Source organism: Myotis daubentonii, chromosome 14, assembly GCF_963259705.1.
Source record: "Myotis daubentonii chromosome 14, mMyoDau2.1, whole genome shotgun sequence".
Taxonomy (NCBI): Eukaryota; Metazoa; Chordata; class Mammalia; order Chiroptera; family Vespertilionidae; genus Myotis; species Myotis daubentonii.
In genome coordinates this window covers 8,071,005-8,143,093 of record NC_081853.1, presented here as the reverse complement: position 1 = coordinate 8,143,093, position 72,089 = coordinate 8,071,005, and positions in this window count along the sequence as shown.

Sequence of the window (72,089 nt, the reverse complement as noted above, 5' to 3'; positions counted from 1 at the left end):
CTTGTGCCTCAATTTGGAACATCTCTGAAGGGCTATCCCAGACTCATAACTCCTGTGGTGTTGGCTGGCATCTCTAATTCAAACTGCATCACAGTTCAATGTCATCCCCTGCCCAGTTCTACTTTCCTAACTCCCTTGCAGGTGTTGTTCCTAAAGTACTCCCCAGTGAACCACCTACAGGCAAATGTCTATCTCAACATCTGTCTTCAAACTATGACAGCCCCCCTCAGAGTCCCAGAAAGAACTACCATGATAGAAGAGTCTGTCATAAAGAAGACAGGGCTTGGATACTAGTAACCAAATAAAGTGTCATATGTTCACTACATATCCAAACACTTTTCCATGATACTTAGATTTGACATTGCCATTAGCAGATACTTTGCAATTTATATTTCTAGTTTTTAAATCCTAGAAAATTCCTATTAGGTTATATCCCTTCCCCGTTCTCTCTCCTATACCTCACTTTTGTCTATATCTATAGCTATATATTTCTATATATCTCTATGTATATATCTCTATTTCTAGAGATGATAAGGATGGAGATGGAAATGGAGATAAAGATGGAGAGGGTAAGGAAGAGGAACTGGGAAAGGGAGATACAGGTACAGGTGTTATTGTTGGAGGTGGAGTTCTTGGGGTACCATGAGGAAAATAATTTGGGTACCATGAAGCTGAGGCTCCCATGGGAAGATGGGGTTTGTGGAAACTTTATTGATGATGTAAAATTAAGGGGTTTCCCCTCCAAGGCCCCATCTCTGTCCATCTCACCACGGAAAAAGTCTAATATTATCTACAGCAGGGCTGAACTCAAGGCCACTGCCCAGAATTTCTGTCCATATTAAAGTCCAGTCCAGTATCTGGCTCGCTTGGTTTATGTTCCCAGCTGCAGCCCATTGTGTGCGGGGTCCACATGGCCATTGGCCATACAGCTGCTTAAGGCCACATGGTGGCTATGGAGAGAGGACACATGGATGCACAGAGCGAGTGCAGGTCACAGAGCAAGAGAGTGCAAGGGAGCATGGAGCACAAGAGAGAGGGAACTCTTCAGGGATTTTACCCTTCCAAGTTTTTGCCCACTTGCAGTGGCTCCACTCTTGGAGCCAATGATCTTTTTCCCACGCTAGACTGACAGGCAATCACCTTCCCTGTGTCACCCTGACTTCACTGCGCATGTGCCCATATTCCCTTTTGTTCAATCCCTTCTCCCAGTGATCTGCAGAGAATGGACCAGTGGTTCCCTAGGGAGCATGAAGCTGTAGCTTCCTGGTGAAGCTGCCCAGATGGCCATGCTTATAATGTCTGGTTTCCCCTTTGCTCCCTTCCTATTATTAATATTAATAAATTAGCTAATTACAATGATAATATTCCCCCCAAGAGAACATGAGCCTTGTAATCTAACAAGGGTAAATGGGCAAAGGCCTCATTTTCTGTAACTGTTTCTTGCTGTCAGAGGGGTGTAGTCATGCCTGTCCCAAGGCTCAGAGGTCCTTCCTATCTGCCAAAGGAAGAAAGGAGCAAAAAGGGAAGGGCGTCTTCCCACAGGGAAGAGGGACTTTGCAAAGTCCAGGTCAGTCTGCTGTCCCTGGGAGGTAGCATAGGCAATGTCCAGAGGATAAGGTGTTAGACAAGCTGGCATCCTTGTGGTGTTCTAGAAGTGACAAATTTGACAAGAAGGTTAAAAGGCATAACCCCAAAGTGAGGAGAATTATTGTAATTAAAGGTCTGGTGAGAGGTAAAAACCCATGTGATAAAAGGAGGTACTAATTTTACAGGGTTCCAGATTAGGCTGAGGAGAGGTTTCCCTGGAGGAAGGTGTGTCACGCCTGTCTGAAGCTTCCTGTCCATCATATTAACTCAAAATGGGCTAAGGGAAATATTCTACGATTTCCTTTTTGAAGAACTGTGAGTCTTTTCTGTCGGAACCATTTGGGCAAAAAAGGGAAAACAGTTTCAAGTGAAGCTGATAGGCCATTCCATAGCTCACTGGCTCAACCATTTAGTCCTGACAAGAACTCAATTCAGCAAAACCACTGAGTCTCATTTCAGGAGACAGCAATGGAGATGGCTTCTAAAGTGAGGCCTCTACTGTGTAAACAGGCAACCAAGTAAATAAGGCCATAGGCATACATCCTGTGAAAAGAGAAGGAAGAACACAAAACGAAGGTTAATGAACTCAGCAAATCATAAATCAGTTGAAAAGACTTTCAGACGCAAGACTTTTGCTGGAATGAAATCTGATAGATTCTTCTTGAACATCTCTGGTGATGTCATCAGGTAGCTGGTTCACCAGTAAAAAACAAAAAGAATAGCAATTGATCAAATTGATCACACAGACTCTTTAAATCTGCGTTGCTGGAATCTTACAAGAAATCTTTAAATTGAGTTTTAATCGACCCCTCAGGACAAAGAAGCCAAGCCACTGTTGCCATCAGGCATTGCCTGCAATGCCTATAGGTTTGGGCAAATTCCTCAAGTCCTTGAGGTTCCCAAAATGCCTTGAGGTTCCTTTCTTGTCATCTCTCAGGAAAGCAACCTTCATCCTGAACCTGGAAAGACTGCCATGAACCATGTGGCCAAACAAGGTACAAGGCTATTTCTGTCATGGGCTTTAATTAGCTTTGAAAGTCAATCTCAGTTCCTTAAGGCTTTCTGGCGACATCCAGAGTTCAGACATGTCTCTCTCAGACATGGCATTCCAGTCAAAATCTTAATTAATAAAACCACAAGTGAAAACTGGTCTTATTGAATTTGTGTAAAGAAATGTATCGTCAGTGCTCTCCATTCCAACAGCACACCCGTGCCTTTCCCTTTCCTTCCCTCCCCCCCCCCCTCCCATCCCAGCCCCAGGCACATTACCATTAGCTTCCTCACTCCCAAGCTCCAAGGGCCCTTCCTTTCCCTCTATAACTTGTTTCCTCAGCCCATTTCTTCTAAGAATTACTTCTTCCACCTCTGTGATTTTACCAAATAAATGTTCTAAAAGAGAGAGAGAGAGAGAGGTATTGCCATGACTCACTCATTAAGAATTGCCAAATTCTGGAGAGATGAGGTAGGGAGAAAACTTGTCCCTTTAACACAGAGGAAAGAACCAAACTTAAACTCTGTATTAGACAGCTAAAAGTAGGTAGTTAGTATTCCCTAGATTGGCAAACACATTCCATAACTTCTAGAAACATTAGCTTCTTTACTGGTAGACACTCTTACATTTTAAGTGACATGAGACAGGTATTATACAGTAAAACTTACCGATTTTGAAAACTACAGGTGAACTGAGTTAAACTGATTTGTTCAGCGGGCTTAGGCTTTCCTAATGAGACTTATCTTTCAGAATCTGCATTCCAAAAGACAGTTTAGACGAGAGTTTTCAGAGACCTGGTATTTGCATTTCAGAGACAGACAGCCCTTTCCTTGAAAAACCCAGAGCATCAAAACACAGGGGCATTTAATTGTGCTGCAATCAGTTGGTATTCATGTTCCCCCAGGACTGTTCAGTCACCAAAGCATCCTGTGCACACTGGGTTTTAACAGGTGTGAGGAAAGGTGAAGGTCACTCCTCTGGGAATGGACATTGATGTCACTGATGGTCCTTCCAAGATGGTCCAGGGAAACATTTCACTTAAGGAGCCATTAATCATTTTCAGGTATAGCCTAAGCTGTCTCTTCACTAATTATATTGACCTTTCTGGAGGCAAAGATTTACACTGTGAATATATTACCTGTTTCAAGACTCATCAGCTTAGAAGGGTAATGACGCCATGGTGCCGGGAGGTTTGCAGACGTGGCGACAGGAGCATTCCTTCCATTTGGAGGACTTTACCACATTTAAGTCATTTAAGACCTTACAAATAATTGTCTTAACAATTACAAAATCTTGTGACTTTCTTCAAGAACAAATACTACTAAATAGAGCTCAATTTTAGCTCAATCTTTAAAATTTGTTTTGCTGACTCATCCTTGCTTTGGGTGGATTTCTGAGTTCCAGAGTAGAATGACCAGGAAGTGATGGAGATTGCTTTAGTTCAGTGTCCCTTAGCAACCATAATTTCACTCTCCTGTTGCCATAACAACTGTAGCAGGAACATCAAGGTCATCAAACCTACTGAGCCTCTCTCAGGAAGCTCAATCTCTCACACTCTCCAGGCTTCTCTTTGTTTGCTCTCACAGGAGATGTTTTATCGAAAATGACCTCTGCTTCTCCCTTCCTCCACTCCACGTTGCTTCTAAAGCAATCTACTTAAGTAAACAAAATGATCCATAATGAAAGAGACGGGAAGACCTCGCCTCTAGATTGAAAGAACCACTGTCATCAAGCATTACAGTTGTGCTCTATCTGCAAAGGGTTCTGTTTTAAAAGAATGGAGAGACAACAGGGCAGGGGAAGGATTTTGAAATTCTGAAAGTCCTGGGTTCCAGTGACATTTGTCACAATCTTCGTACTCACTCAGGTCCTCTAGCTTGTTGTTTCTGGAAAAGAGGGGGAGGCTGAACTTGGTGACCTCCAAGGTTCTTTTGAGTTCTGACATTTTGCAAATCCGCATTGCGGTGCAGCACATTGCCCAAAGGCTTGCTTGTAAGTGGGGAGGTGAAGCTAATCCCAGCAGAGGGAGGCTTGTCCACCTCTCATGAAAAAATCAGCTTCGTGGAACAAAGGCAAATAGAGCTTTTGCGCTCGGCCCTACGTGTGCAGGGTAGAGCTGGCACTCCAGAAATGCTGAGTCACCGCGAATAATTATGCAACAGGGAGACTTCCCTTCCTTGTGTTCTCTCAAGAATTATAAGTAGTCGACATTAAAAGTGTCTTTTCGCCTCAACTCTCACCCCAAAATCGGAGGAATTAGCTAGATATTAGCACATGGGGATAGTGTAATGTTGTTGCTCTATTAAGGCAGACAAATAAATCTCCCAGTGAAATTGAGTCCGGTTTGTGGGAAAGAAGGGTTTATCTACTTAGGCACCTACAAGAATAAGCGATCCTTAGCATCTTCCAGGTACAGCCCCCTTGCCAACATTCCCAGCCACGACTGGTAACTGACCCATCTTCTGGAATTCTGTGCTGCCAGTCACACAATGTAGGTTTCAATGTGCATCAGAAAATTTGATTTTAGGACATGTGCGTTGTGCTCACTTGATGAACTGAAGACCTCGCCTCTTTTTTTTTTTCTTACTTTTTATTGATTGTTTTGTTGGAAAAAATATTTCATTCATTTAGAATAGTTATTACGATATTGTGCCTTTCTCTATTCCCAAAATGTTTATGACATTGTCTATAAAGCTTTTCTATTCTTTTTTTTTCTTCCCAAAAAATGCAGTGGTAGCAGGGGTTGATGTTTGAAATGATCATCTGGCCCCTGGTCCTGCCCATCCATGGTGAGATTTAAGTCTGGGTGCTTGTGGCCGCGGCCTTTTCCCCAGTGACACGCACACCTTGAGAAGCTGCGGGGGACACAGCGCATCAAGCCGGCCACTTACATAGTCGAACGTTTTTCCTCTGGGGCAGGAAGAACACTGTAATAAAGAAAGGTGTTTTCTCGTGGCCCTTGTTTTATCAGAGCTTTCTCAGGAGGAAAAATAGCAGCTGTTGGCAGAAGAGGCAGGACACCTGGAAATAGTCACTATCCTCCCGCAGGCCTGGGGACCGGAGTAGTGTGTTCCCTAGAATTGGAAGAAGGCGACAGATACACGGCAGATGATAAACTTCCTATAAAAGTGCTGACCAGAAGCTGTGCCTGGCACATAGTGAGAACCTAACACACATCTCCAGGTGCGTGCCAAGCCCAGTGCCCGCAATTAGCATGTGCTGAGTGCAGGCGGCAATACTGAAGAATTAAATCAAAGTCACCCACTCACAGATGATGCACAGAATTCTGTCATATTGATCAGTTCTGTGGCAGTTTTGCTTTTTAGTTCGCTGCCACACCCTCTCACTGGCATTCACAATATCCCTGAGAGCAGAAAATGTTCCTGCTCCCATTGTATAGGTGACGAAACTGAGACGGATATTAAATAACGAACTGGAGACCATATCGCTAAACAGTTAGGATTCCTGGCTGCCAACAAGATAAGCCAACGGTAGCCGTCTTCAGCCACAAGAGATAACTGGAAGGATGCTAACGGCTTGGTGTCAGTGGGCTGCTGGGAAGGGAGGCTGGGAATGGCAAGGGCCATGGACTGATTTGCTGGAAGCACAGAGCTCTCTCTGCAGAACGGGGTTGGTCACTGTTCTTGTCGCTGCCATTGCCAACAATGGCCATGAAAATTCCTCCAAGTATTATCTTTGTGCTTATATCACTACGTCAAGATTCCAGTTCCAGGAGAAAGTGTCTGCTTGGCCGAGTTCCTGGAGAGCAGGGAGAGCAGGAATCCGGTTTCCTTGCCCCGATCATCAGTTTCTGTAGCAGAAGATGAAGGATTACTGATCCCCAAAAAATGAAGGTCAAATACTTGCTATTCCAGGTTACAGATGAATATATTATCCAGGAGCATTTTATAAGAAAGTTAGAGTCTAAATACAGGGTATCCCAAAAAAATGTATACACATTGAATTGCTGATAGCTCAGCTGATGTTTCTTTCTTTTCAGACTTAACCCATAGGGATTAATAATTATTCAAAGCATATACACATTTTGGGACATCCTGCATGGAGAACTGGGCCACCTCCCATCCCTTGGACCTTCCTGGGGTCCCTGGGGAAGCACAGTGAGCACAGTAGCTAGTAAGACACCTAGAATCTGCGAACACCTGGTCGGCTTTGTGAGCTGCTTGGGCATGCTCGGTGCCGTCAGCAGGGACTGGCGTCGGTAAGCTCTGCTCTGTGCTGCTGCCTTCCCTCGTGGCCTCCCAGTGCCATGTTCTCCTCTTCATCGTAAGTTACAGCTCAGACTTTCAGTGCGGTTCGCAGGAAAGAAGAGAACAAGGGGCACACGTTTCCGCCTTTAATGTGGACTTTGCCCTGTGGGTCTCCCCTGGGGATCTACTGAGCCCTTCAGGGCAATTAGCTCTCCTTTCTAAAGCAGTTTTTACTTCTTAGCTTCATGGGTACTTCTCCATCTTAGAAGTGTGTTGGCACCACAGTGAATAGCTGTTGGTTTTGTCTATCCAGCACCCTCTCTTCTTTCTGACATAGCTCTAAGTTCTGGCAAAAGAAACAGAACCTACTCTATCTCAGACCACATGGGTTCTAGTAAGGCTAACTACACCCACCCTTGACCTGGGATGGGCATGATCAAAGTCTAGACAACTCCAATAATCCTCCCTCCTGGCAATAATGACTGGTTCAGGAAATGGGTGTGCTATTCAAGTTGGAACAACGATATTCAAGTCTGGAACTTCTGATTAAAGAATCAAGAAAAAGAAGCTTTTTTTTAACTTTGAGATTATTAAATTGTGAGGATATAATCCTGCAGCCCGTGGCAGTCTGTGCACTGTAAGGTAACAGATTAGCCTAAGCAAGGAGATAGCAGAGAGAAGCAGAGGCAGAGAAAGACAGATTTGATCCACTGTTAAAGCACTTGGATCCAGTCATTCCTGCATCCATTCCTGAATCTACACCTGAATTTTCAATTACATGAGTCAGTAATTCCCTTTCCATGATTGGGCCCTTCTGAGTTGTATTTTTCCCCGTGCTTATCCTCCACAATACAAAAATGGCAAAGCCATCTGTTCTCTCAGCAAATGCTTATTGAGTGCCAGGTGCTCTAATAGGTCCTGGGGATACATAATGTGTAAAATAGACATGGATCTGACAGTCAGGGTGGAGAGAGACATTCATCAGGGAAACACACAGATAAATATGTTTTGAAAAATTGGAGGAGTGCTTAAAAGGACAATATAGAGCACTACCACAGTGTAACAAAGGCCTGTGCTCCCTGAACACAAAAGAGATTATGAAATGTCTGCAGGTAAAAGACACTACTGATGTTACCGAACAATACAGGGTCATCTTTGGGAAAGGCTGAGGCAGATCAAACCAGCTAGAGAAGGCAGTTCACCTTCCGTTCATTAGAGTACTTCTCCTTTAAAGGATGGTGGTAAGAACACTTATCCTGAGATCTGTCCTCTAAGTATATGTTTAAGTACACAATACAGTATTGTTGACTGGAGGCACATGTTCTATGGCAAATCTCTAGAGCTTATTCATCTTGCAAAACGGAAATTGTATACCTGTTGAAAAGCTACTTGCCATGTCCCCCTCCCCCAGCCCCTGGCAACCAGCAATCTCCTGAGTTTCAATGAATTTGATCATCTTAGATACCTCATATAAGTGGAATCATTAAATATTTGTCCTTCTGTGATTGACTTATTTCACTTAGCACAATGTCCTCCAGGTCATCTGTCACATATGGCAGGATTTCCTTTTTAAAGACTAGACAGTACTCCATTGTATCTACATGCCACATTTTCTTTATCCATTTATACTCGATGGCCATTTGGGTTGCTTATACCTTTGGCTGTTATAGGCTAGCGCTACAATGAATATGGGAGTAGCTATCTCTTTGAGATCCCTATTTCAATTTGGGGGGGGTCTTTTTTTAAAATATATTTTATTGATTTTTTTACAGAGAGGAAGGGAGAGAGATAGAGAGTTAGAAACATTGATGAGAGAGAAACATCGATCAGCTGCCTCCTGCACATCCCCCACTGGGGAAGTGCCCGCAACCCAGGTACATGCCCTTGACCGGAATCAAACCCGGGACCTTTCAGTCCGCAGGCCGACGCTCTATCCACTGAGCCAAACCGGTTTCAGCTGGGGGGGTCTTTTTAAGTCTCCTCAACATAGGCCATGGATATAGAGCTGAGGATAAGAAGTTGTTACGTCTTCCAGAGCAGGGAATGCAGCCTAAACCCCAAGTAAAGAGTTTTCAGCCGAAACCGGTTTGGCTCAGTGGATAGAGCGTCGGCCTGCGGACTGAAAGGTCCCAGGTTTGATTCTGGTCAGGGCATGTACCTGGGTTGCGGGCACATCCCCAGTAGGAGATGTGCTAGAGGCGGTTGATCGATGTTTCTCTCTCATCAATGTTTCTAACTATCTCTCTCCCTTCCTCTCTGTAAAAAATCAATAAAATATATTTTTTTAAAAAAAGAGTTTTCAGAGAGAAAAATCCAAAATGAACCCAAACCTGGTCAGTATGTTTTCAATAAAGGATTCTGAGTATCCACCCATGTCTCTTATTTCACCAGCATTGAGCTAGGCCCTGGAGAAGCAAAAGGAAAAACATGAAACACCCTTGTCCTTAAGGGGCTTACAGATGAGACATTAGGGTAGTCAGTTTACCAAGGGCATGACTGCATGAAGCAGACAAACCAGGCTCAAGGACAGTGATTCTCAGTGGATTAGGAGATGCTTGACATTTTCAAAGCATTCAGCGCCACAGAAACGTAAGTCTTTACTAAACAAGGTTATACATCTGGCATGAAGGGAACGTGGGTTTTTTAAAGGTGCAGGAATTCTTCATCTAGAGGAGAGGTTCAGGGCAGGCACAGCAGGGATGGAAGGTAGCACCCTTTTGGTGTGAGGGCTTTACGTGGGACGGTCCAGGGTTCAAATCCTAGCACTGCCACACACTAGCTGAAAGGAATGGGTATGGGGCATCACTTTTCTGATCATGACACACCTCTTTTAAACAATAGAGATAATAACACTGCCTACTTTAGAAAATAGTTGTTATGCCAAGATGAGATAATTATTGGAAAGAACTTTTTATTGTCTTGTACACAGTAAACACTAAATAACTCTGAGCTATTGTCATTACTATCATTGTTTTGGGTCTTGATGGATGGGGAAGGTATGAATAGATTTGGCTCTTAAAGACTAACATTGCCCTAATAGCTAATAATAATAATGACCTTACATAGAATAATAGGGGCCCAGAGCACAAATTCACGCATCTTGAAAGGAACTGTGGGCTGTGAGGCTGTGGTGGGCACAGGGGCGGGTCTCGGCCCATCCTTCGTGCCCCCATGCAGCCCCTCCGGCTGTGGCCCCTGGTCCCCTCTCTGCCGGCTGCCCCGCTCCTACTGCCGTTCCCATGTGCTGACTGCACTGGCCCCACTCGCATCTGCTGATGGTGCAGACCAATTGGGGCCGGTGCCAGCAGCGGGTTTGAGTGGCGGTTGCTGCCCTGATCGCCCCTCAGGAGCAGGGGGAAGTAAAGAAGCCCTGAGGGGAGATGTGGCCAGCAGCTGCTGCTCCCACCCACTGACAGCGCCAAGCAATCAGGGCCAGTGCTGGTCGTGGTGCACGGGAGCAAAGAATTTTCGGTAATCACCAGAGGTTTGGCCCAATGACAGTGACTGGTGCCCCGCCTTAGTCCAGCACCCCCTGCTCACCTGCTCCACCATCCCACTGGGGCTGATGTCCACCATATCCGGCGCTCTGCCGCCTGCTGCCCATGCCCACCATGTTCCATGTGTGCCCCCTGGTGGTCAGCACACATCATAGCAACTGGATGTTTGGTTGTTCTGCCATTCAGTCTATTTGCATATTAGAGTTTTATATATAGAGATGGATTTTGCAGCACAATAGGGAGGTACTATTATTACCCTCATCTAACAGGCAACAGCACTGAAGTACAGAGAAAGTAAGGTACCTGCCTAGATTCACATGGCAGAGAAGCAACAAAGTGGAGGTTAACCCTACACAGTCTGACTCAAAGCCCCACCCTTCACCAGCATGCAGAGCTGCTGAAGGTATGTTCTTCGCCTCCCCCTCCTCAGAACCCTGCAGAGACTGTTTTCAAAAGCTTTATTTCAAGGTCTCACACCCGGGTCCCCCTTTCAGTAAGTTCGGGGTGAGAGGCTAAGAATCAATATGCTTAAATCTCCTCAGGGGATTCTAAAGATCAAAATATTTTAGAAACCCCGGTCTTAGATAACCATGACCCCGATGACCCTGCAGGGAGTTGCCTGTGGCTGCCCCTGGCCTTGCCCCGCGTCCTATTCTGGCCTTCAGAGTAGACAGTGCCAGGTCTCTCCCAAATATCAGAGTTGTCTTCCTGCAGCATTAACTCATTGGGAAGCAGGTCTAACCCAGCGGGCAGGGACATGTGCCACGTGCTGATTCCCTGCATCAAAACCAAGAGCTTTCTTTGCTCAGACGTAAAGGCCACTCAGATATTAATTTCAGTTCCATTATAAATCCTGGTGTAATGTGTGCCTACAGTTTTTAAAAATATCTTGAGCTTCTTAGACCAGTGATGGCGAACCTATGACACGCGTGTCAGAGGTGACACGCGAACTCATTTTTTTGGTTGATTTTTCTTTGTTAAATGGCATTTAAATATATAAAATAAATATCAAAAATATAAGTCTTTGTTTTACTATGGTTGCAAATATCAAAAAATTTCTGTATGTGACACGGCACCAGAGTTAATTAGGGTTTTTCAAAATGCTGACACGCCGAGCTCAAAAGGTTCGCCATCACTGGCCTAGGCTGATACAGTCTGTGACCCAGCTCCCGTTCGATTTACCCCACTTCGTCCCTTAATGACCACCCTGGTCCCCCAGCTCCTGGTCAAACATGCCTCTCAAACACCACGTGGTGCAGAGCCAAAGCTCCCACAGCAACACGGTGACACTGCAACACCGCCTCTCCGTGCAGGCTCAGAGCAGGACATGTCTGCTTAAGTGGCCCTGTTATATGCTTGGCACAGACTTGCTACACCAAGTAAAAGCTCTGTTTGATTTTCTGAGAACCTTCAGAATAAACTTTGCTCTCAGAAGTTCACCACCCCAACACTGGAAGTTGCCCCCTCTCATCTGTATAAAGAGCCAGAGCTGAGGGCTGCATACAGGTGGCTGTCAGCTTGTCCAGACTAAGCTATCACATCAGCATACGGCCCCAGCAGTCATGAGAGATGTGTGGTAGCCATACCCGTAGATTAATAATTCAGGCTAATACATCCAACAGCATCCAAGGTCAAGGGCACCCAGTAAATGTTTAATCCAGGCCGGAATTTATATGCAGCGGACCCATTCAGCTGTTCAACTCTTCCCCCCTTTTCTGGCGTGCCATCTCAGCAGTCATTGCTGCCGCCTGAAGCAGTAATAAGCCCTGTTTAGACAAGTGTTTGAAGCACATTGTTCACACAACAATGGGCAGAGAGACACCGAGCCAGAGCTCGGTGCTGGAGCTGATGTGTGATATAGCGCATTATCAAATATTTAGTTGACACAATGCCCATACTGGATCTCTTATGCAAATATAAACACTAGCACCTGCATAGCAACTTTCTCATTATCTGCCGGGGTTTCTGCACGATGCCTTTGCTCCATCCCCACAGCACATTTGGGGACTTTCTCCACCAGCTTTCCTGTGTCCTTAGTATACATTTCTAACGTTATCAAAGGTGGGTTTTTAACTCTATTCAGGACGTCTAGGGGCAATGTCGTTTGAAATCTGAAAACCTTATCTTCTCCACAAGGGAAGGTCTGAGGGAAGCAATGCTGTTTGGTAACAACTGATGCCAATCTGTGAAATGGGTCTCCCCAGGATGGATGTGGACAAGCAGAAAAGTGACCTGCCTTCCGGGGCACTGCCCTCCCCCCACCCCACGCCTGCCCCCAGCCTCCTGCCCTGGAATATGTATTTAAAACAAATTCTCAGCATGTTCAGTGGCCCATCCCTAAATTCCAGCTGAGCAACCAAACCAGGACATTAAATGGAAGCAGGTGAGCTTGGGAAATGTCAACTCTGAGGGTTTTCTACCCCCATTTCTGGTTTCTCTCCATAAATGTGTTCACTGCAACTATGTGCTGTTATTCATGTGTCCTAAAACGTAGACTTTTGTGCCGTTGGGGAAATTTATTTTCTTTTAGTAGCAGTTATTTCCATATTTTACAATCCATTCCTTGCCTCCGTTCTTCTTGGTTAATGGCACGTTTAAGATTCACTTTGCAGAGCCTGTTTCGTTCTCAGTGCTGCAGTGAATAAACACATTGCAGTGACAAACATGCATCGAGCGTATCATTTATGATGAAGACGCAGCCTCTACTCACAAAACATACTAACGTCAAAGTAAGGCACGCATCTCCCTTCCCTCATCCTGTCCAAGGAGCAGCTCCCCTCAGAGCAGCCACCAAATCAGCAAATGATTGGCACCATTTTCTAAGATGGTGTGACAACTGCCTGGATTTTGTTGTTTGTTTATCTGTTTGGGCTACTTAAGGCCAACAGCAATCCCTGACTTGCAGGCATGGTTGGTCATGGGAGTTAGACCAGAATGAGAGAGAACGAAAAAGAAAGCTCAGTGCGACCTATGCTCCCTCCATCTCCTTCCATTTCCATTTGGAAATCCACGTGGCTCTGGGAAGCTGGCCCCACCCCAAATTCCGGCAGGGGAGCACGTGACTTCAGCTGAACCAATCCCCACAGCTCCTTCTCCCGGTCAGTGATTGGTTCAGGAGGAGGGAGGTGTTTAAAAAGGATGTGGCTGTAAAGGAGACAGAGACCCAAAATTAACAGTAACTTGTGCAAAATCCAAGTTTTTTTCTCGGGCACATGGAACTTCAGCTGGAATGATGACTGTTCTTTAGGGGCCCCAGGAGCCCCAGCTTCTTCAGTCCTGCCGCCCTTCCGTTCCTGGAGTTCTGCTCTTGTCCACACGCCCTAAGACAGTGATGGCGAACCTATGACATGTGTGTCAGAGGTGACACGCGAACTCATTTTTTGGTTGATTTTTCTTTGTTAAATGGCATTTAAATATATAAAATAAATATCAAAAATATAAGTCTTTGTTTTACTATGGTTTCAAATATCAAAAAATTTCTATACGTGACACGGCACCAGAGTTAAGTTAGGGTTTTTCAAAATGCTGACACTCTGAGCTCAAAAGGTTCACCATCACTGCCCTAAGATTGCTTACAACTAGGAAAGCTCCCGGGTTCCCTCTTCATTACTTTACAGGCAAAACACCAACATGGCACAGAATAATTCACTCACATCCCATTGGCAAGAACTCAGTCACATGGCCACACTAGCAGCAAAGGAAGGTGGAAAATGTTGTCCTTTTTTTCAGGCATATATGTGCTCAGCTAAAAATCTATCACTAGGAAACCAGGGGAGCCTAGATATTAGAGGTCCACCAGTAAGTAGCCTCTTCCCAGATTGTGACTTAAACTATTCCAGATCCTCATGGTTTGGCTTGAAATCCAGGAAAACAGGTGCATGTTCTCCCTCTAGACACATGGTTTGCCGAAGTGGGAACTTGAGTGACAATAGCAATTTTTGCAACCATAAGGAAGCCAATATTAGAAAAAGCTGACATACAGAAGGGGCGGAGTCAAGCAAGTCCCAGAGAAAAATGCCTGGTACCTAGAAATATACTAAAATTCTGGATGAAACCACATCGGAAGCTTTATCTCCAGACGTTTCATTTATGGCAGCCAATAAGTTTTCTGAAAATGTATTTTCTAAAGCAGCTTGAATTGGGATTTTCGTTGTTGTTGTTGTTAATCCTCACAGGAGGATTTTTTTAAATTGATTTTTAGAGAGAATGAAAGGGAGGGGGGAGAGAGGGAGAGAGAGAGGCAGAGAGAGAAAAAAAAACATAAATGTGAGAGAGACACATTAATTGGTTACCTCGGAATGGAACCTGCAACCCAGGTGCGTGCCCTTACCTGGGAATAGAACCTGTGACACCTCAGTGTGTGGGCTGATGCTCTAACCACTGAGCAAATTGGCCAGAGCATTGAATTGTTGTTTGTTTGTTTGTTTGTTTTTTCAATCCAAACATCCTAAGATATAGAATGAAAAGGGACAGCAAAAGAGACAGGGAGAAAGTCTGTGAGATAAATACGGAAAGATGCCAGAGGGCTATTAACACAAAATCTTGACAAAAGTCACCTTCAGAGTCTTGAAAGGTATCAACTATTTAAAACAGAGGAGCTGAATATTAACAAAAACAGGAAATGACCTAAATATTATGAAAGCTTCCTAAAACAAAGAAGAGAGGATGACTAGCTGGTGTTGTGCAGTCAAGAAGTATGTTTTAAATCTTTCCAAAACTGCTAGCTTGGATTGAAATCTACTGGTACATCACCCTCAACTCCACCCCCGCCATAGAAAAGGGTTCAATGGGTCAGACAATGCCTCATCAGGTTGGCAGTTACTCCTAGATCAAAGCCTTAGGGTAGATTCTTCAACAAATTCTACTGTGGTTGTCAATGTGAGGCCATGAAATGTAGCTTTGCAACCTTCCAAGGATTTAGTCTATGGTCCTTTAACTCTTGGCCCCAAGGACAAGACCAAGCAATTATGACCCTTCTGGCCTTGATTTTTCCCTATGATACTCATCATAAGCAAAACTTAGAATATAAATGAAAAAGTGGGCACAATTTTTTAGGAAACTATAAAAGGAGTTTCTTTTTTCTACAGGATAACTCAAAGTTGAATAACACATGGTTGACTAAGAAGGAAATTGAAGAGAAAGAAAAAGTAAAATGGAAAAGACTGTGTTCTTTGAAGTCACAAATAAATGAGAGGTAGTGTAGAGAGCGGCAGTGTTTGGACAGGTTCAAGCCTTGGACTGATGAGAAGGCACAGCCCTCTCATTGCTGCATACAAATCCCAGCTTGGAGAGCAGAGCCCTCCCAGCACAATCATAGCCAACAGCTATGGTTGTGAGTTTGAACCTATGGTCCAAACACGTGGCCCCACGTGCCTGAGTGATGTGGGTTTGATAGAGTTCAGGTGCATGTAATTGAGTAGGATTGAAACCCATGAGAATGTTGTAAACATCTTGACCACGCCCTTACTTTGCCTCGTGGAATCTGGCTATAAAATAAAAACACGGCTTGTGGGCGCTGTCGCTGTCTCTCCATCAGAGAAGACAGCGTCCCACCCAGACCCAGGTTTTTCTTTTGTCTGTCTTTTCTCCATCCTTTACCACCCCCTCTCAGGGTCACTAAACCTGGCTGAGCTGGCGTGGTCCATAAGGCACCCTGGGGCTGACTATGCCATGGCCGTGCCAGCTCGCCACAAGGTAGCATTGGCATTGGAATTCAGACTTACTTGTTATGATGGACATCCTACCAAAAAGTCCTTCCATTTGATTGATTTCTAAACTGAGAAGACATAGAGAGTAGGGGTAAGTACTAAGAGAAATATAGCTTACAAGTGGCATTCTCGAACTGAAAGGGTCATTCAGATTCAAAAGCAAAAGCAGACATTTCAGTATATATTCTCATCTATTATTTTTCACAAGGGACAGGAAAAGGTTAGAGCAAGACTGTTAAGAGTACCGATTACTGAGCAGGACATTCATTCATTTATTCATTCATTCCACAAATGTTCACGCTCCGACCACGTGCCATGAGCTGCTCTGGGTGCTGAGGCTGCAGCACTAAGTAAAACAGACAAGAAACCCGTCTCAGAGCCCTTCGGTGGTGACAGGAGCTGCCGGAAGGAACTGCTGTGAGGTAGCCACGGGGCGCTGTGCGGGCCGCGGGGGGAGACTCTCTGGGAGGTGATGGTATACGATAGGCTATTACTCCATAGAAAATCCCCCTAAATCTTTGCATCTTAAAACAACAACAACCATTTATTACTTCACCATTTCTGTGGGTTAGGAATTAGGGAGCAGCTTAACTGGGTGATTCTGTCTCCAGTCTCATGAAGTTGCTTGCAACTCAGCCTGCAGGTGTCTGGGGCCGCCCAGGGCTGGCAAACCTGCTCGCCGGGCGGTGGCACACCCACAGGGACTGGCTACACGGGCTTCCTCTGTGAGCCCCACGGCATGGCAGAGAGCACCCATGGTGAGGCAGAGGGAGAGCCCCAGCTTTTATAACCTGATTGCGGAAGTGACATGCCACTCCTCGTGCTGTCTGGTCCTGGTCACACAGGCTAACTCTGGAACTCTGGGAGGTCACTTCACAAGGGCGTGACTAGCAGGAGCCAGGACCCCTGGAAGCCTTTGGAGGCTGGTGACTGGCATTGAGTGAACACCCAACAGAGGTGAGTTCAAAGCCACGTACCTTCAGTCACTTCACTTTTAAAAATTTCGGTCTTCTCATCTATACACTAGAAATTGTTTTTAAATCCTCACCGGAGGAGTGAGGATATCTTTTCCCTTAATTTATATAGAGAATAGCAGGGAGGGGAGAAGGGGAGGGCGAGATAGAAAAACATTGAGGTAAGGGAGATGCATCGATGGGTTACCACCTGCACAGGCCTGGGCCCAGGTCAGGGATCAAACCTGCAACCCAAGTATGTGCCCCTGACCGGGAACCAAATCCTTGACCCTCCTGTGCCCAGGCCTATGCTCTAACCACTTAGCACGCCGGCCAGGGCAAGACATTTTTAAACTATATTGTAGTGATGTTGCGAAGACTTAGATAATGCAAATAAGTTTATTTAGCTCAGTGTCTGGCATTCCATAAATGAGCAATGCATGTTAGCTGTAATTACTGTTATCAGTACTGTTGATGTAGTTGTCATTATCGCCCTCATTGTATAGATGAGGAAACAGGCTTCAAGACTTAAATACTTACTGATGGCCATGCCCTGCAACAGATGATAATGACATTCAAGCTTTCTGAATTCAGGAGCTTCTTTATTTAACTGTGCTGCTTCATACATACCAGGGGAAAGGTAAAGCAAAGTTTTAAAAATTAACACAAAGCAGGAATTAGAAAATTAGGATTACATAAAGGAGTAAAAGCGAAAGAAGGTTCAAAACCTACCCCACTGATAACACCCAGCCAGGACCCAAAAGAGTGCTTCTGGCTTAAAATAATAGAATACCACCTTCTCCCAGCGCAGACACGAAACCTAAAGCAGATCACTGGTCGCTGAGATCCTGACAGTAACATTTGGCCTTCAGTCTCCGTGCTTGCTCCCTGGTGGTTACAGCTGCCCCCTGCGGCCACTCTGGAGGAAGAGGGGGCGTGCCCATGAGTGCTTCCTCAGAGGCCCAGCAGGCTTGCTTTTACCCCTAGTGGGGCTAGCTAGACTATGTCAAACGCTGTCTTAGTACAAGGGTAGGTGGCAAATGTATAGCCTGAGCCGATCCTGATGCACCCCCAGTGCCCAAATCAAACCTGGGTTCTGATTTGGAAAAAAGCAATGCCTATGTCTTTCTTAGGCAGCTGGTAGCTTCTGCCATAGTCAGTGAGTCCCCGACAGAAAAGCGCCCACAAAACGGAGCTGTTCTTGCCACATTTACCAGGTTAAATCCTTTCAAAGCGAAATACTCAGCGATAACTGAGAAGAGTTACTATAATTTACTAGCTTCCAGGTCAGAGAGACAAATTGCAGACAAGCCCCGGGCAAATGCACACCTGCCCATTGGGAGCACTTAACCTTATTTATATGTGGGCTCAGAGAGGCAGATCAGAGAAACCTGGCTTCATGCCGACGAAGGCTCTTAAAGGGCACCAACCCAAAATATAAAAGAGCCCATTTGGCAACTCGAGCCGAGTGTACTGTCCCTGCCCCACACGTCCAACCTCCCTCCCCTCACCATGCGACTGTGTGCCCAGGGCTTGCTGCCTGGTCATTCAGGAGGCCACTCCTTGCTCTCGTTCGGCAGTAACCAATGTTCTCACTATTCAAACGACAGACACCATGCTCCTCAGCATTAGCATGGAATGAATTCTTTTCATTACTTTCCAGATGTGATGTTTTGTAACTATTTTTCTATTCTCTGTGAGGCCAGAGACCCCAGCGATATATTCTACAGAGGAAAAGGTTTCAAAAGCTGACAAAGGACAAGGTAGACTTCTTTTTAAAAAATGAACCTTATTCTCAGATAATCAAATGAAAACACAATTTAGAGGATTTTTAATAATTAATTCAAAGAAATCAGATGATGTTTTGATCTCCTTACCATTGGCTTCATGAGGTGGTGTCCTGTGTTAGAAAGAGCAAAGAGCATCCAAATTTGTGGATTCTAAGCTGTGTTTGTCCAGCAATACGCCCTGAGGCATAACTCATCAATGCTAAGCAGAGATATTTCCTGCCAATTCCATAAGGTGGAGTGGTCGGCATGGTTTGACCAAAACCATAGTATTTTGTGTAGAAGTGTTTTCCTACATTTTACTGTATGACAAGTTTGTGGAAATGCTACAATGCACACTTTACCCTCATCTCCTTTGAGTCCAATCTACACAGCAGATACTGTTTTGCTTTTCAAAAGTTGGGGAAAGTGTGGATCAAAAGAGCTAAAGTGACTTAGTCTGATTATATAGATAGAAATTCATAGAGCTGGGATTCAAATTTTGACCTGTATGGCTCTTCCCACCAGAAAATATATATTCAGTTCAGAATCTCTCTCTCTCTCTCTCTCTCTCTCTCTCTCTCTCTCTCTCTCTCTCTCTCCCTCCAAGAATGCTGTGACTATATTTATATTCTCTAGTCTTGTCTACTTTCCAAAACATCTAATTGTCCTTCAGATAACCAATAGAATCTTTAAACAAAATCCGGCAACTTACTTCTGTATCTCTGTTCTCCACCCACAATCCATTCTTTTAGAAACACACACACACACACATTTACAAGACTGTGGATCTTATAGTTTGGGGTGAACCACCAGAAAATGAATAAAGTGACTGAAACACTAAATTTAAAAAAATGAAAGGAGTGAAATTGCTGAAGCTACAAAACTTTTAGAAGCCAATAATCCGGGGACAGAGGAGCTTATTGACATTTTGAATAGATGTGGGAAGTCAAAGAGATGAAAATTATGAGGAGAAAATGATTGTGCCTTTTAAAAATGCGAGAAAAAAGAAAAAAAGAACAGCATAAGCTAGGGTAGTCATTATACTAGAATACATCTAGTCTCAGGAAAAACGTTCTTTGATAACCAGAAAATAACACATTATAAAGTTAGAGATTCAATACTCATAAGTCCATTACAGAAAGAATCTTTACCATTAAAAAGTTAGAGATTTAACACTCACAAGTCCATTACAGAAAGAATCGTTACCAGGCTGGAAATAATCGAAAACCATAGCCCTGCAATTGGCCACTTTATGGCTTCTTTGATTTCTCCGAGCTGTTTGAAGACTTGCATGCTGGAAAGGATTTGAAAACTGGGCATACCAACCCTGACCAGCTAATTGCCAATGAGGAAGAATGAATTACTCTGCAATTATATTAAAGGTGAAAGAGGTCCCGGGGAACAACTCTAACAAAGAGAAGGACTGACATGGGATAAAAGCTTGATCCGTGACAGCCATGACTATTAAGATGTTGAGCCTGAGTTCAAAGGGAGGACAAGAGCAACTTTATGCTTGACAAGGTCACCACCCTCTACCAAGTGCATGCCAACTTATTCAAATATGGTATGTGGTGTCATATATCCTTTCTTCACCCACCAAAGTTTGCTCTCAGTTTTGTTTACCAGGACTTGCACCTGAATTTGCTCATAAAGTTTTCCACCCAAGTCATTAGTGTGGCCATTGCAGGCTACAGGTAAATTTATGACAGAGCAGCAAGGGAAGACGTTCTTCTGAAGTTGTAGGTGGTTTTCACCTTATGGGACTCATTAATCCCCAAAGCTGACAGAACTTTAAAATGGAGATGGATTGCAAGCAGGCTTTGGTAATTCTTGGATGACAGATCATAATGGATTATTAAGAAAAGAAGAGGTCCAACAATTATCTATTGAGTCTCTTATGAGGGTTGCCACATAAAACACAGGACACCCAATTAAATTTGATAAAAAAAATTAAATAATATCTTAGTATATGCATGTCCCCGCAGTATTTGAGACTTAGTTATACTAAAAAAGGTATTATTTATCTGAAATTTAAATGTAGCTAGTCGCCCTGATTTGTTTTGTTGTTTTTTGTTTGTTTGGGGTTTTTTGTTTGCGTGCTTGTTTTTGCTAAACCTGGCAATTGCAGTCTCTTTAGTTATAGAATCCTATCTCCCATGGCTTAGTTTCTTAGTTGGTACATTGGGGAAAAAAATTGCCTGTCTTAAAAAGTATCATGGGAAATCTCTTAAATCACTCAAAGTCCAGTCTACCTGATTTTATATCCTTGTACTATCTCTCCATGATTCCAGAACAGACCATTTTCCCTGTGTTGAAAAGTTCTGTACGTATAAATTGTTAATATTCCCCAAATGTTGGACGTCTCTGCCACACACCTATGAATAAACTTTCCATTTACTCCAACATATCAGTTCCATCTTTTTCTTCCTCAAACACCTTCCCCCGGAGCTTCCCACCCACTTTTCTTCATTCTGCACCTTCCGTTCTAGGCCTGCTAGTCAACTGGCCAGCTGGGTCTTTTCCTTTGCGGTTCTCCCATGTGGGGTGCTGCCTCTGAGTTCCACATTGGTGTTTGTTCTTGTTTCCCCACTTGTTTATAAGAGCACCCCCCGCAGGGTCTTCCTAGGGGAGGCTCCCCTGGAAGTAAATGTTTTGAGTCTTTGCAAGTATGGCAGTGTCATTTGTCTGTTCTCATTTGAGAGACTAAGTAGGATTTAAGAATTGCCTTTACTCAGAATTGTGTTGCTCCATCGCTTCCAGTTTCCGGTGTTGCTGATGATGAGAAATCTGATGCCATTCTGACTCCTGATTCTCTGCATGTGACTTATTTCTCCCTCTTGATGCCTTTAGAGTTCATTCTTTATTCCTTGGGTTTAAAACATTGTGAATTTTTTCGTGTGGGTCTAATCTCACCCATAGAGGACTGGAGACTTGTGTTAGTTTCCTAGGACTGCTGCAACAAAATACCACAAGCTGGGTGGCTTAAAGCAACAGATATTTAGTCTCTCCCAAGTTCAGGAAACGAGAAGTCAAAAATCAAGGTGTCAAAAATGTGGTTCCTTCTGGAGACTCTGAGGGAAAATCTATCCAGGCCTCTCTTCCAGCTCCTTGGTTGCTGGAAATCCCTGCCACTCCTTGCCTTATAGCTGAATCCCTGCAATTGCTGTCTGTTGTCACATGGCTTCTTCCGTGTGTCTCCTCTGTCGCTGTATGACCTCCTTATAAGAACACCAGTCATTGGATTTCGAACCCACTCTAACGCAGCATGACTTCATCTTAACTAATTACATCTTCAAATATTTTATTTCCAAATAAGGTCACATTATTTAAATTGCAACAGTGCTCAGGGGTCCCTTTCATTCTGGAGCTCATTCCCTCCACTTCTGGATGTTTCTCTTAATTGATTCATTTTTTTTTCCTTCCGCCTCTTTGCTCTAGTTTTTCTTTCTGAAATTCTTATTATTTGTATCTTGAACCTCCTAGAATCATTCTCTAATTTTCTTGTCTTTTCCCCGATGCCCATCTTTCTTATTTGTTATGCTCTTCTATGAAACTTTAAATTTCAGCTTTTCTTCCCATTTCATTTCAGCATTTAATTTCCAAAAGTCTTCTCTCTTTCTTAGATTCCCTCCCTTTTTTACAGCATCTTGTTCTATTATTAGGGATGCAATATCTTCTAATATCTCTGAGGACATTGATGACTGTCTGTGGCTGCCATGCTATTGTTGAAAATGTCTCTCTCTGTCAAGCTGAAGGCTTTTCTCAAATGTGTGATGATCCTTTGCTGTTCTTACTAAAAAAGGCAACTTGGAATCTCTGTGTGTGGGAATGGAGTTAGTCGCACTGCAGGACGATGATACAATAAGCCACTTCTCAATTCAATTTCTCCAGAAAAGAAATATCCAGTCTCTAGTTAGGGGTGGATAGGGAAGGGTAGCCTATTGGCTGAGAGAGTAGCACAGGAATCTAATAGCACCATATAAATTTTTTTTAATCTATGACCTCTGTTTCTTCAGCCCCACTCACTACCCCAAGAGCTTCTCGGATCAATACAGAGTGAAAAAAGAAGTTACTGTTTTTAGGGCTTCGTGTACACCAGGCACTCTAGCCAATTTAAGAAAGTTCCATTTCTAACATTTGAGGCTGCGGTCACCCAAATCTTCCCAAATAACACTTTTTGAATAATGATAATAATCAACCAAAATGCCCTCCCTTATATGATGTGGGTTAAAAAAAAGAGATGGCATTTGCTAATAGTCTGTCAAAGCTGCTAAGGGGAGTTCGAGAACACGTGTGAGGTGAGGACGCAGTAATAAAAGGAGTTGAGAAGTCCCTCGATGACTAAGGATGCAGGACTAGTTGGGAAATGCTCTTGCTACTGGGCCCTGCATCGCTAAGGGCAGTGCTGTGGTCTGTGGGAAGGATGAGGCCACTGTGCTCAGGCCCCAGTGGTTAAGAATAGGGTCTGGGTTTGAGTCCCAGCTGACACGTCTTCTCACCAACCCTGGCTCCAATTTCTATCCCGGGCCGAGCTCTCCAGCGGCGCTCAGAATCCCTTCCTTGCTTACGCTTGTTTGGAGAGTATCAGGCCTCATTGGCACAATCGCATGCCTTCACCCCACAAAAGATGAAGACAGAAGATAATCTATGAGCTCCTCTAGCGATTATTTAGAAAAGAGTGAAGTGGCCCTCACTCGTCAGAGAGATTGGCTGAAGTTTGGATTTGATCCACGGCGGGGTTTGCTTTCACCCTTCACAGCTGCCACTGGCTTTAGTTTGTCTCCGGTTGGTTTGCTGGCTGCCTCTCCTTCCTTCAGAGCCCCCTTCGCCTCCTTCCACAGCGGCCCCTGGGAGTTTTCAGGTTCATATTTCATTATGCGCAGACGTCAGGTCTCATTGTTTCAATTTTCTACCTTAAGAACCTGTACTGAGCCCATCATTTTGTTGATAAATGGCCTAGTAATATATTTTGCTAAGCAACGGTTATCGGATCTAGAAAGAAATGTTGCTATCCCTTAGAGATAGATGTGGCTACATGTTTTATTACTAAGAACAGTCTGTTTTTCTCATCTCTTCATATAGTCATGTAAGTGTGGTCGCATGTTTATAAAAATGTGTGTGTATTCACATACTCACATACTCATTTATATACATGTGGATATGCAGTGTGTATAACTTAATACAAGTATATATTACACACACAAACTTGTGTACATGTTTAGAGAGAAAGGAAGAGATATTGGAATAGTGTTCACCAGAGCTTTAAATCGAGCAGGGATATGCTACTGAAGAAGAGCCTTGGATCCCTGGATTAGGGCCGCATTACCCAAATAATGCGGAAACAAAAACAACGCTATCTCCACTCAGAAGAAATAGTGAATTGAGTATGTGTCAGATGAGTAATAAGTATAAAATGTCTAAGGAGAGCCACAGAGAATTTAAAAAGAAAAAAAGGCATTTCTAATAGAGAGGGAGGAAGTCATCATCTTAAAAAGTTCATTAAACAGAGGAAGCACATCTTATGTAACATTCCCATAAAAACAAAACAGGTCCTAAGTGCACTTCAGGAAGCATGAGAAACGACAGCTAAAGGTTAATGCAAAGCTAAAGTGAAGGAATTTCGTTTTAAGCCCTGCAGAACCCAAGCAGTCTGGAATTGCATTCATAGTAAGGAAGTGGGTGGCTCCTACCTTTCCTCCCAGTTTACCTCTTCATGAATATCTCTGGCTTTTCTACTGGGTTAATCCAACTTAGAGCACTGTCTTTATGGGGACATGTTAAATACGTTAAGTAAGTTAGTCAATATGGTTGATTTTATAGAAAACCGGTGGTTATGTATGCAATCCCACATCCGGTATAGACAAGGGTAAAGTCCAAATTTTATTGCAGAGGTTACCACATGCTCACTTCATTTCCCCTTTGCCTCTGAAGTTGGTGGTTACTTTGGGAGAAAAAATATGGATTCCCAGAAGCTAGAAATTACCTCATCTTAAAAAAGAGAGAGAGAATGGGGAATAAGTAGTCAAATAAAGTTTTAAAAGTCCTGAATTTCTTAGGGTTTTTTTCTGATTATAAAAAGGAAAAACTTATTTTAAACTATTTTTTAAAAATCTGATGAGGCACAAATGACATTCCAGGTTATTTGAACAAAATCTCCCAGTGAAAAACTAAAACTGCTGTGTCAAACATTTTTTAAAATATATTTTTATTGATTTCAGGCAGGAAGGAAGAGGGAAAGATAGAAACATCAATGATGAAAGAGAATCATTGATTGGCTGCCTCCTGCATGCCCCCACACTGGGGATTGAGCGGGCAACCCAGGCATGTGCCCTGACCAGGAATCGAACCATGACCTCAACCACTGAGTCACTCCAGCCAGGCTGCATCCTTTTAACTGCCTCAAAGAGCTGACAAAATAGAAAGAAAATACTTTAAAAGTACGAAAATAAAGAGAGATAAATAAAAAACTTTATAGTAGCTTTAACTCTGGAGCCATTTGCAAATCGGGAAGAAACTAAACTGTGTTTTGGATGGCCTTCTGGCTGGAGAAACCAAAGTTAAAGTGTGGGGCCCACACAGCGCTGGTGTCTGCAGACCACCTGCCAGAAGCATCAGCTGGGCTCTCGCAGGCCCCGCCACTGGGGAAAGGATAAATCAGGATGCAGACACCAGCATCCTCCCCCCCCTTCCTCCTCCCTGGTGGTTTTCGAGATGTACCTCGACACTGAGCAGAGCAGGAGAAAAGAAAGGAAGAGGGAAAGAGAGAATTGTCCCTGAGAGGATAGAAACCATGGATAGGCTCTTTCAAGGATTTACAGCCCCAGTTTTGTGGTGCCAAAGCAGCCCAGAAATATGGACTATGATTTTAACTTAAAATAGTTCTTCATCATTAGGAACCACATCCCCAACACACACACACACACACACAGAGAAATAGTTGTTTACGGACAGTGAGCAACATACAGACAACATAAGGAAATAATACACCCTGAATGAGAACTGACAGAAAGAACAGACACTTAAACATTTCAGATATTATCATTATCAGACATGGATTATAAAAAGTTATGCTTCTATGTTTAATGAAATAAAAGATAAATTTGAAAATAAATGAGGGGTACAGGGAATTATAAAAAGTGTTTTTAGAAGATCTGAATAAGAAAAAAATTGAACTTTGCATAAATAAAACATAAAACAACCAAAATGTACAACTTAATGTATCAATTGGGCAGCAGATCACACAAAAAGAGAACAAGGGAACTGGAAGAGAAAGTGGGAGATACTTACCCAGAACAGAGCACAGAAAATAAATAACTGGAAACGAAAGAGGCTTCAGAGAGGCCTGGCTCATATGACTGGTATTCACCAAATCTTTGTTGAATGTCCTTAGAACTGAAGACAGCCTGCTTTCACTGATGAGATTACTGTCTGGCTTCAGATGTGAGCTGGCTCTAGACTGGGGCTTGAAGAGGATCCTGGAAAAAGTCTATCAATTTCAATGGATAGAACTGGAAAAACTGATGTGACCCACAGATATTTGCAATAGCTTACTAGTTGCAAAGCACTGTGCTAAGTAAGCATCTGAGTTAAAAATATATATGTTATCTCGTGTAAAATATGTGTTCTTTCTTGTAAGAACAATAGTTCCGTAAGGGTTTTGTAAGGGCAAGATAGGCCTGAGTGCTAACCTGAGGTACTAGAGTGTAAAATGTTAACTAGCCCTTGAGGAATAGCTGTAGTAAAACTGGGGAATAGGTAGAGAAAAATTATGAAGGACACCATTCCCCGAGGTGTTCTTCATAATTGCTCCCAAAGAAAGGTTGAAATCTCCAGTGCTCAACCCAGGAAGTGAGATACAAGCCACCGGTCTTACCACTGGCCCCGAGAGAGTCACAGAACCATGGACCTCATCACCATTACAAAAGCTTTTATGACATTCTTTTTGATCAATTTCCCTGACACCTTTGAATTTGTGTATAATGAGCATGTAAGGCACAAACTTGTTTATACGTTAAGAATGGTTTCCTGAGCCAAAGGAAAGGTCCTAATTTACATGTGACATTTGCTCACTCACTCATCTACTTGTTGAATAAAGTATTGAGTGCAGTCTGCATGTCGGGCTGTGGGGACACAAAGCCAGACGCTCCGTAAAGAGGTGTCAGGAGCCAGTTCTGTCCTCTGAGAGTTACTGATCCAATATTAACACTGACATGCGTGCAAACACCTCGTGGCACAGAATAAAAGAATTCATGCAGGACATTCTCAGACAGTGAAGTAGTTATGTCACAGACACATTCGCTCAGCATTGAAGTTCATGTTTGCAAATAAGAGTAATTGGGAATGTAATGATATGTGTTTTTGTGTGAACTTCCATGGCCCGTCTAGCTGAACCACCTTGGGCCAGCGGCAGAGCCTCTGTGAACCTCATTCTCATACAGAAAACAAAAACAACATCTAGTACTTTGTTGATTCTGACAACATCAGAGTCTTTGATGATTAAACAACAGCTTACAAAACGTATAACAGACAGCACGGTGTCCACACAGAGTGAGAGGAAATGCTATCAATAGCCACCCCTATAATTATCACAATTTTCTGAATAATACTGATCTCACTAGAAAAGTTAAGGGTTTTACATACTACATGTGTGTTTGAATTTCACAGACATTCCTTTCTGCTACCAAAGAGTCAAGGTACTTAAACTTAGTCCTCACAAGCCAAAATGTTTGACTTGAGCAAATAGTATGGGGGCTCAAAGCATAGAAAGAAGCCAAATTAAGTGATTCTTTTCAGTGCTTTTTGCTGGTCATGGGGTCAGCTATGTCTATTTTGCGTTATCAACCACTGGCCTTCTGAAATCTGTCAGTTAACCTTCTCTTTAAAATGAGCAATTTTCTATTGCTACACAATATTTTCTATGCATTTGTATTTCTGTTTAACATAACTCTACTTTGATGCACTTATTCACTCATTCATTAAAAATATGTGTTTAGCACCTACTAAGAGCCAGGCACTGTTTTGAATTTAATGTGTTAAATAATATCACCAAGATAGATAGTTCCTACTCTCTGTGCCCTGGTCGGGGCCGCTGCTCACCCACGGTCGGTGCAGAATGCCGTCCAGATCCTTCCACATTGTGCGCTCTCCTGGCCAATTGTTGTAAACTTTCACCCCTTGAAGATGATCGGTAGCATAAGTACCCATGGAAATCCTGTCTTTATTTATAGACTACAATTCATCAAAATCATTTTGACTTCTGCTTCTGTTCTCTAATCCACAGCTTCGCTTGTCGGGGGGTGCCAGGATAGACAGAGCATTGATGCCTAATTTGGTGGTTGGAAAACTGTTTGTGTCGAGGTTTGATTGAACAATAAGTCATTCCTCTGACACAAATGGGATCCTAATGCGATGTGATGATGACACATGAAAGGAGGCTGTCCGGTAAATTCTTCAGGGTTTTCATCAAGTCGGCAGGTAGGAGGGATTGAATATCTGCTCAAAACATATGTTATCAGGGACATATGCACTAAGACATGAGCTATCATTTTTCCAAGCAGGATTTTAAACTCCAAGTACTTTCATGTTACAAGACATGAAAGGCACTGAGCGTCCGCGGCGTGAATGACAGCCGCTCACTGTGCGGGAACAGTGGGTGATCCTGTGCACATCAAAAGGCATCGCCACCGCATTTCCCACCTCTCTCCTGATGTGAATGCTGGCCTTGGCTGATCCCCCATGAAAGAATAGTATAATGTCTTTTTAAAGACCTTCTTTGCCTTATGGAGTATTCACAGACCAGGTATTCAGAAAACCCTTAGCAAAATTCTGGGAAAAGTTCAAAGCGTGCTTTGTTTCAGATGTTCAATCTCCCCTTCGTAGCGAGATGAGATAAACACATTTCCCAAAGTTCAGCAAAGCTTTTGCAGAACTTCAACAAAGACACCTGGGAAGCAGAGAGGGATCGATTCCTCCAGCCCAGCACTGTCCAGACGCTGCTTAACAAATGGTGGCACGAGGTCTCTATTGACGTCCTTTCTGAATCGCCTAATTTATAGGCAGGAAGCAGCTCACCCAGCAGGGCCCTGCCTCTTCGTTTAATCAGCGGCGCCCTTCATGGCCCGTGGTGATGATGAAGCACGTCTGGTCAGGAGCGCCCTGGGTGCTCACAGGCTTGCAAATTCTCGGCCTCTCACTTGGCCCACCTCAGGCTTCTCTGTCCGTCTCCCCAGAAATCTGTCTCTGTGTCTGTCTCCGGTCCGGATTCTCCCTATTTCTCTGTCACTGAGTCTCTCTCTGCCTCTCTCTTGGTTTGCCAGTCCTTCTCTGTGCCTCTCTACATCTACCTCACCCTGTCTCTCTATCTCTGTCTCCCCGTCTCTGTCTCTGTGTATGTGTGTGAGCTTTTCTCTGCTCTTTGCCTGTTTCTCTGTCTTTCTCATACATGTGTTATATTTCAACCCAATAGGTTCCGCCACCATCATATTTTTCCCCAAATATACATAATTCAAGGTTTCTTAATGTAGAATCCACAGATATCCACACAGATTCATAAACCCCTGAAACTGGATGTAAATGTCTGCCTATAAACATTTTTCAAGAGAAAAGTTCACAGCTTTCAACAAAAGTCCCAAAGGAGTTCTCATCACACAGACACACACAAAAATGTTTAAGCCAATGTGGTTGTCATTTTCAACAAATTATAAATTTATTGTAAGATTTTACTTTTGGTCAATATACAGCTTATTGATCAAGGATATTCACAGGCATGCACCATCACCATATGGAAGTTCACAAAACATTCTGGCAATTAAAATAGTGCAAATAACTGCCTTAGAGGCTTATAAATTCCACCTACAGGGAGCTTTTTCAGTTGGCACTGCTGTTGTTGTTTTATCCTTTCTGTAATATTTGAGAGCTATTTATGACATGGTCCAATTAACTCCATCTCCATAATTTTTTTACCTTTCTGAATATTTCCAGAAGAATCTTTTTTTTTCTAACATAGCTCCTAAAACAGACACTCATAGGTGAAGATAGAGACATGACACATTTAGCAAGCAGCACATTCTGTTCCCTACAATTAGTCTTGCAGAAGAATTGGACCAGAGAAAAGGTTAAAAAGATTATATATTGTCTCGCTTCTCAATGTAGAATAAGTATGTGTGAAACCATGGGAAATGGTCTAGGTTAATTCAACATAGATACTTTACTTTAAAATGTAATTGTCATTTCATTTCTAAAACACTTCTAAAAAGAAATGATTGCTTGGAAAATGAGTGAGCAGAGAATTAAAAACAAAAATGGGTTTCTTAGCAGGGATGCTGGAAACACAAGGATAGACACGTCCTCTAGTGAGGCCCACAGTGCCAAAGGATACTTCTCTCACACTGGACTTCAAGGCTCCCTAAAATTTAGCACATTCAGATCCATCCTGATCTCCAATATTATTTAACAGCCAATTTATCTCTTCCCTTCCCTTTTGAACTCAATATTCTAATATCCATCTATGTCTTTCATTGCTTCTGTGGCAGACAGACTACAAGTGGCCACCAAGGTCTCCCATATGCTGGTGTCAACAGATTGGCATTATTCTGTGCTTGGTTATGTACTTCCAACCAACAGAAAATAAAGGGTGTCCCAAAACTCACGCAAGAAGTAATTTTGATAGAAAACACAGTTTTATAATTAAAAATTGTAAATTTTTTATTGATTCATAAAGTATAAAGTATAGGGTTATGTATGGAATAGCATATCGGGTAAATGGCCTCCACAGCTTTGCTGGCACATACGCACTCTTTTGTTGAAATTTTCCATGACCTTTTTGCATAGATGTGGCTGAATTTCATTGATACAGCGCTCAATTTCCTCCTTCAAGGCGTGGGTGGTCGTGGGCTTGTTGGAATAAACCTTAGACTTCAAAAAAACCCAAAGAAAAAAGTCCAATGGCGTTAAATCACATGATCTGGGCAGCCAATTCTGATCACCAAAACAGGAAATTACACCACCAGGAAATGACTCATGCAGTAATTGAATTGTTTCTCGGGCTGTATGGCATGTGGCACCATCTTGTTGAAACCACATGTCGTCCACATCCATATCTTGCAATTTAGGAACAAAAAACTGGATTATCATGTCACAATAGCGAGCACCATTAACTGTTATTGCCTGAGCAGCCGCATTTCGGTCATGGAAAATTTCAACAAAAGAGTGCATATGTGCCAGCAAAGCCGTGGCGGCCATTTACCCAATATACTATTCCATACATAACCCTATACTGTATACTTTATGAATCAATAAGAAATTTACAATTTTAATTATAAACCTGTGTTTTCTATCAAAATTACTTCTTGCATGAATTTTGGGACAGCCTTTAGAAAAGGGAATATATTATGTTATGTAAGATTTCGTATTCCTAGCCAATTCATTCTGGAATCTCTCTCTCTCTCTCTCTCTCTCCCTCCCTTTCTCCCTCTCTCCCTCTCTCCCTCCATCCCCCGCCTCTGACCCATTTTCCCTCCCTCCCTCTCCATTGTTCATTTTAAAGAAGCAATCTGCCATGAACCTTATAACCTCAAGGAAATGAATTATGCCAACAACTTAATGAAACCTGAAAGTTTATCCTGCCCCAGTTGAGCCTCTGATGAGATTCCAACTCTGTTCAACACCTTGGGCTTCTGAGATCCTGAGCAGAGAACCCAGTCCAGTTGTCCCCAAATCTCTGACCCACAGAAACCATGAGATATTAAACACGTGTTGTTTTAAGCTGCTAAGTTTGTTACACAGCAAAGAAAATTCATACAATTAGTACTTTGATGTTTTTCTAGAATGCTCTCACTCCTTTGAAATCCTGTCAAGAATCAACCCTAAGCCCTAACCGGTTTAGCTCAGTGGATAGAGCGTCGGCCTGAGGACTCAAGAGTCCCAGGTTCGAGTCTGGTCAAGGGCATGTACCTTGGTTGCGGGCACATCCCCAGTAGGGAGTGTGCAGGAGGCAGCTGATCGATGTTTCTAACTTTCTGTCCCTCTCCCTTCCTCTCTTTAAAAAATCAATAAAATATATTAAAAAAAAAAAAAAAAAGAATCAAACCCAAAATTTATCCTTTATCTTATTCTCACCTAAAAGCTGGCAATTTATCTCAGGGTTTTCCTAGCAGTTAATTTCACTATCCCTTACCCACATGGGTGACTCTGGGTCTTGTTGTCTTCTAGGGATGTGTCTGCATGTTGCCACCCGGATTGCCACAAGTTCTATAGACACCTGAATAATCAACTCCCTCTGCCTGATGGGTTCTTCAAGGCTTTCATAGACCTGCTTCTGGGTGCATCACTTCTCCTTGCCCTGCCACTCAATGCTCTTCCTTTCTCCACAACAAAGGCAATCCCTCCCATCTCCCTGACCCTAGTGAGACCCCAGCTTTAAACCTGTGGCCAGGTTTCTTCCTGGCTCTGAACCCAGGCTGTTTTCCACAGCTGACCAAACCCTCTGTCTCGAGTTTGAGAGAGGGTGTAAGGGCTTGATTGTGAGTCTTCCCATCAGTGGTCCCTCAGCACTGGCTAACTAGAACAACAGCTATGACACCAGCCCCTCATTGGGCTCCTGTTCACCTTTTTAAACACTCCACACTCAGATGCAAAAAGATGAGCCCATGTTTGAGTCCACATCCATGTCACAATACATACACCTTACTTACTCCACCTGCACCCACTAAACATCAAGTGAGGGTAGAGTTGACTCTTGAAGCCCATAAGGTATTATCCAGAGTATATCAGGGTGGCTGGGAGTGTAAACTGAAAAAGCCCGTTTGGAGAACATTTTAGAGTATCTATCCTATCTAATAAAAGACAAAAAGGGTAATTAACCATACCTCTGCTACGCTTCCCATTGGCTAATCAGCGAGATATGCAAATTAACTGCCAACAAAGATGGCGGCCGGCAGTCAAGCAGCTGAAGCGAGCAGGAGGTTTGCTTGCTCCAGTGATAGAGGAAGCCAAGGTTCCTCACCTGCCGCGGCCTGCTCTAAGCTCCGAAAGCAACAGCTCCAAAAGTTTCAATTATAGAAGCTAAACAAATCCCAGATACCTGCTTTCAGCCAGCTGCGGACTCAGAGCTGGAGCGAGCAGGATGGCAACAAAGTTTCAATTATAGAAGGTAAATAAATCCCAGAATTAAAAAAAAGGAAAAAAAGGAGAGGCTGGGAGCTTCAGTCACAGACCAGCCTGAAAACGGCCCTCAGCCCCTCACCCAGACTGGCCAGGCACCCCAGTGGGGACCCCCACCCTGAAGGGGGTGTGGCCAGCCTGAAAACAGCCATCAGCCCCTCATCCAGGCTGGCCAGGCACCCCAGCGGGACCCCCACCCTGATCCGGGACACCCTTCAGGGAAAACCAGCCGGCCCCCACCCGTGCACCAGGCCTCTATCCTATATAGTAAAAGAGTAATATGCAAACTGACCCTAACAGCGGAAAGACTGAGAATGACTGGTCGCTATGACACACACTGACCACCAGGGGGAAGATGCTCAATGCAGGAGCTGCCCTCTGGTGGTCAGTGCGCTCCCACATGGGGGAGCTCTGCTCAGCCACAAGTCAGGTTGATGGTTGCCAGTACAGCGGTGGTGGTGGGAGCCTCTCCTGCTTCCTCAGCAGCTCTAAGGATGTCCGCTGCAGCTTAGGTCTGCTCCCTGCTGGCAAGTGGACATCCCCCAAGGGCTGCTGGGCTCCAGAGGGATGTCTGATTGCCAGCTTAGGCCCAATCCCCCGGGGAAGCAGGCCTAAGCCAGCAGGTGGTCATCCCTGAGGGGTCCCAGACTGCGAGAGGGAACAGGCCAGGCTGAGGGACCCCTCTCTCCCGAGTGCACAAATTTTTGTGCACCGGGCCTCTAGTCTAAATATAAGAGTTTATACCCTTTGACCAAGCAATTCCACTCTGATTAATATCATAGAAAAAATACCCTCACAGGTGCACAAGACTATTCAACTGAGCATAGTTTTTTGAGTAAAAATCTGGAAAAATGTGTAAGATGGATGAAATAATTATGATATATCCATACATTCACACTACACACTGATATTCAGCAATTAGGAGGCTGGGACCTCTGTCCCCAGAAAAAGTAAGTAGACATACTTTTCCCTATTCCTCCTGCTAAGTATAACTAAAAACTCTGAGCATCATATATGAAAGAAACATAAGGCAACTCTGAAAGGAATGAAGGCAGATCAGCTGGGAGCTATGGTCAGGGGTCTGGCATGGGAGCAAACACCCTGGCTTTCTTTTCTTCTCACACATCCCAGAATTGCAGCAGAGGAAGTTCACAACCCACCTGCACACGAATGTTTGTGACATTCTTAGTGGCCCCAAATAGAAACAAGCAAGATGTCCTTCAGTGGGTGAAGAAGGCAAACAAATGGTAGCACGCTGATGCTATGGAATGCCACTCAGCAGTAAAAAGGAACTAACTGGTAATACAGAGAACAACCAAATGAATGTTCGGAGAAGTGCGCTGAGTGAAAAGAGTCAATCCCCAAAGGGTACATACTATAAAATGTTATTTATATAACATTATACAAATCTCAAAGTTATAGAAATGGAGAACATATGAGTAGTTGCAGGGTTTAAGGAGGGGTGGGGACACGGGAGAGGTAGGTGCAGCTGTGAGAGGGCAACACGGGGTCCGGAGGTGGTGGAAAATTCTGTATCTTGACTGTAATGATGTCAGCATTTGGGTTTTGATATTGAATTTCATTTTTACAAGATGTTCCCACTGGGTGACACCGTGAAAGGGTACACACAGGATCTCTGTGTTTTTTGCTGCAAGTGAACCTACAGGTATCACAAAGTAAAAGGCTTAATTTTTAAAAGGAAATCTACTCTGTAATTGCTCCAAGATGTATTGTTAAAAAAAAAAAAAAAAGTAAGTTGTACAACATTACCTAAGTATGACTCCATTTATGCTAACAGTATTAACTAAACTTTACAGACTCATTGGGTGGCAGGCACTGTTCCAAGCCCTTTCACTCACTTAATCCTCACTATGAGTCTATGGGGTGGGCTCTACTATTCCGTGCATTCTACAGAGAAGGAAACTGAGGCTCCGATAGCTTAGCCAACGTCACTCCGCATAGGATGGAGTTGGGATTTGAATTCAAGCTGCCTGACTCCAGGGTTCATGCTCTAACCTGTTAACTGCTTTTTCTAGCTATCAGTATGAAATGATTAATACATGTAAATAAGTAAAAAAAGAGTCATAATAGAGACACATGACCAGTGGTATCCTTCTAAAATATCTCTGATTTGTAATCTTTGACAATTTACATAGCACAAATATGGCTAATTTCAATCTACGAATGTTATGTCCCCACACACGTGTTGTTAGAAGCCAGCTCTGACACATCACGAATCCTTGTGTCCCAGTGTAGAGTACCACAGATGGAACTAGGATGCCCTTGTGTGTGTGTGTGTGTGCGGGGGGGGGGGGGGGGTAGGGGGGTAGGGAAGGAGGGCTAAAGTTTTTAAAAGATGATTTTACTTTCTATTAGTTAACTGTTTACAATGAGAATACACACACTGCTCGTGCATTTTTGAAATTATGTAGTAGGTTTTATTTAAAATTTTATTAAATATATTAGGGTGACATTGGTCAACATGAACATATAGGTTTCGGGTATGGTTTCTGTGATACAAGATCTATATATTGTACTGTGTGCCCACCACACAAAATCAAATCTTCTCCTGTCACTATAGTCATTCATTTTAAAAATACAAAATGAAAGCAATTTAAGGATGTATACTGTAGGCTTAGAACTTAAAATTCTTTTGTGCCCCAGCCCCTTCCACCATATGTATTCTAGTGCTCAACATACTTCAATGCACCCATTACCCCAAGGTACCCCTCTGCCCCCTTCTCAGGACATAGAAGTTCTCCGAAGGGTTTGGCCTTGGCCAGTCCCAGCCCCACCTCCTGCCTCTCCCTCCACAACGTCTGTGCCCTGGTCGTGCACTGGCCGACATGATGCCTTTGTCTGTGACGCTTCCTCTTCTGCGCATGCCTTTCCCACCTCATGTCCCCACACATGTGCTGCAGCTGACATAAAGCGTCCGCTGGACTGTACCCTCCTTGATAGGAGAAATCATTTCTTACTCATCTTTCTCTCATTCAGTCCCCACAGCAACCCTACGTGGGAGGGCCATTTATTATCCACATTTTACAGGTAAGGAAACTCTGATTAAGAACTCATTTAAGACATGTTAGTTATCTCTTGCTGCATAACAAATTACCACAGAAGTTAGCAACTTAAAACAATGGTATTTATCTTTCACATATTCTGTGGGTCAGAGATGTGAGCACCAGTGAACCTCCAGCCCACGTTCTTTCCCAAGGCTACACTGAGAGTTGCCTGCAGTCTCACATGAAAGCTCAACTGGGGCAGGGCCCACTGCCACCCGCCATGGGTGTGAGCAGGACTAGCTTCCCTGTGGACTGCTGCACTATGGGCCTCAGTTCCCCACTGACTATCAGCTGAAGCTGCCTTAGGTTCTTACTACATGGCCTCACCCTAGGGCAGCTCAGGGCATGGCAGCTTGCTTCATCCAGGGAGCAAAGGAGAGGAGTCTAGAGAGAGAATGTGAAAGTGAGAAAAGAAGCCACAGCCTTTTAAAACCTCTGCTTGGAACTCTCTTCCTGTATGTCTCCTCACACCTTCTCCCTCGCTTCCTTCGTTTCTCTGCTCAGAGACCATCACCTCCCTCAACACCCATCTTTATTCCCTCACCTTTTTTTATCATCTGATATAATTTACACTTTCAGGTTGTGCATTTATTCTCTGCTGTCCCTCTGCACCCAGGACATTGCAGGCATCCAACACATATTTACTAAAAGATGATATAGTGAGCCAGAGAACACTTGCCATGTACACAGGCACATAAAAGATGCTGGCTGTCCATGCAGAAATGCTGGAAATGTTATGCATCTGTATTCAGCCTCTTGGCAGCTGCTAACACAAGTGGTGCCTACGACCCCTGCCTCCTGGTGTTCATGCCCTTGTGTAATCCTCTCCCTTTGAGTGAGGATAAGACTTAGTGACTTGCTTTAAATAAAATGTGGCAAAAGTGATGGATTATTACTTCCAATATTGGGTAATGGTCAAAGAGAGTTCCAAGCAGAGAGAACAGCGAGTGCAAGGGCCCTGAGGTGGGGCTATGCCTAATGTGCTCAGAGAACAGAGAGGAGGCCAGGGAGCTGGGAGGGAGGGAGAGAAGGCCAGAGGGCCTTGGGAAGAATGTTGGTGTTCTACTTTAAGTGTGTCAAGAAGCCATTGGAAGATGAAGATTCCTTTCCAAGGCCCAGTCATGCAGTGAGAGACCAAAGTATCTTTTGAACCTCACCACTGTCCTGACTTTGACAGACCCTCACCACTGTCCTGACTTTGACAGTTTTTCTTTTATCTGTTTCAAAGGGAGGAGAATTTCCAGCTCCTCAGCACATGCCACACCCACAGCAGGCTCGCCACTGTGAACCTACTGTCCCCGGCCTCCCTGCCAGGCGCTGGACCCTGTGCCCCTTCTCTCTTTGGCTTCATTCAGGTCAATAGTGTGTTACCCACAAAACTGAAGAGAGATATTTTTCCTTACTCCTTTTCTAAGCAAACCTCCTGATTTTTGTCTGAGCAAACACCATCTAGTTTGACTAAGAGCACACAACCACTAGCCAAAACAAAGTCCAAAGCTCCATCTGATGCCAGCAAGGCTGAGCCATCCAGAGCACCTGTGTGCACCCAGGGCGCACACAGTTCTGTGTCACCGTATGGTTCTAGACTAGGCTTCATGCTTCGTCCTCTCCTTCAGATTTGAGGTAAGTAGATCCAAGCTCTGATGCTCTCTGAGGCAAGAGCAAAACCCAGGTTCTCAGCCTTGGTGCTGCTGACCTTTAGCCAGCACGACTCCTCGCCGTGATGCTGACCTACATTGTTGGGTGGGTAATAGCACCTGGCCTCCATTCACCCCTCTGGGTGACTGCCAGTAACAGCTTCCCATATGACAGCCACAAAACCTCCAGAGATTGCCAACTGTCTGTTGGAGGGCAAAATTGTCCCATTGGAGTATATAATTACACAAAGGCTCAGGTGTGTGCCCTGGGGAAGTTACTAATCCTCTTCAGCCCTCAGTTGTTCACCTAGAGCGGGGTGGGCAACCCCTGGCATGCATGCCAAGCATGGCACGCCAGTAACTTTTGCTGGCACGCGAAACCTTCTCTTATAATCTTCCATTTACAATTGTGAATCTTTGTTTTCAGTGATGAATTTTGTTAAGTCTCGTAATAGGAGTAGCCTGACAGATGAAAGTAGTATCTCGTGCATATCTCTGAAGGTCACGAAATATAAACCTGATGTAAAATCTCTGTCATCGGTGATGCAGCAGCAAAAGTCCCACTGATAATATCAAACGGAGTCATAAAGTTTTCTGTCGGACTATCAGTGTACATGTATACATTAAAAAGTAAATGTATTTTTCATCATCATATACTGTGTTTTTGTCGCTTGAATGAATTTTATTATTTCTTCAAGGTTCTTCACATACATATACCTTAAGAGATATCAAGTAGGTGTGGCATGTTCTCAAAAAATTAGGGTTGGCACGTATAAGAATTTTGAGTCAGAGATTTTGCTGGTTTTGGCACACACTCACAAAAAGGTTGCCCACCCCTGACCTAGAGTCTAGGTCCTAGACCAGTGATGGCGAACCTTTTGAGCTCGGTGTGTCAGCATTTTGAAAAACCCTAACTTAACTCTGGTGCCGTGTCACATATAGAAATTTTTTGATATTTGCAACCATAGTAAAACAAAGATTTATATTTTTGATATTTATTTTATATATTTAAATGCCATTTAACAAAGAAAAATCAACCAAAAAAATGAGTTCGCGTGTCACCTCTGACACGCGTGTCATAGGTTCACCATCACTGGTCTAGGTCCTAGACAGTGAGGACAATGTTATCCTATATGCCTAAGGATGGGCCATGTAACTCTCTGAGAGCTCTGTCCAAGATCCATGCTTATGTGAATCTGTGATATGCAATGAAGCCATTACATTCTATTGAGAATATTCCTGTGATACTCTGAGCTACTTGAGGGTCAGAATTAAATCTTCCACAGAATTAAATCTTCCAGTGTCTAGCTCAGTTTGTGACATGCAGTATGCTCTTAATAAATATTGGCTTAACTGTGATTAAATATTACCCACTGTTCTTCTCATGATTGGCCCTACTAGACCTCTTATACTCAGCAAAGAGTAAAGTACTTAATATATGCTTAATGGTGTTATTTAATATGGTGAGGACACCTTAAAACCAGGTTATTTGTTGATTCAAAATGTTCAAGTTAACCAACTTATTGATCATTAACAATAATCCAAGTACTGAACAGATGGATATGAATGGAACAGGACTCCTGCCCTTCAGAAAATCATGCTAAGTGTCATAAGTCAGGCCCACATCATAAGAAATTCCACTCTACAATGAAAGATGTTACAGTCAAGATGACAGAGGGTTCCAGAGATAACTGCATAATTCTGCCAATCATTTCCTTGTGTGGATCCCCCAGAGTAAGGAATAGCAGAAACCTGAGGCATATTAATAGAATCAATTATATTACACTAGAGGCCTGGTGCACAAAATTCATGGGAGGGGGGGGGGAACACCTCAGCCCGGCCTGCACCCTCTCCAATCCAGGATCCCTCTTGTAATCTAGAACCACTGGCTCCTAACCACTGCTCACCTGCCTTCCTACCTGATGTCCCTAACTGCTCCCCTGCTGGCCTGATTCCCCTAACTGCTCTCCCATCCTGGCCTGATCCCTCTAACTGCCTATTTGCTCTCTCCTCCTGGCCTGATCACCTTGACTAACTGCCACCTTCTCCCTTCTGCCTTCTCCCTTCTGCTTTCTCACCTTCTCCCTTCTTTTGTGGCACTGGCCTTTTCACCATCCTCCTTCTGCCTTCTCCCACAGCGCCAGCCTTTTTACCTTCTCCCTTCTGCTTCTGCCAAGGTGCTGCCCACCCTCAAATTGCCTCAGGCTGGTCCCGCCTTCTCCCGGCGCCTCCCCACTTCCGCCCCATCTCTGGAGCAATGCCCCATGGCACGCATAAGAGCTAATAAAGAGCTAATATGCTAATGATCCAGTTGTGACCCATTACGGTGTCTTGGCTAATTTGCATATTACCTCTTTTTAGATAGATAAATAGATAGATAGAAGTTAAGTCATTTCTTGGTTCGAACTCTAGGACATGGGTCACACATTTCCCCACCTTTCTGACGGAATCACATGTGTAATTGAATCTGGTGATGGTTTCACATTGCGTGCCAACTGTAACACTTATTCTTTTCCAGGAGAACTATGTTGAGAATGATGCTGAGGCCATACTCAAGCCCATGCTTGATGTCTGCCATGCATCCAGCACGGAGAAATGGTGGCTCACTTCCAGGAATTGACCATCTCTGATTTAAACTCTTACAAAGTCAAGATAACATTGTAAATATGGTCCATCATGTCAGTAGATAATATCCCCATCATTTGACTTGCTTGGTCCAAAATCTTTGGGCTCATCCTAGACTCCTCTCTTAGAGGCCAAACCTAAATTGTCAGCAAAGGCTCATAGATCTACCAGCAACAGACATCCACCTCCACTGCTTCCACCCAGGTACAAATCTCCATCATCTGTTTCCTTCTGCAACTATTCATCCAACAGCTATTCCCTGAACCACCAGTAAACCATCTAACTTGAGCTTCTAGTTCCCTCTAGTTGGCATGCTCTTTTACCAGGTAACTTTACAGCTTGATATCTCACCTCCTCCAGCTTCTCAGTGAGGCCCTCCCTGGCTTTCCTATTTATAAATGCACCTCTCACATCCCCCCTCCCCCACCCACCCCGCTTTTCCCTGTCCCTTTTCCCTGACTTAGAGGTTATCATTCATTATCAGTTGATGTCCTATATATTTTTATCACTTATTTACTTAGTGGCAACATCTCCCCACTAAAATGTATGCTGTATGAAGACAAACATTTATCTCCATTCTGTTCACTGTTATATCTCCTAGGAAAGTACAAGCCATGGTGGCTGATTAATAAATATTTATGAAATGAAAACTGGATAAACAAGTGAATGATCAAAGCTATAATTCAATGACACTCCATGATGGCTGGTACTTTAGGAGCCTCTTTGTTCCTCCTCTAAATGACCCAGAACAACAATGCTTTGGTACTTCACTACAGCCAGTGAGTCTGTTTAGAGGTATACTGTCTAATGTCATAGCTATCAGCTACATGTGGCTTTTGAGCCTTAAATTTACACTAATAAAAATTAGGGAAAATAAAAAATTTAGTTCCTCAGTCACATTAGCCATAATCAAGTGCTCAAAAGCCACATGTAGCTGGCAGCACAGGTACAGAACATTTTCATCATTGCAGAAAATTCTCTTGCCAGCACTGTTCTGAAATATCCACTGACTCCCCAAAAGTAATTACTGTAATTAATCTGCTGAGTTAGAGACCAGCTAAATCACTTGTTAAAACTGTGTACAACAAGAGGTGTATCTATCAAGGCCTGAGGAATCCTCCCATGGGATTGTGTTCCTGGGCTGACCTATCCTTTATCCCTCAGAGTCTTTTCTTCCTTCATTTTGGCTTGTTATTGATGTTCATTCCAAAGTGATGAATTTGCCGGGTAGATGGCCTGTAGTTCAGTGAATTGTTATGGTATCACTCTACCACATAAAAATTGCACCCTGAACTCAGAATTCTGTTTTGTCCATCTTTGTAAATAAAGGACACATGACACACCTGTCAGAAATAGAGACAGGAGTAGGAAACAGTATCTGGGGACCAGAAGAGGGGTAAGTGGACAGGAAGTAGACCAATTATGAAGATAGGTGGAGAGGAAGTAGACCAATTATGAAGATAGGTGGACAGAACATTATAACATCAACAGTAGTTGACATTTATAGTACTAGTATAAGATAAACAGCTACAGGAACATGGTGTACATTTATTTTTTTTTTAATATATTTCATTGATTTTTCACAGAGAGGAAGGGAGAGAGATAGAGAGTCAGAAACATCGATGAGAGAGAAACATCGATCAGCTGCCTCCTGCACATCTCCCACTGGGGATGTGCACGCAACTCAGGTACATGCCCTTGACCGGAATCGAACCTGGGACCTTTCAGTCCGCAGGCCGACGCTCTATCCACTGAGCCAAACCGGTTTCGGCTGGTGTACATTTATTATTTGCGGTTTGAGGATTCTTGTCAGCTCAGGAAGAAAAGGCAAATAAATTTGAATGTCTTTTGTCAGTTTTTGTTTTTTTTTTTCAGTAGGTCATGGAACCCACGTACTGTTTCATTATTGACCCCTTCCATACATATAACCTCCAATGCTCTTTAAATAATCCAGCCACGCCACCTGCAGCAGTCAGGACGGGAAAACCTCCCTGGAAAGGAAGTATTTTTCCTGCCTGCCTCAGCTCTCTCCTGTCCAGAGGACAAACAGATCTGTCACGGCCGAGGGAAGCCCACACTTCAACGCATGTAGATGTCACCTTCAGAAACAACCTCAGTTTCTCCCTCTTGGTGCTTCATTACAAACTGCCTTCAGATCCACCTAAGGAACTACACCCACCCCTGATTGACAACAAGCCTTGAAAATACTCAAGTCTAAGGTCAGAGTGTGAGTTTGAATATGCTACCCATACAATCTGACCTAATTTTAACCCTGCTAAATAACTAAAGGGAAAAAAATAAGCAAACTTGTTAAAACAATACTCAAGATGGTATTTTAATTTACAATGAAAAGCTATTTATTTTTAAAATGTGCCATGTTTTAGTCCCCTCTTTTTTCTAGTCTGAGGAATATTTTTGCTATTTCACAACCAAAATGTTACCATTTTCTGAAGGCCAAATTTTTAACGTAGTGACTTTTCATTATTTAATGTTTGTTTCATGAATAACAGGAGTATGTCCTACTTTCTTCCATGATAAATTGGTTCTTCCCTTACCTCTGCCTCCATTCCACATTTTAGAAAGCTGGCCAGTGGATCTTTGAGGATCTGAGTAAGTCTTGTTCGCCTTTTGTGTTCCTATGGTGCCTCATAGAGAACTGACTGCATTGGTGTGCATTTCTTGAATAAACATAGAATGAAAGAAAGAATGAATGAATACAGGATGACCAGGTGAAGAATCGTTATGGGCGCCTGTCAAATGGCCAGTCCTGTCCTGTGTGTCTTCACTTTGAGAATGCTCCCACAGCCCGCAGCCAGAAACACCCTTACCGATGGGACTGGCTAGTGTGCAGGATAACCCAGCCTGGCCCAGTTCAAGAGCCGATGAAGAAGAGATGCTATGAGAACACTAGGATGCAACACGGCTTTTAAACAATAATAGGGACTCAGACGGATGCCTGGTTCCCAAACGGGTGAAAAAAAAAGAAAGCAAAGAGCATTTGCAGTACATAGAATGTACCAGGGACAAAGAAAACCTGAAATTGCTCCCTTTTAAGCCACTTACTGGCACCTGGATGATCTTGTGTGAAATGGCCTGGGTCACTCTTCTGTTGGCTCTGGGGGGGGGGGAGGGGGGCACAATGAAATGCAAATGCCAAGGTGGCTGAGCATCAGAGACTCTGGAGAGGTAACTGGTGCTGGAGGAGTGAGTACAGCCTCTGAAGCCAGACTCCTCGCTCTGCCACTTACTAAGTCAGACCTGGCCATGAGGCCCAGCCACATGACTCGTACCCCCTTGCTGCAGTGTTCCCACATGCAAACCAGGGATGGTAATTGTACCTGCTTCATCTGGCTGTTGTGCAGATTGTCCATCGTGACGAATGTAAAGCACAGGGCAGAGTGGCAGGCATGCAGTATGTCATCAAGAAAAAAACGGCAATAATGATGATGATGTGGGAAAGGGCTGCTTTAGTTATAGAGAGGGGAATGCACTCGCCCAAGCTTGCCCATCGGGTGGAGTCAGAACTGAGATTAGAAGACTGTTCTCCTGATTTGCTGGTCTGGGGCTCTCTTAGCTGTGCCCTCCTTCCCCGCATGAGCGCAACCCTCCTCATGCACAGACCCTGTTTCCTACCGTAGCCCTGCAGCAGGCGCACTCCTGCAGCACCCTCACCCTCAGCACGCGTTACTGGGGAGCACCTCTGAGGCAGCCCATACTGTGCCCGGGACTGGGCCGCAGCTGCCCCCGAAGGTCGCCTGCTCACCAGTGCGCCTGTGTTGGCTTCCTCCTTTTCCCCCTCACACTTCCGCATCACCTTCCCAGGGATTCCTGGGTTCACTCTCCAGATAAACTGCGTGTACTCAATGGCTGGCCTTGTGGTCAGCTTCTGGGGAACACAGCCTAAGACATGCCCAAACAGGGTGATTGCTTGAAGAGGGGAAATGGAGGAATAAAATAACAGAATAGAGCGCATGGCTTGCAGAGTACACAGACGTGACCTGGGCATCACAGTGAGTTGAATCAGAAAGTGCAATCTGGCTATTGAGAGCCACTCGGGTTCAAGGCCTCTGACATGTCTCTGGGTCAGAACTTCAGCCGATGGAAAAGTCACTGTGCCCCTCTGGGGACAGTCTCACAGCACAACACAGCACCTCTCTCCATCAGCAAGTGCCCATCCCTTCTGCCAACCCATAAAATATCCTGTTTCTCTTCTCCCCCCAAATCTCCCTTCCCAACGTATACTCTTCCAACATAAATTCCGAGCCTCGGGGAACTCAGTTCCTCATTGGCCTTCCCAAGGATCTGAGTGGTGAGGGAAATCTTTCAGGCTGACTCTGGGCTTAAGCTTTCGGGCCAGGAAAGCTGGTTCAAGTCCACGCTTCAGAGCCTCTGCTAACTAGGAAAAGCTATTTCAGCAGGATGAGCTGCAGCTTCCTCATGTAAAAAAAATGTAGTAATCCCTGCCTCAAACAGTGTTGTGGTTAAACAATGCAGTGTAACGCACAGACTGGTGTATGGAAACAGCAGCACTGAGGCTGTGGCTGTGTGTGCTTGTCGTTATATCGTGGCCTCATGTGTTCCCACTGGCATGAGCTTCCAAGATGCTTCCCTGGGTGGCAGGTGCTCTCCATGAAGGACTGAAGCAGAGGCAAGCCTTCCCCCAGTTCATCAGGAAAGACTGATTTGGAATCTGAACCACTGAGGGAGGAGAGAAATAGACAGCCCAGTACAGATAGAGACAGGACGCTGACAAACCTGAAGGGAAGAGGCTTGGGAACCAAGGGCCATGGGGAAACAGAAAACACTATTGTGATGACGTTGAAAGCTTCCTTGCTGCCCTGGCCAGTGTGGCTCAGTTAGTTGGGCATCATCCAGTGTACTGGAAGGTTGCCCGTTCAATTCTTGGCCAGGCCACCTCAATGATTTTCTCTCTTCTTCTCTCTTCCTCTATATCTCAAAATCAATAAAAAATATATTTGTTTTATTTTAAAAGCTTCTTTGCAAAAATAATGCTTGCCTATCTGCTCCTAATTTAAGTTGCACTGTACCTTATTGGAGATCTTGAAGAAGTGATGTCTTTCTCTTTGTTGCGTTGGTGATCAGGACAAGTCAAACTCACACAGGAAATTCAACAGGGAGATGAACAGCCTGATATCTGCTTCAAAATATGATCACCATAGAGTCAGAATTCCTCATTTTACACTGAGAGAAAAATATATTATTTATAAAACCACAGAAGGGCATGGTATAGTAAACCAAAGGAACAAACACCTTCTGGCTGGAGGTGGGCTAACTGCTATAAAAAAATAGACCCTGAAATACATAGCAACACAAACACAACATGGTTTATATCTGGCTTGTAAATAGGCCTGAGTAGGTCAACAAGCTGGCAGGGGGTTCTTCCCATGCGGTCATTTGGGGATCCAGACTTGGGGAGCTCTACCATCACCAACACATGACTTCCCTGGGGGCCTGGAAGCTGCCTACACCTGATGCAGCCGCAGGCGAGAGCCTGTGGCACGTGTGCGGGAGGCGTGGGGACCAGCACTGAAGCGGTGTTCATGCCTTCCGCCCAGACCATTGACTAGAACTTGATCTCGTGGTTTCACAGTATTTGAGGGAAGATGATATAAATGGTGGCATGTAGTCAACAGTCTCTTCCACAGAACTCAGATTTCATTCCAGAGCCATGACTTGTAGACCTAGCTACTGACTAGCAGCGATAAGTAACTCAACACTTCTGAGAAGCTGGGCCTGTTTTTACAACATGGATGAACAGTGCATGAAACTCTGGGCACGTTTCTCAAACTGCACAAGGATTCGAGGATGGCTTCTCTAGCCCCGCCCACCAATTCAGATTCTGGTTTGGCTCCACAGCCAGTCTGTGTGAGCACCGCTGGCACTGGGCTCCTGGACTGGGGCAGTGTATGGCCCCGTGGGTCTCTGAGGTGGAAATAATCAGGCAATAGCCGATCCCTAAGATTGCTTCCAGCTCTAAATTTCAACAATACTCATGCATATAAAAATAAGGCACCAGTTATTCCCCTAACAAGGAGAGTTATTGAGGAGAGTGGAAGCTGTAGTCTGTGCTCATCCATCCTCTTCTTCTCTCTGCTTTCTTCTGGTCACAGAACACAGAGACCTGAGGCCAACACAGATGCAAGCAGGAGCTGGGCAAGGAAAGGGAGAAAATCCTGTCAACATTATGTGAGATCCTGGATTTTAATGTGTCTGAAGGCAGCAGCCGTCCTGCTTCCCAGGATCACAAGCTATTGATTTCATTTTCACTGTACTGTCTTAAATTGGATTTCTGTCATTGGCAAACAAGAGTACTAACACATGCAAGTTCTTCGGTCATTAGCAAACTTGGACTAAGAAAAGCATAACTTGAACATAAAATAAATGTAGTGGAAGGGTCTTAAGAATAATCCCCGGAGGCAAAGGAAGAGCCAGACAACCAGAGAGGCTTAGTCAGAGGACAGCATCGCCAGGTGCGCACTCACCTCCTTTCTGACGTGGCTCCAGCAGGCTTCGCTCTATAACTAGCACCATTCGGGTTTTCCAATTCCTTGGAGAAAGAATCTAATTGGCCCTACTTGGGAAAGACACCTCTGCCCTTTCACATGGCTTTCAACCTCAACGTTATTGGCATTTTGGTCAGGGTAACTCCTCACTGTGCGGACTGTCCCGTGCATTGTAGGATGTTTAGTAGCATCCACGGCCACTACCCACTACGTGCAGTAGCACTCACTCCATACATTGACCAATGTCCCCTGCCATGCAAAAGTATCCCTGGCTGAGACCACTGCCTTAGGCTGATTAGCTATGACTAGGAGCAGGTAACACCAACTTGGTCACCAGGAGGTTTGGGAAAAGCTAGACAGCCATTCTAGTGTGTGTCTACTCAAAAGATTTCTCCCTTGAACTTCAAACTCTTCCCCCAGCTATCTCTGGACATCTCCATCTAGATATTACAAAAAATCAAAGACAAATGCAGTATTTCCTCTTGAATCTGTTTCTTTACTTGTATTTGCTATTTTTAATATTATATATCATTGTAGTGATACTTTTAGTGTAATTAATGTTTTCTACAAAGAAGTGAGGAGTTAACATGCCACTGTTTTGATTAGCCATCTAATAGAATTTTCATTTAAATCTCTTGAAAAGATGAATGATAACCATTGGGAAAATTAAGTTTTAATTTGAAATTAGAATATTTTCCTACTGAATAGAAAAAAAAAATTCCTGTAATTTGATATGAATCCTCCACCTCACATTCTTTTCCCTTATTTTTTTTCCTTATATGTTTCGGGTGTACAGCATTATAATTCAACACCTGAATACACTACAAATTAATCACCACTACAAATCTAGTTACTATCCTTCACCATACAGTCCACCCCCTTTACCCATTTTTCCCACTCCCTACCCCCTGCCCCTCTGGTAACCACTAATCTGTTCTCTGTATATATAGGTTTGTTTCTGTTTTATTTTTGTTGTTGTTGTTGTTCATTTGTCTTGCTTCTTTTACAGTAAACATATAAGTGAAATCATATGGTATTTGTCTTATTCTGTCTGACTTATTTCACTTAGCATAATGTCCTCAAGGTTCATCCATGTTGTTGCAATGGCAAATTTTCCTTCTTTCTGATGGCTGAATAGTATTCTATTATATACTAGAGGCTTCCGGGAGCCGGTCCATGCTTGCTGTTTCAAGGGACCTGGCATATATGGCATACTGTTCTTAAAATGTTTGCTCACCTTCTTGGCACTATGTGTTTTAACCAAGGTCTCTGAGAAAGGTTGTTTCCCTAGGTAGAGATTTTCCCCTGAAGTTAAGGAGGGAATAAAACCCTTTAACTAAGTGCCAGGCGGGTAATTAATCACTTTAACTACGAACAATCATGCTTAAGCTACATAATCTTTACTCCCTGGAATGGAGATAAGAAACGCCCTAACCTTTGTAATAGAGATTGATAGGATTGAAACAACTGGTATAAATACAGATGTAACAAGACAGCAAGACACAGAACTTAGAACACAGAACTTAGAAGTCAGAACTCAGAAGACAGAACCTACACAGAACCTACAGACAGAAGAACTTCGCTGGAGAGAACATGGCAAAAGATCCTGGACTGAACCTGACTACAGAAATTGGCAAGAGAACCTGACTAGAACCTGGTGACTGAACCTGGCTGGAGAACCTAGCAAGAGAACATGGACACAGAACCTGGCTGGAGATCCTAACCAGAACTTCGCTGGAGATCCAGAGCAGAACCTCTCTGGAGATCCAGACCAGAGCTTGGCTGGAGATCCTGGCTAGGCTGCTGATCAACTGAACACTGTCTCCATGTCCTTCCTTCTTCGCCGACTCCATCTACGCCTTTGGGGAACGCCTGGACCTGCTGGGGTTGGACCCCGGCAAGAGGCCTGGTGCATGAAAATTCATGCACTGGAGGTGGGGTCCCTCAGCCTGGCCTGCCCCCTCTCACAGTCTGGGAGCCCTCAGGGGCGGGAGGTGACCCAGCGATCAGGGGAAGGCAACACTCCTATCACACCTCTGCTGCTGCCACTGCTGGCAGTGCAAGCCTCGGCTGGCCCTGGTTACCTGAGCCTCAGGCCAGCCTTGGGTAGCCACCATCCAAGGCTTGTCTGCACCTAAGGTGTCAGCTGGGAGCCGCCATCCGAGGCTTGCCTGTGCCTCGGGCCGGCTATGGGTGGCTGGGGGGCTGAGGGCAGGTTTGGCCACACCATCGCCTACCGCCCCCCACCCCAGTGGGGCTGAAAGGACTGGGGGACTCCGGCAGGGCTGAGGGGACTGGGTGACGCCATCTTGTGGCTATGGGTGCCACCATCTTTTGTGATGGTATGAAGGTCAATTTGCATATTCCCTCTTTATTAGATAGGCTACCATATCTTTACCTGACCACCCATCAGTGGAAATCTAGGTTGTTTCCATGTCTTGACTATTGTAAATAATGCTGAAATGAATGTGGGGGTGCAGATACCTTTTTGAGTCAATGTTTTTCTATTCTTCAGATAGATACTCAGAAGTGAATTGCTTGCTCTCTTAACAAATAGTAAAACCATCAGCCATTCTCCCCAACCTGACGCATGATTCTCACTTCAGTTTCTTCTCCTCCCCCACCCAACTTCCATACCAACAAACTCAATCCTCTTTCCTTTGCACCCTAATTCCCACCATCTCAGATCTGGCCCACATCATTTTTTGCTGGACTTTGACAATAGCCTGTTGACCAGGCTCTCTAACATCACTCCCCTCTGCTTTCCATCTTCCAGTCAGCAGAGTGATCTCCCAACAATTGTATCTTGTCCTCGCACACCCTTGCCCCAAACATTGTTGTGCCCTATTTCTTCAGTCCAGCTTTCTAGATTGGCATATACTGTCATTCTTTGTCTTGCCTCAGATAATTTTTCTCCATTTTATTTTCCTTTCCTCTTCCTTCCCTATTCTTTACACACACACACACACACACACACACACACACACACCAATATTTCCAAAGATATGCCATGTAATGCCTTTATGCATGCTATTGTTCCTCCTTGGAATACATTTTGCTTCTCCTCCACATAAACTTCTCATTCTCAGTTGTCTCTAGGATATTGTCCCTGACATTCTCAGAAACAGTTACTTGTTCCCTCTTCTAAGTCCTTGCCATGCTGTGTGCTTTGTCTACTATAACACACCATTAGTAGAGTTGGACTGACCTGCTTCTCTGTTTGTCTTCCCCACAAATTCATTGTTCTCCAGTCAATGGTGACATCTGTCCAGCACCTGATAGAGTACTGAGCATCTAGCAGACACACAGAAAACTTTTGCTAAATGTGTTTTCCCAAGGAAAGTTTAAGCTGTTATTTCAAGAGCAGTATAACATTGTTAGGTGTATGGGCTCTGGAATCAGATAAAGCTAAGTTCCCATCCTGGCTTTTGCACACATGTTTCCGTACCTTTCTACCCCAGTTTCCTCATTTGTCACAAGGGGATAGACACACCAAGTTCTGCATAGCATTATTATGAAGTTCATTAAATAAGGGTAAAATAAGATCACCTCCACTAAGCACTTACCCAGGGCCTTTGTAAGACCTAAATAAATATTAGCTGCTATTATTCCCACCGTCACAATCATTATTATCCATTCATACTCTGCTAAAAGGCATTCTGGTCCTCTGTTGAAAAGCCATTACTGACTACGTTGGAAGAGAGCCAGAGAAAACTACCCTGATTTGAAGGGATTTGCCTGGTGACACTCTCCAGCACACGCTGTGCGGCGCTGCTTTAATAGGCTCACCAGCAGCAGGGTGTCAGGCTGTTCAGAGGCTCTGACAACGGGCACCCCTCAGACCACAGCGCGGAGGCCGGTGGGGGTGAGGAATCCGGCTTTAATCCTCCACCCACCAAACTTTGGGCAAACTGCTTCTAGGTCTCCATTTCCTCATCTGTAAAATGAGCACAAAATTATCATACCCACCTCTCGGGCTATGGGTAGCAACATTTTCTCAACATCACTTCGCAGAGCTTTAGAATTCAATACAAATGTGGGGGCTGTTGTTTTTCGAAGTCAGCTGTAGCTGCTCTTCCTCAGGTGTCCAGCTGAAGGCTGGGCTGAGAGAATTCACCCACCAGCAGGACCAGAGCACTCAGAGAATCAGATGAGAAACCTGGTCAATCAAGTGAGTCAGCACACACAAGGCCACCAGGCTGATGGGCCCACATTAGTGCACATGTTACAAAGGCACCTTAGACTCATTCAATAGGAGCATTTCAGGGGGAAAGCTTGTTGATTTGATGACGGTGGCCATGCTGACAGGTGTGAGGTGGTATCTCATTGTGGTTTTAATTTGCATTTCTCTAACGATCAGTGACATTGATCATCTTGTCACATGTCTATTGGCCTCTGTGTGTCCTCTTTGGAGAACTGTCATGCTTTTCCAAGAACAGAGGACACTCACTATTTTCTGTTCATAAAAGAGTGCCAGAAATTCATACTGTCTTTAAATTAGGATAATCGTTTCAAGCCTTCCTCTATTATTGCCCAGTTGGTGCTAAAGGAGACATAATCTTGTCTGGGAGGGAAAAGCTATAGAGAACTCCAGGTTAAGCCAGCAATTAATCAAACACAGACAGTGGGGTTTGCTGACAGCCTGACAGCCAGAGTGCGAGCTGGCTCCTGGCTGCCTGGCTGCCTGGCATTCCCACCTCCCTCGGATGAGCCAGCTTTTGATCGGGAAGGGAAGTCAGAAAGGAAGAAGAAATATGCATTTGTCAAGGGGTCAGAGGACCTGGGTTTAAATGGATCTAGAATTTCTACACAAGAAAGACTTGAAATAAGGCGTGGGGAGGATGTGAAAAATTGGAAGGGGAAAGCTGAGAAAGGGGCCTTCAACCCGCATTTACATAACCAGCACAAAGCTGTTCCTTGGACTGTATGTGTCTGTGCAGTGTTTAAAGGGGCTGGTGGACACATGGGTGGCTTTGCCTCTTACTAGCCACATGTGATGGTTGGCAAGTTCTTTAACCTATCCAGACCTCAGAGTTCTATCAACATCAATTGCAGGCCTACTATGTGCCAGGCAGTGGCCCAGACACTGAAGAACTGGTGGTGACCCAGATGAAGCTCCTGCTCTCAGAAAGCTTACATTTAAGTGGGGTGAGAGACGAAAAGCATAAATATCCACTCTAATTCCAGGCAGTGCTAAGCTGGATAAGAGAATAAGGAATGTGTGGGGTTAGGAGACGGGGAGAGCTGTTTCCTAAAGACTGTCAAAGGTTTTCTCTGAAGAGAAAACAATTAAGCAGAGACCTGAGTAGGACCGTTTCTCATCATTGGTTCTGCTGACACTCGGGCCGATCAGTCCTTGTCCCAGGGGCTGACCTGGGTGATCCAGGGTGTTTACCTGCTTCTTCCACTCGATGTCTGTAGGACCCTTCCTCAGAGTGACAATCAACTGCGTCTCCAGACACTTGCCAAATGTCCTCTGAGGGGCAGAACTCCCCGCCCCCTTTTATTAAATATATTTTTATTGATTTCAGAGAGGAAGGGAGAGGGAGAGAGAGATAGAACATCAATGATGAAAGAGAATCATTGATCGGCTGCCTCTTGCACGCCCCCTACTGGGGATCAAGCCCGCAACCCAGGCATGTGCCCTGACCAAGAATCAAACCGGGGACCTTTGGGTCCAGGGGATGATGCTCAATCCACTGAGCCACCTCAGCTGGGCAAAACTGCCCCCAGAGAGCCACTGGAGAAGAGGGAGGAGAGCAATGCGGTTGTTCAAGGGTCAAGCCTCCCGGGTGGAGGCAGGGCAAGTGCAAAGGCACCTAAGGGGTGGAAATGAGCCGGGGGTTTGAAAGAACAGGAAGAAGCCTCCATAGCTAGACAGCCGAAGTCAGGAAAGAAGAAAGGGGTCGAAGGGGAAGTCAGAGAAGCACTAAGGGACTAGATGGCGCAGGGCCTAAGCCATGGTGGGAAGAGGGTTAGAATCTGAGAGCCAAGAGAAGCTATTGGCAGCTTTGAGCAGGAAAACGATTTGACCTGCTTTTCATCTTGTAAAGATCACTCTGGCTGCTGTGGGAGAACTGACCCCGGAGGGTAGAACCCGTGGTAGATGCTCAGGCCTCTCAGGAGAGATGCTAGCGCTGAAGATGACGTGTGGTGTGGGGATGTGCAGGAGCTGTCAGATTCAGGTTGTGTTGTGATGGAAGGACTGACAGAAATTGATGATATATCAGGTAGGAGAAATAAGGGGAATAGAAGCCAAAGAAGTTCAAGTGTGAGGTGTGAACACCTGGGTGGGCTGGGCTGGGAAAGGCTGGGAAGAGGCAGATTGGGGTGGAGGAACCAAGAGCACCGAGTTGGATGCGCTGACTTTAACATGTTTCTCTAGCATTCAGGTGGGGGGTTTGCACAATGCTTGGCTCGTAGCAAGAGTTCAATCAATGCAGCAAGAAGATGCGGGGAGGGCGCAGACACACCTGGACAATCACAGTATAGAATTATTTACTTTACAAAAACTTATAAACTATTCCCTTAAATTATGCGTTTCCCTCACGCATTTCAACTAAAACAACTCTGGGAAGAAAATTTTACCCATGTCATTTACCCATAGCTTTTTGTCCCCCTTATTTTCACACTAACATGGGATAGTTGATAGGAAGTATTTGAGTATCTCGGATCCATCGTCAGTAAAAACCTTGGTTAATCTTCATGACTCTCCTATTTATTATTAGACAGTAAATAAGTGGCAGAGTTAATTGGATCCAATCTCTTTACAATATTTTTCTCTATGGTTTGTTACATTCCAACAAAGTTGCACTCCAGAGGGAAGGATTTCAGACTCGGAGATGTTGACTACAGAGAAGAGTGATTTTCCAAGGAGTTTCAGGGCGACGTGTATATTTAGAGGAACCGAGGCTCCCTGGTGCTGAGTGGAGACATTGCGATTGGCCGTTAATTAAGTAACCCCTTGTGGTTCCTCTCCGGAGCGTGTGGCCCTGAAAAGCATTTGAGCCCCAGGTGGGTGGCTGCCATTTGGAGCATCTACCTCTGCAACGTCAGGTTTCTGCTTCTTCTTTGAAATTGCTGTTCCCTCTGCCCTTGCCTTCTTCGTCCATATGGTACATCTCTTCCAACTGTCAGCACATGGAACCTTCATTTTAGGTTTCCTAAAGCTGGGATTGGCAAACCTTTTCTTATAAAGGGCCAGGTAGTATTGATTGTAGACATGGCCGGCCTTATAGTCTCTGTCAGAATTATACAACCCCACCGTTGTGGCAAAGCAACCATAATATGTAAACAAAGGAGCGTGACTGTGATCCAGTAAAACCTTCCTTCCCCAACTGGCCCCAGGTGGGATTCGGCCCGTGGAACTAGTTTGCCAAGCTCTGCTCGGTAGGGTTAATCTCTTTCAGATGACAGCCAAGCCACCTGTAGAGTGGCTTCTACGTATATTATACAACCCTTATTGAGACAATCATTTGGAATATAGCCTCTGACACTGTTTAAATCTACAGTAATGCAGAGAGACAGAACTATAATATCTTTTCCTTTTAAGTTTTATGTTAGGAACTTAAGCACTTGTAATTCCAGTAGAAAAAAATATTTGATAGCCTATCTACTCTGTCTACCTATGGCTAGGAAGAAATATAAAAAACACTGCAAAACTTAGCAGCTTCGAACAACAGCCACCTATCATTTCTCCAAAATGGCGAGAGCAGATTTGAGGCAGAAGTGTCAGCAAAGAGGTGAGAAGGAAAGATTTGAGGAGCATTTCAGAATTGCAGAGGACACGTCAAAAGAGCTGGGGATTGGATGTGGGCCTGGAAGAGAAAGACCTGGGCCAAAGACAGCTCTGAGGCCTGGCGCCGGCCCACGGGAAGGTGGCAAAGCTCTTCCCGGAGCGAAGGAACACGCAGGCAGAGGGGCAACTCAGAGAACTGCGCTTTGTCTTCTGCAGGGTCGCCAGGTAAAAGGCAGGAGGCCGGTCATCTTTGCTTTCAGATGAACAACAAACCATTTTTTTAGGAAACTATGTCCCATACAATCCTTGGATCATACCCTTGCTAAAACGTTATTTGTCATTTATCTAAAATGCAAATGCAGTGGAGCTTTCTGTATCTTGACTTGCTACATCTGTCAGCCCTGCTCTTTGGAGGAGCTGGATTTGCGGTGTCCATGGGACATGTCTCACGTTGACGGGAGAGGGCTCAGCTAACAGTACGCACCCAAGTATCACACAGAAGTTTCACACCTCTGGTTCGCGTACTTGGCTGCAGTTTGGGATTACTTAAACAAACAAACTTAACAAACAAACACTAATGTCAGATGTGCTTTTTAATTAGAATCTGCCGCACTCTGGGTGCGGGGATGTTTTACAGCTCCTACAGGTGATCCTCATATGCAGCCACTTTAGGAACCTCTGATCTAAGCCACGGAAATAGATAAAATCCCCAAACTAGAAGAGAATGCACAAGATGGTTCTCCGGGTGTGAAGGAAAACCCCTATTCTGTAAAACTACTGTTTGGAATTCTCTGCTATTCTTTGGACGGCCTCTTATTCTGAAAAAGTAACTTTGCTTTCTAGCCTGCTTGAATAGTGAGGGAGATAAACTTAGCTCTCTGACTTTGTAGGCCAGAGACTAGATACATCCAATGCCATGCCAGGTGCATTTTTTAATTGGATAGAACTGTATTGTTTTCAAGGCCGCCGCCAGCAAGCACACAAAGAGCTGGCTCTTCTATAAAAAGGGAAGTTCTGCTTGTAGCTTTGCTTAGATTTGGATTCATTTCCCTGAGCCCGCCGCAGTGAATAAAGTGTAACTCCAAACTCTCAGAGCGTTGTTTGGTTCTGGTCCGGTTTTTTCTGTAACACGGGGAGCCTGCGTGTCTAAGGTACATGGGGACAGACCACAATGTGGGGGAAGGATGTTGAGGGTACAGGGCAGAGGAGGAGGGAGGAAATGGCAAAGGAACGGGCAGGGTGGAGGGGCGGTGGGCGGTGCTCCGTGCTGGGGAAGGGCAGGGAAGGCCGCAGGGACGGTGCATTGGGCCTATGAGGACAGGCAGCTTTTGTGGGCTCAGGGTCCCAGGGGGTCCATGTGGAAGCCAAATTGCAGGGCTGAGGAGTGTGTGAGAGATGAGCAAGGTGGGCTCACCAATGGACTTGGTGGGATTTGTAGGCAAATTTCTTATCTAAGGTCTCTATCTGAAGAACAGAAAAAGCCGCCTTTTCCACCAGATTCCCTTTGGACAGAAGCTGGAGGAAAATAGGCAAAGTGGATGTCTTTAGATGTGGCTCAGGAAGAATTCAACATTGACTCTGAAACAGTCACAGCTTCCCAGCTCTCTGACCATGACCCTGGAGAGAGGGCCTCCATGGGCTTCAGGCTGTACACTGGGGGTGACTGCACCTGTCTCCCTGGTGCTGTGAGGATGAGAAGCTATTCAGCCCCCAGAATAGTGCCTGGGATAATTTGGCTGCCATTGTTTGTTACAAACTATAACAGGCCATGCAAATATAAGATGGCGATGACAGTGGCAATGGTGACAGTTGTAAGGGAAGAAGGAAGCAAACTGCAAAGGGGTTAAGAGGGGGAGTCTACAGAGAAAATAAGGATTTCCCTAACATCGGTGTGTTCCTCTTCAGGGGTGGGGCAGGGGCAGGGTGGGAAGGGAGGTGGGGGAAGGGACAGTGCATGAATGGGTATGAATAAGAGAACATGCCCTTTCTCTAATTTACTGTTGGTATTTCAGAGGGAATACCCCCAAGTCTTCCATCACGACTGAGGCATTGATTTTCCCTGGGGGTGCTTTTCTCTTCCTCTCACTAAAAGACAATCTGAAAACAGCATCACCAGGAGGTTCGCTTTTTCCACTGTGAGGCCACTGCTTACTCTAATCTCCCTCCTCCCAGTGAGCCAGCTGCTCAGGCAAGTGAGAAGGCCAGCAGGATCAAAGCCTTTGGTAATGGCTAAAAAGTGCCTAATTTGCCTAATTATAATAGTTAAAATTCAAAGCGAATTTTTTATCTTTAAAGCCCCTTACAAAAGTTATCTAATTAATCCCCATAACACTGCTGAAGCATGGATTTTTTTTTTTTTTTTGACTCAAGGTGAAGCTTCAGTTGGTGACTGAAATTTAAATCAAGGCCACTTGATAGTGAAAGGTAATAACACTGAGAATGCAACCAAATTCAGGTTGGCTGGAGATGTCACAAACTCTTCTCCAAGGATCCTGTGTGTTACAACCAAGAAATTCACCAGCCTGCCTCAGAAGCAGTGGGAAAACAATAAAAGGAAACTGTTTACAAGATATCTCTTTCAAAGAAACATTCAAATCGGCAATTTTGGAGGAATGCAGGTTTATCTAAGAACTACATCTTCTGCAAAATTAAGAGGTCCATAGTCTTTGAAATTATTTGCCCAATGCAAGGCCCCGGGAAATCTCTATCACTTGGCTTAGAGCAGTTTTTCTCAGCCTTGGCACTACTGACATTTGGGCTGGATAATGCTTTGTTTGGGGGACTGTCCTGTGCATTGTAAAATGTTTAGCAGCATCCCTGACATCTCCTGACTAGATGCCAGTAGCACCCACTCCCCTCCCCCAGCTCTGACTGTCTCAATGTCACAGACAGTGTTGATTGTGCCCTGGGTGAGAACCACTGGCTTAGAGAAGTCACCGTATTGCTCTCCAGGACTGCCACATCCAAAGGGCTCTGCATTTACCAGGAAAGAAAACTTTTGTTTCTTCCCTGGGTCATTGCTCTTTGATCTCAATGAAGGAAGAATTCCAGATTTTCCCAGGGCCTTAGGTGGCGGTGTATGCACACAGAGGGTTCCCAGAAGGTGCACAGAACTTTGCTTTTTGGTAAGTGGATGCAAATAGCCCTGGACAGCTCTGGAGAGGGGCTGGAAGCTGAGCTGGGCTGTCTCCCCGCGCTGGAGCTTTTTCAGGCTTCCCAGGGGCAGTGCTAATTTTCAAGGCATGCAGCCCACACAGGACATTTCTGGCCTTGCTGCCTCCTCCAACTTGGCATCTTCAAATGCCAGATTCTCCCACTTTCCTAGCAGGAGAGAAGAAGCCCCAGACTCAGCAGGCGAGGGAGAGTGAGTAATTGGGCATCAGCCTTTCAGAAACCAGCTCTTGCTTCTGGATCCCTCCTCATCTCCATCCCCTCCCCCTGGCCTTCCCACGCCCCAGAGGTGAAGGAAGTCTTTGTGTCCTTCTGACCAATCAGACAAAATCATTCTGTAGTTGAGCTTTAAAAATGTAAAGGAATTTATCCCATGGCAGATAAAGTTAAAGGGATGGACTGAATTGTGTGCCTCCAAAATTTATATGGCAAAGCCCTTATTCCCCAAGTGACTGTGTTTGGAGAAAGTTAAACGAGGTCATAAGAGCGGGGTGTCATCGGACAGGACTGGTGTCCTTACCGAAGAGTAGGAGGCACTGGGAGTGCACACACAGTGAGAAGGCACAAGCCAGGAGGAGGGTCCTCACCAGGAACCAACCCTTCCGCCGGATCTTGGACTTCCAGCCTCCACATGAGAAAATTATTAATGTAAAACATTCAAACCTGGAAGGACTTTTGTGAGTCTATTTGAGCCAAACCGTCAACAGTGGCTGGGAAGCAGAATCTCAGTGGACAGGGATAATGCTCTGGAGAATGGCGGTTCTTCACCTTGTTTTATGCGTTACAATCAAAGGAGGAGACAGAGTGGTTACGTGGAATCCATCAGTGGCAGATTAGGGAGGCAGGAGAAAGCAAAGAGGGAGGGGGGGAAGGGGGGAACCTCTGGGATTGGATAAAAAGTAAACTGATAGACACTTCTTTTACTTAGGTGGGTGTAGGATAGTTAACAGTCAACAATTAACATAATAACAATAACAATGAAGAGATTTATGGTCTCTGTCCCGAGGCCTAGGCACCTTTGGTTGTGCCCTGAGGGGTCCAGAAAAAGGGAAGAGCTATATTATCTTAAATGCAAAAAGACAATAGGCTCAGTTAAGGTCAAGATTGACCTTTGTCAGGGAAGATACTGGCCTAGGACATGACTACCCACCATAACTACTTTTAGTTAACGTTTTAATTTCAGACCATCCTTTTGGTCACTGTAGGTCTCTGAGTTTGCAACACCGCCATGTAGCCCTTCCCTGAGCTTTCCGGTTAGCATGTGGCCTTTTTTTTTTCCGTCCACAAAATAAATTGCTGTTGTTTTAGCCACACAGTTTATAGTATTCTGTTATGGCAGCCTGAGCAGACGGGACATTATAGAATATTATTCAGAGGTATTAAAAAGAAAAGGCATGAAAATCCTCACTAACCTGGAAAGATCTACAAGCTGTATAAGTGAGAGAAAGCATATGCACATCATCGAGCACTTGGCAGCTGCGGACCCTCAGACTAAACCATGCATGTTTGCTTTCGTGCACTTGCACAGGCAGGGGGATGGGTCTGGGACAAGAGCCCCATCTGACAGCAGGGATTCTGGGGAGACTGGGGTTTGGGAGGGGTGTGGTCATGAGGAGCTTTTATACTAGTTGGACTTTAAAAAAACAAAGATAAGATAGTATGTATTTATATATGTAAAATCCTAATATGCAAATAGACTGAAGGGCGGAACAACCGAACAACCAAACAACCGGTCGCTATGGCATATGCCTACCACCAGGGGGCGCACATGGAACATGGCGGCCATCGGTAGCAGGCAGCAGAGCACAGAACGTGGCGAGCATTGGCCATGGCAGGATGGTGGAGCAGATGAGCAGGGGCATGAGACCAAGGCAGGGTGCCAGTTGCTGTCATCGGGGCAAGCCTCTGGTGGTTACTGAAAATTCACGGTCCTCCCTGGTGCTCACACCTGCTGCCGGCACAGGCCCCACTCGCACTCGCTGCCATCACTGGAGCTACCACTTGCACCCGCTATGGGCTCCCGGTGCCGACCCCAATCGCTCCACACTGTCAGTAGATGCTAGCGGCATCTGCAGGTCCCTATCACCCCTCAGGGCTTCTCCACCTCCCCCTGCTCCAGTGGGGCGATCGGGGCAGCAGTCACTGCTTACACCCGCTGTTGGCGCCAGCCCCAATTACTCCACACCATCAGCGGGTGCGAGCAGGGCCGGTGCTGTCAGCACTTAGACTTGGTGGTGGCTGGGAGTGGGGCTGCTGTAATACAGGGGACCGGGGGCTGCAGCGGGAGGGGCTGGGCGGGGGTGTGGAGGATGGGCCAAGATCTGCCCCTGTGCCCACTGCAGCTTCACGGCCATCACTGGAGCCGCCACTTGCACCCGCAACCAAACAGTTCCTTTCAAGGTGCACAAATTCGTGCACTGGGCTTCTAGTTATTTCATAAAACAAATTAAAAAAATTAAGCTGTTCTTGGGTTTCACCTGCTCTTTCTAGTCTTTTCAAAGCCTGAATTTTGTTCTCAGTGATGCCCACACCTGACCCCTCCTAAAAGTAGCATAAAACCATAGAGGATGTGGAATACTTCTGACTTAACTTCTATAAATGAACAAATTTCCCATCATTTGAATGTCACTTTCCATGATGCTATAGGAGGGCACAAACGAATAACCCGTTCCTCAAAATAGCAATTAATGTTTATTACTAGGAAGGAAAATTAAGACATTTTCATTCTCAAGGCCTTTGGAGAAAAGGGAACCCTAGGGATTTCTCACTCAATTATTTTCAATGGAATTCAGGAAAAGAGAGAACAAAATTTTTTAAAATATATTTTTATTGTTGATAGTATTACAGATATCCCACTACCCCCCCCCCTTTCCTCTCCTCCTTCCCGCCCCTACCCACCCCAAGGTCTTCACCACCCTATTGCCCATGTCCATGGGCTATGCATATACATATATAAGTTCTTTGATTTATCTCTTCTCGCCCCCCTAACCCCACACGGAGATATGTCAGTCTGTTCCATGCCTCCCTGCTATGGGCCTTATTTTGTGGGTCAGTTCCTTTTGTTCATTAGATTCCACAAATAAGTGAGACCATATGATATTTGTCTTTCTCAGTTTGGTTTATTTCACTTAACATAATATTTCCCAGGTCCATCCAGGCTGTCCCAAATGGTAGTAGATCCCTCTTTTTTACAGCTGCATAGTATTCCATAGTGTAAATGTCTTACAGCTTTTTTTTATCCACTCATCTACTAATGGGCACTTGGGCTGTTTCCAAATTTTAGCTATTGTAAATAACATTGCTATGAACATAGGGGTGCATATATTCTTTCTGATTATTTTTTGGGGGGGATGTGGGTGTTAGGATATATTCCCAGAAGTGGGATTGCTGGGTCAAACAGAAGTTCCATTTTTAATTTGTTGAGGAAACTCCATACTGTTTTCTATAGTGGCTGCACCAATCTGCTTTCTCCACATCCTCGTCAGCACTTGTTGTTTGTTGATTTATTGATGATAGCTATTCTGACAGGTGTGAGATGATATCTCATTGTGGTTTTAATTTGCATTTCTCTGATAATTAGTGACTTTGAGCATATTTTCATGTATTTCTTGGCCATTTGTATGTCCTCTTTGGAGAAATGTCTGTTCAGGTCTTCTGCACATTTTTTAATTGGATTGTTTGTCTTCCTTTAGTTGAGTTGTATGAGTACATTATATATTTTGGATATTAACCCCTTATCAGATGTATCTTTGGCAAATATGTTCTCCCATTAAGTGGGTTCCCTTATCAACTTGATGGTGATTTCTTTTGCTGTGCAAAAGCTTTTTATTTATATGTAGTCCCATTTGTTTATTTTCTCCTTAGATTCATTTGCCCTAAGGAATGTATCCATAAACATATTGCTACATGAGATGTCTGAGATTTTACTATGTTCTCAAGATTTTTAAGGTTTCATGCCTTACATTTAAGTCTTTTATCTACCTTGAGTTTATTCTTGTGTGTGGTGTAAGTTGGTGGTCTAGTTTCATCTTTTTGCAAGTGTCTGTCCAGTTTTCCAAGCATTATTTGTTGAAGAAACTGTCTTTACACTATTGTATGTTCTTGCCTCCTTTGTCAAATATTAATTGGCCATAATGGTGTGGGGCAATTTCTGGGGCCTCTGTTCTGATCCATTGGTCTATATATTTGATGAGTCTGGCTAAAGGGTTCATCAATCTTGTTATCTTTTTAAAAAGCCAGCTCTTGGATTTATGGATTTTTGTACTTTTTTTTTTAGTCTCTTTGTCACTTATTTCTGCTCTGATCTTTATTATTTCCTACCTTCTACTTCCTCTGGGCTTTTCTTGCTATTCTCTTTCTAATTCATTTAGTTGTAGAGTTAGATAGCTCATTAGTCCTTTTTCTTATTTCTTGAGGTAGACCTGTAGTGCTATGAACTTCCCTCTCAGGATTACTTTCACCATGTCCTATAGGTTTTGGGTGATTGTGTGTTCATTTTCATTTGTTTTCAGGAAGTTTTTAATTTCTTTCTTGATCTTATTGGTAACCCAGTCATTGTTAAATATCATGCTGTTTAGCCTCCATGTATTTGTGTGTTTTTGAGGGGTTTTTTTTTTTTTATTGTAGTTGATTTCTAACTTCATGCCATTGTGATCCAAGATGTTTGGTATTATATCAATCTTCTTGAATTTGTGTAGACTTTTGTGCCCTAACATGTGGTCTATCTTTGAGAATGTTTCATGAGTTTCTTTAACATTTCTTGCATTGCTGATTTGGTGGTAATATACTCCTTTAACCTTTTTTTTTTTTTTTTTGTCTGAAAAGCTTTTTATTTCACCTTCAATTTTAAATGATAGCCTGACTGGATAAAGTAGTCTTGGACTTGGGCCCTTGCTTTTCCCTACTTTTTGAGGACTTCATGGAACTCCCTTCTGGCCTGAAGTGTTTCTCTTGAGAAGTCAGTTGACATTCTAATGAGAACTCCTTTGTATGTAATTTTCTCTCTCCCTCTCTCTCTCTCTCTCTCCCCCCCCCTTTAAGATTCTTTCTTTGTCTTTAACATTTGCCATTTTAATTATGATGTGTCTAGATGTAGTCTCTTTGAGTTGATCTTGATTGGGACTCTCTGTGCCTCCTGAACTTGTGTCATATTTTCTTTCATCAGGAAGTTTTCTGTTATTATTTCTTGAGAGCTTGTTTGGAGGTTCTAGCAGGAGAGCGCAGCTACTCATATACCCTTGACCGAAGACCGGTACTCTCCTCGGGGGGGGGAGGTCATCCTCTTCGACCAAGTGCGCAGCTTCGGGAGGGACGCACATGGATCGGTGAGGGAGGAGGGGGACACCCGCCTAGCCAGCCAGATCAGCCGAATCAACCCTGGCGATCAATGGGGTGACAGATGTCGCAGCCAGATCGCCCTCACATCCTTATTATTTCTTAATACAGGTTATCTGTTTCTTGCTCACCCTCTGCCCCTTTTGGTATTCCTATAATGCAGATGTTGTTACATTTCATGTTGTCCCAAAGCTCCCTTATAAGCTATCTTCCTGCTTTTTAATTATTTTTTTCTATTTGCTGCTCTATTTGGGTATTTATTTCTACTTTGTCTTCCAAATCACTGATTCGGTCCTCTGCTTCATCCAATCTACTTTTAATCCCTTCCAGTGTGTTCTTGATGTCAGAGAGATCATTCTTCATTTCTCTCTGGTTCTTGTTTATGTCCTCTGTTTCCCTGTTCATGCTTTTGAAATTTGTACTAAGTTCCTTATACATCTTTATAACCATTGCTTTGGACTCTATGCTTGTTGGGTTGCTTGCCTCCATATCATTTAGTTCTTTTTCTGGAGATTCCTTCTTTTCTCTCATTTGGGAGTTGTTTCTTTGTCTCCCCATTTTAGCTGTCTCTTTGTATTTGCTTCTATGTAATAGCTAGAACTGCTATGCCTCCCAGTATTTGTGGGGTGGCCTTATGTAGAAAGTATCTTGAGGGGTCCAGTGGTGTAATCTCTTTGTTCACCTGAGCTGGATGCTCTAGGATGCCCCTTGTGTGCATTGTTTGGGCTCTCCTGTTGTAATTGTAACTTGGTTGTTGATGTCCCATTTGTGGGACAGATCTCCCCTCCAACTTGCTTCCAGTGAGGTTCAACCCCCGTGTCATCATGCCAGCTACCCAGTGGTCAGGGACGCCTTAGCCGAGAGACTGGGTCTGCCTTGAGTCTCACACCCTGATTGATCCTGTCCTAAGCTATACTTCCTTTCCCCATGGAGCTGGTCCTGCAGGTATTTTGGGTCTGCTGACTTTTGCCTTGCTGAGCAGTCCAGGATGGTGTCTGGGGCAGGGACTCAAATGGCTGTTTCTGACTAATTAGATCAGCCAAAGATTCAAAGCCTCCAGAGAACTGCCTTTGCCTATAGACCAGCCATGGGCAAACTACGGCCTGCGGGCCGGATCCGGCCTGTTTGATATGAATAACCTAAAAAAAAAAAAAAGACCGTACCCTTTTATGTAATGATGTTTACTTTGAATTTATATTACTTCACACAAACACTCCATCCATGCTTTTGTTCCAGCCCTCCGGTCCAGTTTAAGAACCCATTGTGGCCCTCGAGTCAAAAAGTTTGCCCACCCCTGCTATAGACTGATTGAATTCAGTTTGGAGTAGCCTCAAGCAATTGTCCACAGTTGGGGTGAGAGGTTTTCCAACATGGTGGGACAATTGCTTCTGCTTGGAAGCTAGTTGTTATTCACAGTCTCTAATGGGCTTCAGAAACCCCACACCATGGGGCCAGGGATTTTCCAATAGGGTGGGTCAACTGTCTCCCCCCCAGGAAAAATAAGCAGGATAGCAAATGTTTGCCAGAGAAAGATGACCTCTGCAGTGTGAGGGAATGACTCAGCATAGAAAACTGGGGTGTCTGCCTTCCAAGGTCTGACCCCATATCCCCCAGCCCTGGCTTATGTTTGTACAGCTCCAGTCCACTCGGCCCTCCCTCTGCTGAAGCCCAAGGTGAGTGACTGCACTCCAAATGTTGCGTGTTGGCCCTTTAAGAGGGTGCCTGCATTTCCAGCCGTCTCTCCTTGGCCGATAGCAACCCTGCTGTTTTTCACAGGCAGATGTTATGTAGGCACCTTTCTCAGTTCTGGTGCTCTCTGCTGGGGGCCCAGCTTGGGGATTAGATCCTAGAGTTCTCAGTGGCAACCCCCAAGGCTGAGATATCGCTTTGGAACTTCAGCTGCTGTCTATGGGCGCCTGGCCAGCCCTTTCACACCTCTGCCACTCCTATCAGTGTCGGAGACGTCTCCACTTTCCGTCCTCCGTTATCAGGGCTCTCTCCAGCTAGTCTTCAGTCATTACTCAGGTGGTTTTTGTTTGTATTTTCGTTGTAATTCCAATTTGGTCCTGGGAGCATGTCTGTGAGCTTCCACTAATTCTGCCATGATTTTTAATCTCCAGAGAGAACAATTTGTAATAAAAACGAAGAATGAAACAGACAATCCAGACAAAATACACCAAAGTGATAAAGATAACCCTCATCTATAATGATAAAAGCATAATATGCTAATTAGATTTGGACGGCCTTCTGGATGTGATTCCGGATGAAGCTGGGGCCAGAGGGAAGCCTGGGTCCCGGGTGCCTGCCAGCAGCCGGAGCGAAGCCTGGGTTGCGGGTGCCAGAGGGAAGCCGGTGCCAGCAGCCGGGGGGAAGGAAGGCCTACTCTTGCACGATTTCGTGCATCGGGCCTCTAGTGAAATATATTATAAAGTAAAACCAGAACTGGTTGAGAGGAACAGACATCAGAAGCCGGCTGGATGACTTCATGGGATCATGACATTGCTCAGTAATGCTGCCCCTCTATCCACAGGAAATGTTTCCCTGTGGTACCAGTTTACAATAAGACTTGCTGGTAAAAGAGAGTGACAGGCAGCCAAGGCTGCCCAGCCTATACCCACATGTTGGCTCTTGCAGGGCGACCCAAAAAATGTCTACACACTTTAACACCTGATTTCTATTACATTTTGAAAATGAAATGTATTTCAAGAAACACTGCCTTTATAATTACTCAAAGTACATAATATTTTTGGGACCCCCTATATTTGTTCTTTTGTAAAAAGGAGACCAACACGTGATTTCCCCTTCATATGTTTATGGTTATTGTAGTAGATTTTAGGACTATAGCGATATAGAAGGTGGGCTGTTCTCATTGCTTTTGTCTTGTCGTAGGAGTTATTTTAGCATTGGACAGGGTGTAAATTTACAGAGGGTTCCCTGTAAATTGTTCCTTCGATCTCTCCTCTCTCTGTTGGGAATGGGCAGTGAGCCTCTCTCCCTGAGACTCAGAGACACATTTCAGGTCTGGCTTCTCTTTTCTCTGCCATGGTGGATCTCAGTCCCATCGGCTTCACTTCCTGCCAGGATGCGTCCAGGAGGCCTTTGCCCAGGTTGAGCTTTCTCCTCAGTAAGCCTTTCCTCTTCCTTTCTTTGCACCGTCCAGACTAAGCACCTCTTTTAGACAGTCATGGGCACCACATACACCATAGCTCTTACCACATTTCACTCAATTATCTAATGTCTGCCTGTCCTGCTTTACTAACCTTCAGGAAGACTGGGTTGCTGTGTTTGTTTGACACCAAGTGCCCAAGCACCATGCCTGCATTTATAAAAACTGCTTTGAACTTAACTACACATTCCAGGAGGTAATGGAAGGGGTTAAAGTCAACTAAGATAATTTCCAAGGATAAGTGAAGAGCCTGCCTCAAAAAAAAAAAAAAAAAATCCTTTTAGATGGGGTGGCTAAAGGGAGGGCTGTAAAATTGATATGTTAGAGAGACTGATGAAATTTTCACTGGGCTTGCCACAGTCAGCAGCCAATGAAAGAGGGATAATACTAGTTCTCTATTTCAGGACTATTTCAAATTTATTCCTGAGTTTTCCTTTAGTCCAGAGTTGGGGGTACTCATATCGGGATCAATGTTAGAGTCTCTTTTGTTAACAAAGGAGTTTCTAGGTAAGTTGTCTTTATTCCCAGCAGCATTTTCCCAAGACTTTTGTTCCCCTTAAATGTTAAGGCGTGTCTGTTGTTTTGGTCATAGGGTAGTCACACTCCACTGGTTCAGCCATGACACGATGACTTCAGCCCACAGTTGGATGCTGCTTAAGTAGTTGGGGGCAGGGGGCAGCATCATAACTGCTCCAGAAGAAATCCTTAGGTGGTATCCTTCATCCACATGCATGATTGCTAATCATTAATTATTCAATATTCTCTCTTTCTCGGTAGATTTTAACATAGCACATGTCCCATTTTATAAGAGCACTGAAATATTTCTCAAACGAATTTAAGTGAAAGTGTTGGCATGGCAAAGCAACACCAGGTGTTAACTTCCATTCAGCAACCTTAGTACTTGAGTTTGGCTTGAAAGAATTCAGAGCCAAGGAACTCAAATTATAAAGGGAAAGTTCTTTAGGTAGTAGAGGGAGAGAGAGATGTGCCTTGAGGGACAAAAGAGGGAGAAGAGGTTCCAGCATGCACTGGAAACGAGAAAGGGACAAGGGGAGGGGGAGGGGAAGGAGGAGATGGAGAAGTAGGGGGAAACAGGGAGGAAAGAGATGAAGGGAAGGGAGGGAGAGGGAGAGAAGGGAAGGGGAGGAGAGAGAGCGCAAGGCAGCCCTGGGGAAAGAAGTGGGTGGGGAAAGGTGCAGTGTGGCTCCTGCTGGGTCCTCAGTCCTGAGGGCTTTTATCTGAGGTCTCAGGGGAGAACTCAATAGAACATCCATCAGCTTTCAAGGTGCGCCCCCCACCCCCCACCCCCCCATGGTCTCCACTGATTGGTCTGCACCAGGGCAGGGAGTCAGTAGTCAAGGCAGCTGCTCCTGATGTCAGCCTTGGAGGCACTCCATCTGATTTTGCTGCTTCTCTGGGTTTGGAGTTGAAACACAGCTGAGGCCTAAAAGCCATCTCCAGGGGTTAATGCTTAAGGGAGTGGTGGTGCTAGGGCTTGTAGTCTTGCCTGTTGCTAGGCACCGGAGATCTCCGTCCTGTGACCCTCTGCGCCTGGCCCATTGTTCCTGCTCTGCCCATGCCTAACTGCCTACTACAAAAGTACTCTGGCTAAATCTTGGATACATGATAGTGCTTTGATCTCTTGTTGGGAATATAGAAGCCTCTCAATTATCCTTATTAATGAATAAGTTTAGTGGTGACAGGAATATATAACAGAATTCACAATTAACACATATGTGCCCATTATATTTATATTTGGCTAACAACTTCTTGAATTCAGAAGACTGTACTTTACTTTGGAAAAATAATTCCTAACCATCTTTCCTTGGAGTTGCCACTAAAGCAAGACCACAGTAGGCAATATAAAGAGAGAAAGAAGCAAAGCAGACCCATTCATCCTAGCCTGTGAGGTTCAAGCAGATGACGAATGTAGTGGCTGACTATCACAATCACCTGTGACCTTTAAAAACCCAGGCTACAAAAAAATAAAATAAAAATAAAAACCCAGGCTACACCCACACTGATCCCTGGGTGATGGGCCTAAGCACCCACATTTTGAAGCTCCCAGGTGAGTGCATAGTCCTGGCTGTGAACTGTGGGTTTAGCGGCTTTGCTGCGCTGGTAACTCTCATCCCATGAGATACAAGTCTGAAGCCTGCAAGTACTTTGCTAAAAACAGCTGTTTCCAATGGAAGCATGCAAAACCTCAATAACAGCAGTGTCACCAGAAATAACAGAACTAGGAGTCACCATGCATCCCTTCAAAAGCATTTAAACCAAACCACTCAAGGGCACCAAGTTTTGTAGGTAAGGTTGTTCACTACAGCATGTTTCTGTAATCCACAAAGGGCTGGCTAACTAAATGGTGGTCCACTGCAGACTATGCACTGCTGAGAGAGAGCAATGCTCCTATTTACTGAGTGCCTACTATGCACGTGATCTTGTTCCAGGAACATGGAATTCACCAAAGCTGAGGACACAGACCCTCGCCTTTATGAAGCTTACCTTCTAGGTAAGGTCAGCTTCATAGTCTGTGGGACCCATGCAAATAGGCAAGGTGGTGCTCCTCATTCAAACATTACTAAAATTTCAAGATGGGGACAGCAGAGCATTAAGCCAAGACCCAGCCCTACTGAGCGTGGCCTCCCGTGACTGCACAGGTGCAGGCCTTTAAGCCAGCCCAGATTCTAAAGCAGCGGTTCTCAACCTTGGCTGCACATTAGAATCACCTGGGAATCTTTTTAAAATCCTGATTTCTGGGCCTCATCCTTTGGAAATTCTGTTTCTTCGTTACTAATGTTGTGGCCTCACCCCATAACAAAGAAACAGAATTTCCGGAGGATGAGGCCCAGAAATCAGGATTTTAAAAAGATTCCCAGGTGATTCTAATGTGCAGCCAAGGTTGAGAACCATTGCTCTAGAGGGAGACAGGTGATCACAAATCAAGACCATACACACGTAAATGATCCAGCACCGAGAAGGTGCCAAGTGCTATGGAGGGGGAACGTGTAGAACAAAGAAGGGAAATCAAGTATCAATTTTAAGGTGGGCGGTAAGGGTGGGCCACATTGGAAGAGTCAGATTTGAGCAAAGATTTTAAGGAAGCAAGGGGGTCAGACGGGAATATTTGGGGAAAGAGCTTTCCAGGCAGGGTGATTGGCTAAAGCAAAGGCCCCAGGGCAGGCTGGGAGCGTGCGGCCTGCGGCCGGAGCAGAGCTGGTGAGGAAGAATCAGAGGCAGGCGAGGTGGGATCCCATCCCGTGGGGCCTCTTAGTCTACTATGAGGACTCTGGCCTTTCGCTTGACATTTTTAAAGAATCGCTCTGGCTGCTCGGTGGATGGGCCACGGGAGAGGAAGTGGAGCAGCAAGGGAGCCTGTGCAATCATCTGGGAGAGCGGAGACAGGACGACAGAAGAACATACTCGGTATGTAGACATATGTATGTGTGTGTGTGTGTATTCATGCATAGACATATTGTGACATGGAAAATTATCCACAAAGTATGACAAAGGTGCAGTGCATAAAATAGACTGTACTTACAGGCCCGTTCTTTTTCTATGAAAACAAAGCCCCAGATTATATACAGTAGCCGCCTCTTACTGCATGGGATACGTCCCAAGGCCCCCAGTGGAGGCCTGAAACCGCAGGTTGTCCTGCACCCTTATACATACTATGTTCTCTCCTGTACATGCATTCATACCTGTGTACGGTTTAATTTGTAAATTAGGCACAGTAAGACGTAACAGCAATAACTAACAGTAAAGTGGAACAATTCTAACAAGATACTAGTTATAAAAGTTCCATGGATGTGGTCTGTTGCTTTCAGGTCTTCCACCCACTAATTTAACGCCTTTTCCATCTGAACTAAGCACTTGTGCACCGTGGCCAGAACATTTGCAATTTAAGATGCGAGAGCAAAATTTGCACAAATTTCTTTTTCCTTCTTCACAATTTCACAGATAGAAGATCCATGCTACCTCAGAGCTCAGCAGCCTCGGCACACGGCTTTTCCCTTTCCTCATTATATCGCATCTCTCACCTTTCCCTTAGAGCAGTGGTTCTCAACCTTGGCTGAAATCAGGATTTTAAAAAGATTCCCAGGTGATTCTAATGTGCAGCCAAGGTTGAGAACCACTGCCTAGAGGGAACTCTTCCCGCTGCTCTGTGGCATATGCACATGGCCAGCATCAGGGCTCGTGTTTGGGGGCCATTGTGAAGTAGAATGGGGGTGACTGAGCACAAGCACTGTGACACCAGGACAGTGGATCTCAGCACCAGGACAGGCCACTAATGGTGGCTCAGGGACAGCGAGCGGCCACAGCGTGCAGACGCGGCGGACAAAGGGATGGTTCGTGTGTAGTGGATAAGCTTTCATCACAGTACTCAGAATGATCTGCAATTTAAACCTTATGAATTGTATATTTCTGGAATTTTCCAGTTAATATTTTCAGACCGTAGTTGATAACTGAAACAGTGGAGAGTGAAATGATGGATAAGGGGGGACCACTGTATATACGTTTATATATAGGTAGAAAAAGATCATAAATGTTATGAACCAGGCTATTAGCAATAGTTACTTCTGTGGCTCAGGAGTGATTGGTGGTTAAGGAACAGCGCCTCTTTATTTTATACTCTCCTGATGTGCTTGAATATTTTACCATAAGTATAGTTTTATAAATTTAAAAAAACCTGCTTTTCAAATTGGATATCATGGAGTGGCTCCTCTCTCAAACATGGGAATATCTGACAAAGACTACAAAATACTGAATTGGGCTTCTACAGATTGAGAAAGATGTGGTTAAACTAAAAAAAAAAAAAAGTGAAAACAAGATTACAAGGTTTGAAACCAGGATCTGAAAAAAAAAGTTGGGAATTTGCAAACCTGGAGAAAACCAGGAAGCATAGTAAATTAAATGACTGACTTTTTATCCAACACAAGAAATTGGTACAAAGTGCTCTATGAGTGTTAACAGAGGTGTCATGAGAAGGAGGAAGGATTTAGGTTGGAAGGAAATGAGTTCCTGTGATAAGAGGATGGTAAGTCATTGATTTGTAATAAGTTTTTGTTTCTTGAAAAGGAACTTGAGGTCCGTGATGTGTTCACAAGGGTAGGTCTCAGGTGAGGTTCCTGTGGGGACTTATAAGAAATAGGTTTAATTTGAGAGAAGTAATCTTGTAATTTTTTCTTTCGGTGTAGTTTTTATTTTCATAGGACCTATGGGTAACATAGACACTTAGGACTTTGAGGTTTTGGCATAATTTGGCTAGAGTCTTCTTTTCTTAGCTATACTGATTCGAACGATCCCCCTCCTTTTTTTTTGTCCTTATTTGTTTTAGCTTGATATATTTAATTAGGCTTCTGACTTGGGATTGTATTTTCCCCTGGTCTGAATATGTGGTATCGACTGTGTTGACCAGTTAATTTATTAGTATGAGTCTTTGTAATTTTTATTATGTGTTTATTTTTATTTATAGTGTAATAGTGGAACAGAACAATTTGTAAATTACTTTAAGCTATAAGACAATGTCAAGTTACTAAAACTCCTGTGTGAATTTGCTAGAGTCCTCAGAAAAAAAACAATCAATTTTTTTTTTTTTTTTTTTTTTTGTAAAGAGCCATAATACCTGGGGCTTTTGTGGCATAATAACTATTGGGTTTTGAAAAAGAAAAAAAAAATTAAAGTTTTTTTTGTCTTTTTATTTATTCCTTCCTTTTTAGTTTATATAGACCTTTTGTGACTTACATGGATTTTTTTGCGATTTATATAAACTCTTTGTAACTTCTATAGTCCTTTTAGTTTTTGTTTGTTTTTTTTAATATTTGGCTTGGGCATTTTAGAGGCTTTAGTTTAAAAGTCTTTCCTTTTTTTTCTTTTTACAAGGGGAGAAGGAGTGTCCCCCTCCCCCTCTTTTAGACGAGGCAGGGTGTCCTCCCTAATAAGGGAATGGGGCACC